Consider the following 72,089-nt stretch of genomic DNA (forward strand, 5'->3'; position numbering starts at 1 on the left):
GGACTTTACTCCGAAATGAAATTTATATGAAGATCGATTGGAAGCTTGCAACCAAGTAAAATAATTGCAACTCGGATTGATTACGTCTGTGCATGAGAGGTAATGATATGTGCGACACCCCTTACGCCCTCTAGCACCGCTGTCCGTGAGAGGTAATGATATGTGCGACACCCCTCACGCCCTCTAGCACCGCTGTCCATGAGAGGTAATGATATGTGCAACACCCCTCACGCCCTCTAGCACCGCTGTCCATGAGAGGTAATGATATGTGCAACACCCCTCACGCCCTCTAGCACCGCTGTTCATGAGAGGTAATGATATGTGCAACACCCCTCACGCCCTCTAGCACCGCTGTCCATGAGAGGTAATGATATGTGCAACACCCCTCACGCCCTCCAGCACCGCTGTTCATGAGAGGTAATGATATGTGCAACACCCCTCACGCCCTCTAGCACCGGCTTAAGCGGGATTCTGTTACATTGCTCAATGATCGCAAAGGACCGAAGATATAACAACACTGAATGTAGACATGGTCGTTGACTTTGACAAAATATGCATGAAGAGCCTTAATGTTTGTGTTGCACGTATCGTAAAAAGTATTTCCAGTCAATGCATTTTATAGCAATACTACTCTGTGTCAAGTTGCGCACCTGCGGTTTTACTTGGGATCAATACCTACATAGCTCATGTGAAAAAAAAATGTTTTTATTTTCTTGTATTTCTTAATATTGTTTTATAGTACGTAGTGTAATTATGTATTTTTGCAAATCTTGCAGTCTCAGTCAAGTTGAACATGAGCATAATAAAAGGGCCGCCGACTACCTTTCAACAAAACGCTTCCCCTTTTCTGATGTGCAGTGTAGAGCTCTGAGACATGGAAGCCTTATACCTGAGATTGAATAGCAGTGTACGTTGGAGGGAGAAAAAATCGACCTCGCCAAATCTAAGTTTTTAACTGCTAAAGGTATATTTTGACATAGTTCTTACTCTATTGTGTATTTCTAAATATATAAAAGGCGCGTGAAAGTGTGAACAGTGGAACTTGACCGCAGTCAAGTAAGCAACAGTCAAGTATAATCAACGAAATTAGTACAACTTTCTTAATTAATATGTTTTACCTATACTAGGCAAAAGACATTTTTGTTTACTCTGTATTTTAAATAGATAAGCTGTGTATACATCTAAGTAATGCCAATAAGTCCAGATTTAACTTCAAATTACCAATTTGTAAAATCCAAATTTTAAAGTACATGTTAATTATTCTCATTTTGTTTTTTAAAGTTAAACCTTCTTTATAATTAACTGAATATAGTTCAAAATGTGTGTCTTATTAATGTAATGGCATGATATAAGATTTACTTATTTCAAAATGATATCGATTAGTTGAAATTTGATGTTTTTGTTACCTACAAACATGTATCTGTATTGATCGATTGTTTCAGAACGATAACACGTGATGACTAGACATTTAATACTCTTGTATAGTTTGAGTTTGTCGCTGAGAATAAGACTCGTCTGCCAATTAGTGGAATCATCTGCCAGTTAGTGAAATCAGTTGCCAATTAGTGAAAGTTTTGCTTTATTTGACTTAGTCCGTATAGCCTATAGAACCATTCCTTGTTATAACGTCAATACTTTGACGACGCTACATTATTTTCGTTGAAAAATAAACGAAATCATTTTTGGGAAAGTCGGGATTATTTGTAATAATTGTATCTGTAGCAAGGTGTTTATTCAGTGGCAGCATGATTTGGTACCGCATTCCTCACAGTGATGTTCTGTATTGAGGTTAATGTCCAGTATTGTTGTAACGTGTTGTCTACAGTGGTCTGTAGGAATTTTTCTTGGAATTTTACCCAGCATGTTGTACATGAGTAACCTTCCCTAATTCTCCCGCCAATCTGACCACCCAGAACATTCCTCTGAAGCCTCTCAGAGTTAGGAAGTATTTTGTCCACCAGTTAAATACATATTTATATATCTTTGTACTTAGTAATAAGTACATTAGTACCATTTCTGGGGTATATGTTGTATATTTACAAATACAGTGGCACTGGTAAGCAATGTTTATTATTGTTTTCATAATTATAATCAGTTATGCTTACAATTATTACCACCGCGCTTAATTATGCATTGTATTGAAATATTGATCGGATTTTTACTTTTTATTATCATGTTTGTTATATATTGTTTTAGGTCTTTCTGATAACTGTGTCAGCGGATTCCTGGACAAACACCTTTCCCTAAGCCGGCCACGTGATATAATGCGCCAGCAGTTGGAAAAAATGCATTGCTCTCATTCGACATAGCTAATGTTTCGAAAATCAGGTGACCCCTCATCGATATCACAATCAAGTGAGCAAATCTGTTAAAATTTTCTTACGTCTTACAGTTTTTTACAGTTTTATTATGGAATCTGATTTCGGATTTTAAGAAATCCGAAATATCTCTCTTCCATTGGTGATGTTAAAGTCTTTAAAAAGCTTGTGTATTTACTAAACTCAAATCAAACTTTTACAGCTTATTGCATTATCTTCTCTCCGGTTCTCATTGGATTGAAGCTACGGCTCAAAACCATTATATTATTTTCGGTTATTTTGCATACCCGAAGAAGTGTAAAAGGAGAAACCGGGAAACAAAATCCAAACAAGGAGGAAATATTAAGGCTTCATCCACTGGGTTTCCTAAAGACAGAACAGTATAACCATGCATCATAAAACGAAAAAAAAAAGCAACCGCCAGCTTATTTCCAGTTGACGTTCAGTGTTTGCTGTAATAATGCTTAGTGCTTCCTGGTAGTATTCGCTGACTTGTGTTATCAAAATGAAATATCAAAACAGACTAAACTAAAAAAAAGTTCTTCATTGGTTCCTACCATTTAGCATAAAAAGGAACTTTAAACTTTGATATAATAAAACATTTGTTGACACTTTGAACAGTCGGTATCCACCAGAAGAAGACAGTATTGATCGAGGCGATAAAGTAATGTTATCTGTAAAATGGGTTTCGCGGAGAAAATGTTGCCGACGCAAATTTCCTTGCTCTAACGAGGCCAAACCCATTAGTGTCTAAAGGGTTAGTGTTAATATTAGTACAGTTTGAGCATATATAGGTTACATTTCATTTCTGCTGGCAATTATTTTCAAGGTAGCACAGCCGAGCTAAAATGGACTTTGACAAAGACAATGTAACAATTTCTTTATCAAGAAATATCATAAGTAATACAGAAATACTGGTACATGTGTTCTTGAGATCCGCTGGAGTGTCTCGACTGCTGGACAAAAGAAATGGTGTATGTAAAACATCAATGGTTTATATGTTTCGTCTCCTCGTATGTCAAAGCTTTAATGTAGAGCTTAACCCTGGCCCAGGTTATCAGAGCCAAAATCACCAATATCTTGTGGTAAATGTGATGAAGAGGTCACATGGAATCAAAAAGGTATCTATGTGATACATGCGACAGGTGCTTCCATGCAGATTGCCAGGGAAATGGTAACTCAACATACAATAGATTTTCTGATTCGTATTTCAGTTGTTTTTGCCAGTGGTGTGGTAGTACTACTCCACATCGCTTGTAAAGTCTGGGCACAAATATTTATACAAATCTTGAAATCAGTTCCTCTTCTAACATCCAAGCCACCCAAACAAACCTATCAGTAGGGTCATCCCTCAGCAACTATAACCATTTTCCTATTCATGAAGCTACCTCCACACCAAACATTAAACAAATATCCAAGAATAAGAAACAAAGAAAGTTAAACAGGACTGAACGTATCACTGTCCTCAATATAAACTGTAACTCAGTCAAAATTAATATCCCGGATCTACATCACGTTAGTCCAATTAAAACCAGATGTTACCTGTTGTACAGAAACCTTGCTCAAACCTGAGATACATACCTCTGAAATATTTCCTGAAAGCCTCAATTATAATGTTTATCGTGACGACAGAACACACAGCCAGGGTGGGGGAGTTCTGGTGGCAATTTCAAAAAGTCTTGTCAGCCAGGAGCAACCAGAACGTAAGACCAACTGTAACTCATGCTTGGCTAAACTAAGCATCCCAGGTACTAAGACTATTTATACAAATTTTGTTCTTACTATATACCAAATGAACTTGACGATGAGGCTCTCCAATAACTTTGGGAATCTCTGAAACTCATTCCAAAACATAGTATTGTTTGGCTCCTTGGGGATTTTAACATGCCTGACATAGACTGATAGACCAGACAAACGGAAGACTGAAACCGACTTGCAAACATAAAGACTTGTATGAAAGCTTCCATTGTAAACATGAACCTGGAAAAAATGGTACAAATTCCAACAAGAAATCAAAATACACTTTATCTTTTCTTAACAAATATGCCGTCAAATGTACATCAGGTAAAACTCCTTTCAAGTTTGGCTGATTCTGATCGCGAAATTGTGTTCCAGAAAATACAACTCAATAGAAGAAGACCACTTCAGACCAAAAGAAACATCTTTTTTAACAATAATGCTGACTGGTCAAAATTAAAAACCAGCTTTCGGAGTTTGGTGAAAGTTCCCAATATAATAACTATACAAATCCCGACATTACCTGGAATTTAAGGACAAGCTTAACGAGCTGTGCTTGGCATTCATCTCGTCAAAGACAACCAAACTGAGACGCGACCTGCCATAGTTGACCCCTGACATACTACGCACAATAAGGCGACGGGACAAATTGTATTCTCAATTGAAAAGCAACAGATCTGACCAAAAGTCTTATTCCCATTTAAAAGCCCATAAAGCGTCCATACAGAAAAAAATTCACAACTCGTATTGGACATACTTAGAATCTTTGAAGGGTCTCTGAACCAGGCAGGAACAACAAGTTTTATAGTTTTAAAAAACATTGTAAATCAGGAAGTTGTGGAGTATCACCGCTAAAGAGTGAAGTTATCACACATACTGATCCTGCAAAAGAAGCTAATATCCTAAATGAGCCATTTGAATCGGTCTTCTCACGTCCCAAAACTCCTAAGCCTTAAACAGATCTGTAGAAGTTTAGTGAATCCTCTAACTGCTTCCATGCCTCCAGTCAACATAACAGTTGAGAGTATAGACAAACTCCTTAGTGGTTTCAGCCCAAACAAAGCTTCATGCCTAGACCAGATATCACCTCGTGTCCTCAAAAAACCTTCACACGAAAGTTTTGCCCTGTCACTTTGCAGAAGTATTGTCCCTCTAGATTGGAAAAGGGCAACTATTGCCCCTGTCTATAAGAAAGGTCCAAAGACTAAACCTAGCAATTACCGACCAATACCTCTGACCTGCATTTCATCAAAGCTTATGGAGCACATTATAGTCTCAAACTTGATTACGTTCTTTGACAGAAATGAGTTACTTATCCCTTCCAACATGGATTCGGGTCAAAACACATCTGCGAGATCCAGCTATTTAGTTTCACTCAGGAGGTTTTGATACTTTAGAGAAAGGGCAACAGACAGACGTGATAGTCATGGACTTCTCGAAAGCCTTTGATAAAGTTGATTATCATAAGCTTATATACGCACTTAAAAGTTAAGGTGTAAATCCGGAAATAGACATGGATTAGGTCATTCTTACAGAACCGCTCTCAAAGAGTAGCGGTCCATGGTCACCTTTCGGAGGAACTTCCTGTTTTATCAGGGGTTCCACAGAGCTCTGTTCTCTGGCCTGTTTATTCCTGACTTACATAAATGATCTCCCTGATACTGTAAAAGGTAAAGCCCGCTTTTTGCCGACGACACAATTATCTATCATATCACTGACTCACGGACAGACGCCGAACAGTTACAAAATGATCTCTGCACTCTAGAATCTTGGGGAAAAGACTGGGCCATGGAATTTAATCCAGATAAATATGAGGTGCTGAGGATCACCCGAAAGAAAAATCCAGTTATCTACCCTTACATCCTACATGGTACTGAACTAAAAACAACCGACTCGGCCAAATATCTTGGTGTAACAATCGCAAAAGACCTAAATTGGACCCAACATATAAACAATATAACAGCAAAGGCAAATAACTCATTAAGATTCATAAAACGAAATGTTAAAACAAACAATAAATAGGTCAGACAAGCATCTTATAACACCTATGTAAGACCCCAGTTAGAATAAAATTATTGTTCCATTGTCTGCCGAACCTGGCAAAAACACTTTACCAATAAAGCTGAGAGTGTCCGGAGAGCTGCTGCTAGATATGTCTGTAACAACTACGACTTCACTGATAGTGTAACTAAATAAAATATTTCAAGCACTCCAGTGGAAATCTCTAGAACACCGTAGAATTCAAAACTCTCTTATCTTTTTTATATAAAATCCAGTATAAAGTTGTTTTTGTTGACCACAATCACCTGATACCAACGCGAAATCTAAATTTTTCATACCCAAGTCACATACCTACTGTATCACTCAAATTCTTTCTTCCACAGAACCATCAAATACTGGAATGCTCTCCTTATATATATTCAATCTATCCCAAGCCTAAATGCCTTCTCTGACAGGCTGGCGGCGGTCACATACTAGAGCTCAGTCTCCCCTTGTTTTTATCCTTCTTTTAGCACACTGTTTAATGTTCTATAAATTTTAAACCTAACTGTTTTAATTTTGCACATTGTAAACTAACACACTGTTTATCCAGACTAACACCTCCCAATCATAATCATGAACGATTGCTCGGGAGAAACATGTAGGTGTAGATCTTCATAAAACTTTGTCAGAGTGTTTGTCTCTGTCTAGTTTATATTTGAAACTAAGTTATCCAGGCCTAAATCTAGGTCACTATACAAAACCATGCAAGGACCTAGTTAACACTCAAAGGGCCATATTTTCTTCCTAATCTTGATACGTTGTCAGACTGTTTGTTTAAAATCTAGGATGAATTTTATAACTTGGTAATATGGGTGAAAAAGTAGGTCACTATGTCGAATCATTGGAAAACATGGTTAATAATTTATCTGATTAACATATTTAAGATATGTATAAGAAGGTTTTCCTCCAAGAAATCTACTTTAAATAATATCAAAGGTATGTTCCATAAATACGGTGTTCCGTTTGGACCATCGATATTTTTATTCGTGAACCCCATACCTCAAAAGTCGAAATTGTGATGGTGAAAACACGAAACTATGATGGTGAAAGTCGAAATCACGCAACCACGACGATGAAAAACGTGAGATCATTTCTCATTTTCACCAGAAATATTTTTATGTTTTGATCAAATATTACTTTGACTTAGTTTCTGAGAACAATTATGACTTTAAAAACACAACGCAAATAGAATTTCAACATTTAGATGCTTAGGAGGCAGTAAACAGTTTTCAGAGCTTCTCGGCCTATTGCAATATTAACATGACTGTATGTCTATCGTTACAAACCATCTGCAAAATGTCTAATATCTAGTTTTCTGTTTACAAGACCTGAATTTTGTGCTCTCCCGTTCGCGAAACCTGATTACGAAAAAAGCTAAATTTGCCAATTTTCAAATCGCTGCAGAAAATTCCCTGTTAACGATAGCACCAACTGCTACACGGTTTCATACTCCGGTAACATTGTAAAATCTGAAAATATGCTCAAATATATGTGCCATCCGTACAGTTTTCCTGAGGACCCTGCCAAAATGACAACTCCATTTTAAGCTAGCTCAGCGAAGGCATGTGTTCGCATCTGCAAGTCATTACGTCATAATTTCAAGATCAAGGCTACTCACGTAATTTTCTATCAATAACTGAAACTCAATTCTTGCTACTGAAACTTCAATTCTAGCAATTATTATTATCTTAAAGTACAAATATGCATTTCGATCCGTAAATTGCCTCTTATTTGTAATTTTGACCTGGCCAATTCGACACTAACAGCTGAAAATTGTTTGCTGCCTCCTTATGTAAATTACTTTAAGTAAAGGTTCAGAAATGTAGATTGTCTTTGTACACAATATTTACGGAAGTAATTTTTCAGATCGACGTCCGGAGAATGGGAGTGCGACTTTTTTTGGTGAATCTTTTAAACCACATTACCACGGACCCGTGGCCTCATCAGATATCACTCTCTCTCCCTACATTAAGTTTGTCTCTTTAAAAAAAATGAACAAAATTAAATTATCAAAAAAAACTAAACCGTACGGAAATGAAATACGTTTTACACCACCATACATCCTACCCAGACTGAGGTCCACCTCTCCCACATAAAAATGATAACAACAATTTAGAATTTTAGTCAGTGTTAGAAGCTTAATTGGCAAATAATCGCAAAAGTATCAACAAATCAGATATAAAATGACATAAGGTATCTTTTCATATTTTATTCATTTATCTTTCTTTCTTTCTTCCTTTAATGACTTCGATCATTATTGATCATAACGTTATGCGGGTGGCAATTTGTACAGTCAGAAGATAAAAAAAAAAACAACTACCCATATATAATAAAGTTAATAAAATAAGTAATTTTGAAGCCAAAATCGCTCTGACAGCCAAATTATATGTTTTAAAAAGGGTAGCCGACACAACCTGTTAAAACTATGTACAAGGCTATATTACTTTACATTGTCATAATGGCCTTCTTAAAGGAGTCCACTGTACTAATGGAGACAGTTGACTCAGACAGGCCATTCCAGACTGGTATTAACCTAGGAAAGAAGGAGTACTTAAAACAATCTGTATGCGGAGAAGGTCTATAGTATTGGAAGGGATGACTGTGTCTGGTTCTAAGTGACCTATTTGTAATAGGGGTCAAATACCTATCCTTATCGATACAGACTAGATTGTTATGAATTTTGTAGAAAAATGTTAAACTTGAGACCTCTCTTCTATGCTCTAGACTATCCAAATCTAATTCTGTCAACATGTCACCCACATGACTAGTCCTACGCCACCTCCTACATGCCCATATTGCCGCAGTGCGTTGCACCTTTTCAATCCTCTGTACATTCTGTTGGGTGTAAGGATTCTATACTGGGGACGCATACTCAATTTGGGGTCTAGACAAGGTTTTGTATGCCAAAACTCTTGTCCCCTGTGGGGCAAAGGAGAGGTTACGACGTATGAAACCCAGTGTTCTAGTGGCCTTACTAGCCACACTGTCTATGTGTTTGGACCAATCCAGAGTATTGGTGATAGTTACACCAAGATACTTAGCCGAGTCAACTGCCTCTAGGACTTGACCATGGAGCAGATAATTATGTTTAATAAGGTTGGCCTGTTTATGTCTAGAAATTCTCATAACTTCGCATTTGGCCACATTGAATTTCTTTAACCAAGTTTGCTCCCACTGTTGCAGTTTATTCAAATCATCTTGTAGGGTCAGACAATCTGAGTAGGAATGGATATCGCGATACAACACGCAGTCATCAGCAAAAAGACGCAATGTTGATATGATACCCTCAGGTAGGTCATTAATAAACAAGAGGAATAGCACTGGTCCAAGAACTGAGCCTTGGGGAACACCGGATACTACTGAGACTGGGTCAGACTCTGCACCATCAAGGACTACCACCTGAGACCTGTTATTTAACCAAGATTCAATCCATTTAAGGGTGGAACCCAGTACGCCATAAAAATTTAACTTGTGCAGGAGTCTCTTATGAGGCACCTTATCAAAGGCCTTGGCAAAATCCATGATTAATATATCGGTTTGGACATATTTCTTGGTTTAACTATTATCCAGGTTGCGGGCCAAGTCATGGATGAATTGTACTAGCTGCGTTCACACGATCTTTTTCTCTCGGAAACCGTGTTGAAAGTTTGACAAAATGTTAGACAATGGAACGTGTTTCATTAATTTACTAACAATTATGTGTTCAAGGACTTTACATGAAATACATGTAAGGGAAACCGGTCTGAAATTGATCGGGTTATACTTATCCCCCTTCTTAAAGATAGGAGCTACTGAGGCACGAGAAATATAAAATAACTAGTTATAAGTAGTACCTGAATAAAAAAAAAAGTAATTTGCCTACCTACCTACATTTTCAAATGTGGCCAGGACAAATATTTTATCTATTCAGTGTATAAAAAAACTTGACAACGTCTTATTATTTACTGTCAAAATAATCAGTTATATTCACAGTGAAATTCCTGGGCTCTAATCCTGCAACATAAATACAAAGGCATTAATATCATCTAAAAGGCACATTAAGCACTTTTAATTTACTCAGTTATCCTAATATTAAAAAAAACTACATCACATTAAAAAAAAAAAGATCAACACAATCCCGTTTTCGTCATTCTATTGCATGTTATACATAATATCATTAATAATTATTTATAACCATCTAACTTTCGACTCTCATCGACTACCACGAAATAGACTGCAGCTCCATTCTCCGTACCGAATATGAATGTATGGTACGGGTACGGTACGGGATTAGTAGGCACAACCTTGTTACCTGCCCTTTAAAACTCTTCCACGATGTCTCGAATTGGCACGTTAAAGGTTATTCTTCTGAAAATTGGTCGATTTTTCCTTTGTACCATGATGTCATTTAAGAATTTTGATAGATACTTTTGAACATGTTTTCCGTGTGCCTATATATGATATCAATTTAATGATAACTTTATCCACAGACATAAATTGGTATTGCCCTGGCACCTCCCATCTCTAGCATTGGCATTCTGCACGTTTGGTCAATTCTCGATATTGACATAATGGATAAGATACCGTTTCCCGGTATTAAACGCCCGTTTACGGTGAGGGGGGTGCAATATATCATAAAAACATGAATAGACAGTCCAGAACCCAAAAATGAATCCATATTAATATTTTTAAAAGTTATAACTTTTAAACCTACACATATGTGGTTATATTTTATTTGAAGAAGCTTTTGAATGGCTGTTCAGTTGTGACATTCGAATTGCCACAATCATTTTTTTGTTATTCTAATATGACTTGCAATGGTTAAGTCATCACAGTTAACAATTCGCAATCAATTGTGCCCTAATGGAACTATTCCGCAAGTCGTATTGCCATTTCCTGTCCTAGCATGTATGAACAAAGGAGCGTGACGACCTACCATTTGGCGCCATGCATGAGCGAAGAAACAGTTCTATCATATTTGATCTAAGTTTTACAATAGGACATATTAGAATCGAAATAATTTATAGCGAAACTGTGTTTGAACAATATACACTCTGGCTGTGCCCTTGTGAAGTTGTTACGCCTGACGTAAAACTGCCCATTGAATATAAAAATGCTTTTGCTATATATTATTTCTTAAATGTAGGCTACAGATTAATATATTGATATGCATGATGTGAAAAAAATTCCCACTACAGTGTTTCAGATTAGCGGTCGTGCAGTTGCCCAGTGCAAAAAACATATATGAGCTGCGTGTTATGAAAATAAATTGGCCAACACACTTGGCATATAAATCAAATGCATGTTTGTCGCGTGTACGTAAACAATACTACCTGTTATTGGAAAACAATGATCTCCGATTGGTCAAGAGCGCAAAGCAGCCACCACAAACTCCGCTTTTGATAGACAGGCGAAATAGCTTCTGACAGGGTAGTTCTTTTGTGTAATCAGTAAGATATGCATTCAACATTTTTTTATGCGTCCTGGAATATTTTGGCGTCCTTTTCCAAAAAGTATGTGTACAAACAGCAGAATTAAGCGTTTCCGAGAACCCTGACACTGGTGTCATGGCCGCTCCCATGTAACGAGTTTTACAATGTAAAATGTGCAGTTTTTAGGGGGTTTTTTTTGTGAAAATATGGCAGTTTATTCAAGGTGTTTCCAAACCTCTATCAAGCTGTGCCTGTAGGAAGTTATTTACACAGGTTATTACCAGTTACTATGATCATGATGTGTTCATAAACAGCTCTTTCACTAGAGCTTATTAGTGACCAATTGATTATGATATTTCACACGATACCTAACAGTTGTTGTGTTCATGAAGTTTGCTTAGAAGAGACTAACTTTACTATGTTTTTATGCCCCCGAAGGGAGGCATATTAGTTTTCAACTGTCAGTCTGTTCGTTAGTTCGTTCGTTCGTTCGTTTGTCACAACGTTAACTTTTTGCATGAAGGCACTTTACTCGCAAACCACTGCACCCAGGACCTTCAAACTCCACATGCTGATAGTACTTATTGAGTATACCACCCCTACAGACTTTGGGGTCACCAGGTCAAAGGTCAAGGTCACAGGGGCCAATGTTAACTTTTTGCATGAAGGCCTTTTACTTGCGAACCACTGCACACAGGACCTTCAAACTTCACGTGCTGATAGTACTTATTGAGTACACCACCCCTACTAACTTTGGGGTCACCTGGTCAAAGGTCAAGGTCACAGGGGCCAATGTTAACTTTTTGCATGAAGGCACTTTACTCGCGAACCACTGCACCCAGGACCTTCAAACTTCACATGCTGATAGTACTTATTGAGTACACCACTCCTACTGACTTTGGGGTCACCAGGTCAAAGGTCAAGGTCACAGGGGCCAACATTAACTTTTTGCATGAAGACACTTTACGTGCAAACCACTTCACCCAGGACCTTCAAACTTCACATGCTGATAGTACTTACTGAGTACACCACCCCTACTGACTTTAGCGTCACCAGGTCAAAGGTCAAGGTGCTGCTCGGGCATATGTCACCATTAGTGACAGCTCTTGCTTTTATATAACTTTAAAGTAAGAGTACTGATTTTCATTCTAGATAACATAAATAAAATTCCTGTCTTCAAAGACCCTTCAGAAGTTATGCAATGGTGATTTGTCCGGCTTTTAATGTGATTATTGTGATTCAGTATAAAATTTTATTCTTCCAGTCCAACCATTCAAATAGCTGGGCTACCAAATTTCAAGCTGGGCTACCAAAATTTTCAGTCTAGGAGCCCAGCTGGCTACCTAGTTAAAAAGTTAATCTGAAACACTGCGCTATAGAATCATGTAATGAAATAGTCTCTGGTCATGCAATGTTTATTATCTTCAGATATATCTATGCAATTTGCAAATGCTTCCTTTCATTTATCATGCTCCCACATTTATGTGTAGGGCAATTAGCATTGCTGCTGTCTGTACGCCCATCCGTACATCCCAAAATCTTGTGTGTCAAACTCCTCCCACACTACTAGCCTGATTTGCTTCAAACTTTCACTGATGAACAAGCTTGATGTGAAGATGACCATTAAGGAAGGAACTTTTTAACACATTTATGGCATTTTGATAGTTTAACTATAATAGAATATAAAGAAAAATTTGGTGTGTCCCTCCCACACTATTAGCCTGATTTGCTTCAAACTTTCAGAGGAACAAGCTTGATGTGCAGATGACCATGAAGGAAAGAAATTTTACTGTGCCTTTTTTTAGCTCACCTGTCACGTACAGGGTGAGCTTTTGTGATTGCCCTTTGTCTGTTGTCTGTCAACAATTTCTTGTCCTATGGACCATTTTGAGTTTTATACCTATCAAGATCTTTTTCCTACATTCGTGAATGCATGTGTAATTTTTTTGTTTCTATGTATATGCACTTGTTAATCACTTGACGAAAACATCCAGGAGGGCAACTTAAATTAATTTTATGGTTTAAGCATCAGCTACATGATGCTAAAGTCTGATTTTCTTAAAAGACAGAATATTGCATTATGCGCTAGAAGGAACTTTTACTAAGCTAAATCTTGTAGGGGCTGCCAGATAAAAAAAATCTGTTTGTTTTGCTTGACTGGTTCGACCAAACTTAAAATACAGTGGCACTGATTTTGTCAGAAACATTCTTATATTAATTTATTAAATACCTAACCGTTAGTTCAAATATATCTGAAGAGTAAATACAAAATTCTAAAATTGCATCATCTCTGTTATCTGTATCCCTGTGGATTTTGTTAGTGAATGTGACTTTTTTTGCTGCATTGTTTTCATGCTACATGTGATTCATACCTGTCCAGTGTAAAAGTATGTCGTAATGACATATTCCTTAACTGGTATCTTTAACTGGCTTGCTAGGTCAAATTTCAGAAAAAAATTCTATGAAATCTAGATTAAGTTTAAAACTGGATTACCTGAGATCTTGAACTAGGTCTGTCACTAGGTCAAATCATAGAAAAACCTATCAGTGTGTCATACATATATTTAACGTTAAATAACCAATTTCAGGTGAGCAGCTGTAGGCCACTATGGCACTCTTGTCAATAATATTACATGAACTTTCTGGCATGCATACATGTTTGCTTGTTGTACTTTCAGAACAGTGTGAGTTTGATCACTGGTGGAGCATCAGGACTCGGAAAAGCCACTGCTGAGAGATTTATTCGTCAGGGTGGCCGAGTTGTCATCTGTGACTTACCAAAGTCAGATGGTAAAAATGTGGCAGAAAGTTTGGGAAAGGATTGTGCATTTGCTCCAACAGATGTAAGGAAGACTTGAGTGTTTAACTGGGGTTTTTTTTGTGTCAAAAATTGTTCATATGCCAAATAAAATGGCTTATTTGAATATAGGAATTTGTGACTGATGTGAGACAGTGGATTTGAGATTAAAAGAAACTTTCACTAATTGAATTTTCACATGCCGTGTAAATGTCTGGCTGGAGCTCTTTAGGTGGTAATGAGACTCTGAATATTTACTGGAGAACCAGATATCTCCATCCACACCTTCAAGTAAAGATAGATTTTTTTTCTTGCATACCATATTCTTCAATTCTTTTAAGCACTATTGTATTATAGAAGCTTATGAATTGATGCGTATATTCATGAATTACAGCACATGGGTCATCTTGATAGGTTTTTACAGCACTAGCAAAAACATTGGAAAATTCTGCTGGCATGCAAGGAAAGCTTACCTCACATAGGTACATTGGTTCACAGGAGAGAAATTATTTGCAGCCTATTTTTATGCCCCCACTTTGGGGGGGACGTATAGATTTGCCCTTGTCCGTCCTTCCGAAAATGTTGTGTCGCGCCTAGCTCCAAAAGTATTTGACGTAGAGTCACAAAACTTTACAGGAATGTTGGTCAGCATGTGTAGTTGTGCACCTGGGGTTTCGCGTCCAAATTCATTCAGTCCTGTATGAGTTATGGGCCCTGACTTTGTGAAAATTGGTCATTTTAGTGTTGTGTCGCGCCTAGCTCCAAAAGTATTTGACGTAGTCACAAAACTTTACAGGAATGTTGGTCAGCATGTGTAGTTGTGCACCTTTGTGTCCTTTGTCATATTTGTGGGGGCATCTGTGTCCCATGGACAAATTTCTAGTTTAACTTCTCTATTGATAGAGCTGGGACTTGGATCTAGGAGTGATATCTTCAAATTGATTAAATTCTTCACAAGATAGATTACAGGGTACTGAGTTGCACTCAGTTATTTCAAAAAAGGTATGAAACTTTGGTAGTACATCTGAAACCAGGTGCTTCCATATTTTAAAGCTTACAAGATGGGAATAATTTGAATTTCCTTTTTGCTGTAGGTCACAAGTGAATCCGATGTAAGTGCAGCTTTAGAAATGACGAAGGATAAGTTTGGACCTTTGGATAATGTAATCAATTGTGCTGGTATTGGCGTGGCTGTAAGGACATACAACTTTGCAAAAAGCCAACCTCATCCACAAGATCTCTTCAATAAAGTTTTATTAGTAAGTTATAGGTTTGTATATATAATTTGACATGGAAGGCTTGTGTGTACAGCGGTGGATCCAGTATGGGCAGACCTGGCATTTCCACCCTCTCCTTCAGCCTCCCCAACCTCCTTTTTAGCTCGACTATTCCAAGAATAGGGGAGCTATCCTACTCGCCCCGGCGTCGGTGTGAGCATGAGCGTTACAGTGAGCGTCACACAAATGTTAAAGTTTGCGTACCACCCCAAATATTTTCAAAGTCCATTGAGATATTGCTTTCATATTTTGCATACTTGTTTACCATCATGACCCCAGTCTGTAAAAAGGAGGAGGCAACTCTATCAAGCATTTTGACTGAATTATGGCCCCTTTTCGACTTAGAATAAATGTTAAAGTTTGCGTACCACCCCAAATATTTTCAAAGTCCATTGAGATATTGCTTTTATATTTTGCATACTTGTTTACCATCATGACCCCAGTCTGTAAAAAGGAGGAGGCAACTCTATCAAGCATTTTGACTGAATTATGGCCCCTTTTTGACTTAAAATAAATGTTAAAATTTGCGTACCACCCCAAATATTTCAAAGTCCATTGAGGTATTGCTTTCATATTTTGCATACTTGTTTACCATCTTGACCCCAGTCTGTAAAAAGGAGGAGGCAACTCTGTCAAGCATTTTGACTGAATTATGGCCCCTTTTCGACTTAGAACCAATGTTAAAGTTTGCGTACCACCCCAAATATTTCAAAGTCCATTGAGGTATTGCTTTCATACTTTGCATACTTGTTTACCATCATGACCCCAGTCTGTGTAAAGGAGGAGGCAACTCTATCAAGCATTTTGACTGAATTATGGCCCCTTTTCGACTTAGAATATGCTTATTGTAATGTTAAAGTTTTACTCATTGCTTATATTATACTATCAAGCACTGAGAATAGTCGAGAGCGCTGTCCACTGACAGCTCTTGTTAGCTCACCTGAGCGTGAAGTGCTCATGGTGAGCTATTGTGACTGGTCATTGTCGTGCAGTGTGCATCATGTGTCATCCTTACAACATTTGCCTTGCTAACACTCCAGAGGCCACAGTTGTGACCCAATCTTTATGAAACTTGGTCAGAATGTTTGTCTTGATGATCTCTAGGTCAAGATTGAAACTGGGTCATGTTGGGTCAAAAACTAGGCCAGTAGGCCAGATCAAAGGAAAATTTTGTTAACACTCTACAGTCCACAGTTTAAGTTTAAACTCATGAGAATTGGTCAGAATGTTTGTCTTGATGACCTTTAGGCCAAGTTTGAATCTGGGCCATGTGGGATTGAAAACTAGATCACTAGACCAGATGAAAGGAAATCTTGTTAACACTCTTAAGAGACCATATTTTAAGTTTGAAATTCATGAGCATTGGTCAGAATGTTTGTCTTGATAAAATTTAGGTTAAGTTCAAATCTGTATCATCTGGGGTCAAAAAACTAGGTCACCCAGTCAAATCAAAGAAAAACTGTGCAATAGGGGCTGCATTTTTAGCTCGACTATTCAAAGAATAGTCTAGCTATTCTACTCACCCTGGCGTTGGCGTCGGCGTCACACCTTGGTTAAGTTTTTGCATGCAAGTACATACAGCCATCAATTAAAGGCATATAGCTTTGAAACTTATTTTTTCTTTTTCTAGGTCAATTACCAACCTCTCTGGGTTAAGTCCCATAACTCTGACATGTATTTTGAGCAAATTATGCCCCCATTTGGACTTAAAAATTTTTGGTTGAAGTTTTACATGCAAGTTACTATCTCCAAAACTAATGCAGATATTGATTTGAAACTTCACATGTGTCTTCGGGGTTATTAAACTAGTTGATAGCAGCAAGTCCCATAACTCTGACTTTCATTTTGGGCAAATTATGCCCCCTTTTAGACTTAGAAAATTTTGGTTAAAGTTTTACATGCAAGTTACTATCTCCAAAACTAATGCAGATATTGATTTGAAACTTCACATGTGTCTTCGGGGTTATAAATCTAGTTGATAGCAGCAAGTCCCATAACTCTGACCTTCATTTTGGCCAAATTATGCCCCCTTTTGGACTTAGAAAATTCTGGTTAAAGTTTTGCGTGCAAGTACATACAGCTATTTCTAAAAGGCATATAGATTTGAAACTTATTTTTTCTTTTTCTAGATCAATTACCAACCGCACTGGGTCAAGTCCCATAACTCTGACATGTTTTTTGAGCAAATTATGCCCCCTTTTAGACTTAGAAAATTTTGGTTAAAGTTTTACATGCAAGTTATTATCTCCAAAACTAATGCAGGTATTGATTTGAAACTTCACATGTGTCTTCGGGGTTATAAAACTAGTTGATAGCAGCAAGTTTCATAACTCTGACCTTCATTTTGGCCAAATTATGTCCCCTTTTGGACTTAGCAAATTCTGGTTAAAGTTTTGCGTGCAAGTACATACAGCTATTACTGAAAGACATATAGATTTGAAACTTATTTTTTCTTTTTCTAGATCAATTACTAACCTCACTGGATCAAGTCCCATAACTCTGGCATGTATTTTGGGCAAATTATGCCCCCTTTTGAACTTTGAAAATTCTGGTTAAAGTTTTGCATGCAAGTACATACAGCTATTGCTAAAAGGCATATAGATTTGAAACTTATTTTTTCTTTTTCTAGATCAATTACTAACCTCACTGGATCAAGTCCCATAACTCTGGCATGTATTTTGGGCAAATTATGCCCCCTTTTGGACTTTGAAAATTCTGGTTAAAGTTTTACATGCAAGTTTCTATCTATAAAACTAATGCAGATATTGAATTGAAACTTCACATGTGCCTTCAGGGTTATTAAACTAGTTGATAGCAGCAAGTCCCATAACTGATATGCATTTTGGTCAAATTATTCCCCCTTTTGAACTTAAAACTCTTTTGATATTTAACCTTTTTGGGTAATATTTTCCTGCTTCTAGGACAATATTTCAGATAGTTGAGCTTGGCTGTCTTACAGACAGCTCTTGTTGCTTGGATATTCATGAAATTTGATCAGAATGATCTTCTTGATGAAATCTAGGTCAAGTTAGATTATTGGTCATCTGGGTCAAAAACTAGGTCACCTGTTCAAATCAAAGAAAAACCTTGTGTATGCAATAGGGGTTGCAGTTTTCATTTGAAGTGCATGAAACTTGGTCAGAATGTTTGTCTCCAAGAAATCTTGGATTAATTTTTTTAGCTCACCTATCACAAAGTGACAAGGTGAGCTTTTGTGTTCGCACAGCGTCCGTCGTACGTGCGTAAACTTTTGCTTGTGACCACTCTAGAGGTCACATTTTTCATGGGATCTTTATGAAAGTTGGTCAGAATGTTCACCTTGATGATATCTAGGTCAGGTTCGAAACTGGGTCACGTGCGATCAAAAACTAGGTCAGTAGGTCTAAAAATAGAAAAACCTTGTGACCTCTCAAAAGGCCATATTTTTCAATGGATCTTCATGAAAATTGGTCAGAATGTTCATCTTGATAATATCTAGGTCAAGTTCGAAACTGGGTCAACTGCGGTCAAAAGGTAGGTCAGTAGGTCAAATTATAGAAAATCATTGTGACCTCTTTAGAGGTCATATTTTTCATCGGATCTGCATAAAAATTAGTCAGAATGTTCATCTTGATGATATCTAGGTCAAGTTTGAAACTGGGTCACGTCCGGTTTAAAACTAGGTCAGTAGGTCAAATAATAGAAAAACCTTGTGACCTCTGTAGAGGCCGTATTTTTCATGGGATCTGCATGAAAATTGGTCAGAATGTTTATCTTGATGATATCTAGGTCAAGTTTGAAACTGGGTCAACCGGTCAAATACTAGGTCAGTAGGTCAAATAATAGAAAATCCTTGTGACCTCTCTAGAGGTCATACTTTTCATGGGATCTGCATGAAAGTTAGTCAGAATGTTCATCTTGACGATATCTAGATCAAAGTTGAAACTGGGTCAGGTCCGGTCCAAAACTAGGTCAGTAGGTCAAATAATAGAAAAACCTTGTGACCTCTGTAGAGGCCATATTTTTCATGGGATCTGCATGAAAATTGGTCAGAATGTTCATCTTGATGATATCTAGGTCAGGTTCGAAACTGGGTTAACTGAGGTTCAAAACTAGGTCAGTAGGTCTAAAAGTAGAAAATCCTTGTGACCTCCCTAGAGGCCATATTTTTCAATGGATCTTCATGAAAATTGGTCAGAATGTTTATCTTGATGATATCTAAATCAGGTTTGAAACTAGGTCACGTGCGGTCCAAAACTAGGTCATAAGGTCAAATAATAGAGAAACCTTGTGACCTCTCTAGAGGTCATATTTTTCATGGGATCTGCATGAAAATTGGTCAGAATGTTCATCTTGATGATATCTAGGTCAAGTTCGAAACTGGGTTACATGCGGTCAAAAACTAGGTCAGTAGGTCAGATAATAGAAAAACCTTGTGACTTCTGTAGAGGTCATATTTTTCATGGGATCTGCATGAAAATTGGTCAGAATGTTCATCTTGATGATATCTAGGTCAAGTTCGAAACTGGGTTACATGTGGTCAAAAACTAGGTCAGTAGGTCAGATAATAGAAAAACCTTGTGACTTCTGTAGAGGCCAGTTTTTTCATGGGATCTGCATGAAAATTGGTCAGAATTTTGATCTTGATGATATCTAGGTCAAGTTTAGAACTAGGTCACATGAGCTCTAAAACTAGGTCACTATGTCAAATAATAGAAAAAACGACGTCATACTCAGTTCATGTGGGGATAGGTGAGCGATTCAGGACCATCATGGTCCTCTTGTTATCTGGGTCAAGATTGAAACTGGGTCACATGCGGTCAGAAACTAGGTCAGTAGATCAAATAATAGAAAAAACTTGTGACCATTCTAGAGGCCATATTTTTCATGGGATCTGTATGAAAGTTGGTCTGAATGTTCATCTTGATGATATCTAGGTCAAGTTTGAAACTGGGTCAACTGCGGTCAAAAACTAGGTCAGTAGGTCTAAACATAGAAAAACCTTGTGACCTCTATAGAGGCCATATTTTTCAATGGATCTTCATGAAAATTGGTGAGAATGTTCACCTTGATGATATCTAGGTCAAGTACAAAACTGGGTCACATGCCTTGAAAAACTAGTTCACTATGTCAGATAATAGAAAAACCTTGTGACCTCTCTAGATGCCATATTTTTCAATGGATCTTCATGAAAATTGGTCAGAATTTTGATCTTGATGATATCTAGGTCAAGTTTAGAACTAGGTCACATGAGCTCTAAAACTAGGTCACTATGTCAAATAATAGAAAAAACGACGTCATACTCAGTTCATGTGGGGATAGGTGAGCGATTCAGGACCATCATGGTCCTCTTGTTATCTGGGTCACGTGGGGTCAAAAACTAGGTCACCAGGTCAAATAAAAAAAAAAAGCTTGTTTACACCTAGGGGACATATTTTGAATTCAATCTTCATAAAACTTGTTCAGAATGTTATCATGAAGTCATGGATGATGTCAAGTCTGGGTCACGTGGGGTCAAAAACTAAGTCACGAGGTCAAATTAAAGAAAAAGCTTGTTAACACTCAAGAGGCCACATTTGTGGTCCAACCTTAATGAAAATTGGTCAGAATATTTGTCTCCATGAAATCTTTGACATGTTGAAAACTAGTTAGGTTGGATCATAAACTAGGTCACTAGACCAAATTGAAGAAAAATCTTGTTTACACTCTAGTAGAGGTCGCATTTTTGCTCCAATCTTCATGAAACTTGGTCAGAATGTTTATCTCCTTGAAACTTAGCTTTCGCAGCCATATAGAGACTTCATTTATGGTTTGATTTGATACAAACTTCCAAAATATCTTCAACAACAATAAATTTTGGATTCCATGACAAATCAGATCCAATCGTAGGTTCCAGAGTTATTTTATATCTTATTACCTCCCCTTATTGTAATCAAAATGGATTTATATCTGTAGGTACTTAAATGACTTATTTGAAATTTAATTATTGTCATTAGTTAGACTGAGCCAATCAGGGTAGATAACTATGGACTGATTTTATGTCAAATTACCTCCCTTAGTGGCAAATTAAAATGGGTATATCTCTGTAACTAATGAAGATACTGATCTGAAATTTCATTTATGTCAACAGATTTATTTGGCAGATCCTTTTTTTGTTCACTTTCAATAATTTTCTTTTTAATTACTTCCCTTTTACGTTACTATAAATAGCTTATTTTAGTAACTTTTTTATTATTGGCCGTAGGGAAAAACCGAGACCACTTTTCTGTGGTACAACATGGATGGTACCTCTAATTTTTAGGTGTATTTTGACATATCTTTACCTTGTAAGAATTTTTTTTTCTTTTTGGTTAAATTTCTTTCCTTTGTTGTTCCTGTCCTTTGGACTTAGATATTTTTTCTGAGGACCTTCTTGTCCTCAAGTGCAATGATAACAGGTGAGCGATATAGGGCCATCATGGCCCTCTTGTTTTTTTTCAGTCTTAATGGTTGTTATACATAATTACATTTTTAGCTCACATGTCAGAAAGTGACAAGGTGAGCTTTTGTGATCGCGCAGCGTCCGTCTGTGCGTCCGTCCGTAAACTTTTGCTTGTGACCACTCTAGAAGTCACATTTTTCATGGGATCTTTATGAAAGTTGGTCAGAATGTTTATCTTGATGATATCTAGGTCAAGTTCGAAACTGGGTCACGTGCGATCCAAAATTAGGTCAGTAGGTCTAAAAATAGAAAAACCTTGTGACCTCTCTAGAGGCCATACTAATCAATGGATCTTCATGAAAGTTAGTCAGAATGTTCACCTTGATGATATCTAGGTCAAGTTCGAAACTGGGTCACGTGCCTTCAAAAACAAGGTCAGTAGGTCAAATAATAAAAAAACCTTGTGACCTCTCTAGAGGCCATATTTTTCATGGGATCTGTATGAAAGTTGGTCTGAATCTTCATCTTGATGATATCTTGTTCAGATTCGAAACTGGGTCAACTGCAGTCAAAAACTAGGTCAGTAGGTCTAAAAATAGAAAAAACTTGTGACCTCTCTAGAGGCCATATTTTTCAATGGATCTTCATGAAAATTGGTCTGAATGTTCACCTTGATGTTATCTATGAAAGTTCGAAACTGGGTCATGTGCGGTCAAAAACTAGGTTAGTATGTATAAAAGTAGAAAAACCTTGTGGCCTCTCTAGAGGCCATATTTTTCATGAGATCTTCATGAAAAATTAGTGAGAATGTTCACCTTGATGATATCTAAGTCAAGTTTAAAACTGGGTCACGTGCCTTCAAAAACTAGGTCATTAGGTCAAATAATAGAAAAACCTTGTGACCTCTCTAGAGGCCATATTTTTCAATGGATCTTCATGAAAATTGGTCAGAATTTTTATCTTGATATGTAGGTCAAGTTCAAAACTGGGACACATGAGCTCAAAAACTAGTTCACTATGTCAAATAATAGAAAAAAAAACGATGTCATACTCGGTTCAAAACTGGGTCATGTGGGGACAGGTAAGCGATTCAGGACCACCATGGTTCTTTTGTTAAAAATCACTCTTTGGTAATTACTTTGCCGAAATCACCGAAAGTGCGAGTAATATATATTAATATCGAAATAATTCTTTTATACTTCAAGTTTTTGAGACTTTAAAAGTATTTTTCAGAATATTTTGGTCATTAATTGATTTTCTGTGGTAAATAAGAACAGTGTATTCTGCAGAACTAATGTTATACTTATGATAACAAAAACAAAGAAATCTTTCAGATGTCGACATGGAGATCTAAAACACCTAAATTACCACCAGGTTGTTAATCCCGCCCCTTGTCATCCATTTTGTAAGCAATATTCCTTGATTTATATTGACATCATGGTAAAAAGTTGAATATTTCATGCCAAGATGATTTATGTCTGTACTTTCCAATGCCAATGACAATAATATTTTTGTTGTCAATGTGTATCTTTGTTCGGCTTGTCTGTTACATCTGTTGATAACATCTTAATTGAAATATGTGTTGTCTTGCAAGTAGACAGATGGTGGATGTGGATTGTACATTACTTACATGTCATCATTCGATATTATACAGCTATTTGCAGCTAAGTTCTGCTCTAAAAAGACATCAAATTATAGCATAACCTTATTAACACTCTAAGAGTCCACAGTTTAAGTTTGAAAGTCATGAGAATTGGTCAGAATATTTGTCTTGATAACTTCTAGGCCAAATACGAATCTGGGTCATGTGGGGTCAAAAACTAGGTCACTCTATCAGATCAAAGGAAAAGCTTATTAACACTGTAGAGGCTACATTTCTGATCCTTTCTTCATGAAACTTGAATGTCAGAATGTTAATCTTGATGATTTTTAGGCCAAGCTTGAAACTTGGTCATTTGGGGTCAAAAACTAGGTCACTAGGCAAGATCAAAGGATAATCTTACACCCTAGAGACCACATTTTAAGCTTGAAACTCAGGAGAATTGGTCAGAATATTTGTCTTGATGACCTCTTGGTCAGGTTAATATCTGGGTTATGTGGGGTCAAAAACTAGGTCACCTGATCAAATCAAAGGAAAAACTTGTTAACACTCTAGAGGCCATATTTATGATCCTATCTTCATGAGACTTAGTCATAATGTTTATCTTGATGATTCCTAGGTCATGTTCAAAACTTGGTCCTGTGGGGTCAAAACTTAGGTCACCCGATCAAATCAAAGTGTCCTTATACAAGTAAACGAGTGAAACCGGCTTCATTAGAAGTGGTTATCAGTAATATGTTTTATGAACAACTGGGTTTCCATCTTAGATACCGCAAACTGCACGCTTAAATGCATTTTTGTCGAGCCCGCTTGCTGTGAGCTCGATATAGTCATCACTTTTGGCGGGTCTGTTTATGTGCGTGCGTACGTATGTACGTCTGTGCGTCCGTCCGATTTTGTCTGGACCTTAACTTTGACATGCATGGACCAATCTTGTTTATATTTGGCATGAATGTTCACCTCATTGAGAAAGAGTGTCATGCGCTAACCCCATGTTCCTATCTCAGAGGTCAAGGTCACAGTTGGAGGTCAAATGTCAAATTGAAGTTTGTCTGGAGCATTTTTTCTTCATGCATAGTGGGATTTTTATGTAACTTGGCATGAATAATCACCATTATAAGATGGAGTGTCATGCATAAGAACCAGGTCCCTAGATCTATGGTCAAGGTCACACTTAGACAACTAGCGGGCTCAACATTCTGCCCGTGGGCATACTTGTATGACAATAGTAGTAAATTGTCAGTGATTACCTCCCTCTACAACTGCATTAGAGGTCTGTGATTACCTCCCTCTACAACTGCAGTAATTGTCAGTGATTACCTCTCTCTACAACTACAGTAAATGTCTGTGATTACCTGTCAGTGATTTCCTCCCTCTACAACTGCAGTAGATGTCAGTGATTACCTCCCTCTACAACTGCAGTAGATGTCTGGGATTACCTCCCTCTGCAACTGCAGTAGATGTCTGTGATTACCTCCCTCTGCAACTGCAGTAGGTGTCAGTGATTACCTCCCTCTACAACTGCAGTAGATGTCAGTGATTACCTCCCTCTGCAACTGCAGTAGATGTCAGTGATTACCTCCCTCTGCAACTGCAGTAGATGTCTGTGATTACCTCCCTCTGCAACTGCAGTAGGTGTCAGTGATTACCTCCCTCTACAACTGCAGTAGATGTCTGTGATTACCTCCCTCTACAACTGCAGTAGATGTCGGTGATTATATCCCTCTACAACTGCAGTAGATGTCGGTGATTATCTCCCTCTACAACTGCAGTAGATGTCGGTGATTACCTCTCTCTACAACTGCAGTAGATGTCTGTGATTACCTCCCTCGATGTCAGTGATTACCTCACTCCACAACTGCAGTAGATGTCAGTGATTACCTCCCTCCGCAACTGCAGTAGATGTCAGTGATTACCTCCCTCCGCAACTGCAGTAGATGTCAGTGATTACCTCCCTCTACAACTGCAGTAGATGTCAGTGATTACCTCCCTCTACAACTGCAGTAGATGTCAGTGATTACCTCCCTCCACAACTGCAGTAGATTACACTGGGTCCCCTTTATAACGCTGTCATTGGGGTCCAAAGTTCGAGACCTGGGGATCTAGCGGGGTTACATTTATAATGCGGGTTGGCCGTATATGCAATATACCCCACCCGCCTGTGTAATGCATTAGGCGCATTTTGAACGCTGCTTCATGTTGTACGAGAAATTCTGTTCGTATAAACGGGACATTAATTTGTCATATATTCTACTGGAGAATATTTAAAAAATCCCTGAGAAGTATGAAGGTTATTCTTGTCTTTAAACCTGTTTTGTAAACCAATTGTTTAATAAACTAAGCAGTAGGGATTTGTATTACATGAGCTTTCTCTTTTGACTTTTTAAAAAGTATCTTACCCCGAATAATCTACTTTATGACTCTTTTAACAGCTCTGATTCAATTTTCCGCCATTAAATGTACATAGAATTTAGAGCAATGTCACATTGATATCATACATGTGATAAGCTGAGAATCCCAAAACTGGAGGTTTGCCATTTTTCAGCTGGAGTTGGGGTCTCAAAACTGGAGGTTTTTCATCGACATAAAGTAAGCGCGCGGACACATAACTTAGACAAAATCCAACATTCTTGGCCATACATTAACGTATATAAGTCTGCACCAGAAGAAACAATCCTCATAACTCTTGATTTGAATTTTGACAGAGTTATGCCACTTTTTAACCTACACTTTTTTGTTAAAGTTTTATATAACGTCTAATATCTCTGTTACATTCAAAGCTATTGACTATTGTGCCCCTTTTACTGGCAAAGCTTTAATTCAGAGTCAATCACTGAGAAAAGTCGAGCATGCTGTTTAACATAAGCTCCCTCTTGTTCTAACTTTAAATTTTCTTAACAGATTAAATTTGTATAAACAAAGTCTAAATTTAGGTCTGAAATGGTGGTGAACATGCATTAATATTATTTTACTCGAGGACTGAAAAAAAACGAAGCTCTAAATTGGTTTGAACACAACTCATAAATTATGTAAATTCCTTACCCCCACCCACTTTCGTATAAAAATAACGATGATTTTGACATGAAAATGCATCAACATGTATTTACCCTTACCAAAATAATGTAGATTGATGTTATCAAATAAATGAGTGTGTGTTTTCATCCAGTTTCAATGAAATAAGTCCAATTTTAGTAGCAAATTAATTTGGTAAACATTGGAAGAAAATGGCGAAACTGCATAAGGGGAAATAACACTCCTGTTCTAAAAATAGTAATGGGTTGGTTTTCCCAACAATTATTTATGTGATTTTATTTACTGGACAAAACATTTCTTTGAATAATCAAAATTCATTTCAGTTGGGATTATTTCTTATGACTGGGAGTTTTTTTATTCCAAACTGATAAAAATTGGTGCCTTATTGGCATTGGAATGGACCGATATTTGGCCCCGTGAGACAGGTGGAAAAGGCCCTGTTTGTCTAATCCCTTATCAAAACAAACAATTAACTATCCACCTGTGAAAAACAACTCTTTCCTCCAGCTATATATGTGTCAAACATGTATAGCACACAAACAGTCGGTGACACTTTGATTTATTGTGTAAAAAAAAAACACTCCTCGGTAATTATCAACCCCGTCATAATACTGATCTTTTTTTTTTTTTTTTTTTTGAAAAGCGGGAGAAATATGGTTTTGGTCGGGAGACGGGAGGCAAGGTGAAAAAATCGGGATTTTGAGCCTCCCGCGCGGGAGATCACATGTATGTGATATTGCTTTATGTATTACTGCTACATTCTGTGAAGAATGTAAATAGATATTTAAGAAATAATAAGTTCCCAAACGTGGTTTATCATAGAATAACCCGTGTTTCGCATAAGAACGAAAAACTCGGATTATCCTACAATAAATCACACTTGGGAACTTATTATTTCCATTCTAACACGACATACTAGTATCAACAGTGTTAGAAAAAATGGAAACTACTTTTTATGACAGTGCTACGCACCTGTATCAGATAACGTCATTGCACGTGAGTGGTTTATTGCAGAATAACCCGAGATAGATTTTGCTCTATATGTATGTAGGTTATTTGCTGGTCAGGTTTAGAATAAAAGATATGACTTCTTTTATCTATGAAAGAAAAATCATACTCAGAATTTTAATTCCAAAATACAATTTTATTCATCCAGATTGCTTTCTGAAATAGGATTGTGGCCTAGATAAAAGACACCTGCCTATTTTTGTGCTATTCAAGAAATAACTTTCAGCAGTTATCAACAGGTTGTAAAGTCAAACTATGTCACTAGTTAAAGGCGAAGGAAGCCTTTGATACTTTACCTATAATCAGTTCGGTAAAGTAAAGGTGTTGAAATACTTTAATTTACTGTTTATGCAGACCAATGTGGCAGGAACATTCAATGTGGTACGACTTGCAGCCAGATATTTCAATGAAAATGAAGGCAATGCCGATGAACAGCGTGGAGTTGTTATAAACACATCCAGTATTGCAGCATTTGATGGTCAAATTGGTATGTTGCCTTAAGATGTTTAGTCTGATTATATTCTGGTAATTGATTCCTTTGAGACTTTGACATCTGATTATTTACACTTAATTATGTTCACTAAGCCTGTGGTTTGAGTAAAACTTTCACTGCGTCTGTTCATAACCAGAACATTCAAATTTATCACCAAGGTGTTTTGTGTAAATAAGTTTGCAAATTGTTAAAAGAAGTCATGGCATTGCTGGCAGTAAATGCTGAGTCATTGTGTTGACCAGTGTTTTTATGCTCACCAGTGTGAGCTATTGTTACAATCTGTGTCCGTTGTCAGTTGTCTGGCATTAGCTTTTCACAATTAAATAACTTCTTCTCATGAACCGTTATTTGACTATCACCGAAGTTGATCTGTAGCATCATTGTAAGGTCATCTCTCAAATTTATTCAAAAGGAGTTGTGGTTCTTGGCCTTCTTACTCACATATTGATGATAAAAAATATGTAAAGTTTCTAATCTATAGTATTCTAAAAAAAAAAGTTGACCTGAACAAAACAGAAGTTTAGTATTGTAGAAAACCAGAAGTGATGATTTTCTGAGATAAAAAGGGCTATAATACTGACAAACACAGAGAGCTACACATTTTGACCTACTCACTAATCTTATAATAATAAAGATGTGTACAAAGTTTCAAAGCTACGGACAGAAACAAGAAACTAAGTAAAAAGGCCATAATTATTACAAAATGCATATCACAGCTGAGTTCTAAGCCTATATATTTGCCTAGAGGTGATAAATAAGTGTATAAATGTTCAGAGCTAATACTCTCATACTAGTTGAGTAAAATGGTGTTAAACAAAAAATTTCACAAAGAAATTCTAGTTTTCTAACTGCAAACTACAAAAAAAAACTAAAATATTCCAATTTTACAAGATGTACAGAGTACAAGAAGGGCCATAATTCTGACAAATTGCATGCATGAGTTATGGTTCTTGTCCACCATGCTCAGCTTATGATTTGCAAAGTTTCTTTAGGTTTTTTGAAAAGTGGACCAAGAGGAACAAATATTTTAACTAAAAAAAGCTCAGCCAGAGTGTATGTTTCAGTAAATTCTCAGACAATTTCAAGACTTTCTGTGGTCAGAAACTTGGTAGGTGGTCAGAAACTTGGTCAAACGATAGAAAAACTTGATAAACACTCTGGAGGCTACATTGTCAGCCTGATCTGCATAAAACCTGGTCAGAATATACGACTATGAATTTAGGTCATATCTACAGCTGAGTCATCTGGGATGAAAAACTGGGTCACTATGCGAAATTATAGAAAAACCTTGAATGTTTACATTTCATAATGTATTCTTAATCTCCCATATTTCTATCCGATCTTGATAAAACTTGGTCAGAATGTTTGCCATAACAAAATGCTGTTACGATTGAACGGACCTTGTAAAGCTTTTGTGTTTAAGTTTTGTCTTTGTGCATGGAGAATGGAAACCTAAATGTAATGTTGTTTGTTTTAGGTCAGGCAGCATATGCAGCCAGTAAAGGGGCCATTGCGGCCATGACACTTCCTCTAGCCCGTGATCTTCATGTTCGGGGTATCAGAGTTGTAACCATAGCACCAGGTAAGTCTGCTTTGTGATTAATGCACAGTTTTATGATATGAAGAAAAGACAACAAACTAAGATTAAGGTTAAACTCCTAACTTTTAAGCTCGTCTAAGTCAGAAGTACTCAAGGTAAGCCAAGTTTGTTCATGAACCTGGTTTCAAACATTGGCCCCACCAGTGTAGATAGACTTATATAAGATTGAAAAAAATTTTTTGTCTAAAACCTCAAGGCCTAAAGCTTAGATATTTGGCATGTTTCATTGTGTAGTGGTGCTGTACAAAATGTGTTCAAATAATGTCTGAACCCCTTCACAGTTCACTTGTTTTACATAAACTTTTAAAAACTTCCTGTTTGAAACCTCAGTGTTGGAGCTTAGATATTTTGCTTGTAGCATTGTGAAGTTGTCTTCAACCAAGCCTGTTAAAATCATACCTCAGGGGTTGAATTTAACCCCACTCAGTTTTATTTTTTACAAAACTCATATAATGAAAAAGTGCTCAAGGTAAGCTTAGTTTGTTAAAATCATGTACCTGGGGTCACAGCTGGCCCAACCAGTATATATAGACTTATAAAAAATTATAAGAATTTTTTTAAAAATCTTCTTTTCTTGCATACCAGACGGGGATTTCCTGTATTTTTACCGGTGCTGGAAAAATCCATCTTACACCCCGGGGTGTAAGATGACTCTCGTGCTTTAAATGACGTAATACGAACTACATATATGTAGAAGATTTATGTAGTTATTTATATTTTATTTCGAAAAACGGAATAAAAATCCAATACCTTGACAGTTCCTCTTTGTTCCTGATAGTATATTTCTCGATTCAAAACACGTTGTTTTATAAAAAATTCATAACGTTACGCTGGAACTGATAAAAGAAAACCGGAACTAAACATTGTTATTTGTCTTTGAAACGTCATGACGTCTTTCCTGTTTACGGACGTTGATTTCCCGCGCTTTGTTTAAATACGCTGCTAGAAGAAATAGTTCTAAAAAGAAAGCCGTTCGACTGATTTTATTTTTATTATTGTATCTTTATATCGGTATACAAGAAAAAGATTCTGTCACTGGTTATAGGTTCAGATGGGAATATCCGGCTCTCGGGTAACTGTTTAGGCGGTAACTCGGTAGGAACCTCGTTACCGCCTAAACAGTTACCCTCGAGGCCGGAAAATCCCATCTGCACCTACAACCAGTGAAAGAATCTTATAGTCTAAAACCTTGAGGCTAGAGCTTAGATAATTGGCTCTACCAAGAAATAGTGTAAGATGAGCGATGTAGAGTTTTCAAAATGCTCTTGATGGTAATACTCAAGGTCATTTTTAGCTCACCTGAACTTTGTTTAGGGTTAGCTTTTAGTATAGTTGGTCAAGTTTGTTCAAATGGTTCACGTTTAAAAGACTTCTTCTCATGGACCCCTTGATGGATTTTCACGGAACTTGGTCCGAAGCATCATAAGGTCCTCTCCCAATTTTATTCAAATGGGGCAATTGACCCAGGCCCTATTAGGGGCCGCTAGAGCTCGAATTAGAAATAACATTAAATAACCTCTGCTCATGAACTGCTTGATGGATCTCCACCAAACTTGGTCAGTAGCATCATTATAAGGTCTCAAGCTGACTTTGCTCAAATGGGGTTGCTTGGTCCTTTTTAGAGGCCTCTAGAGCTAAAAATAAAATTACCTTTAAAGGTCCATTAATAAGGGAAAGTGAGTTGGCAATTTTTTTCATAGCCAGTGCATAGACTTCTGCAAGACACTAAATAATGAAGATTGGCAGGTCAAAATTTACAGAAGGTCTTTGGAACTCAAAGAAATGTATGTGTATTATGTTGAAATTTCAATGAATCGACAGAATGACCCCCCAGGTCTTTTTAACTTTCTTCATACTTCATAGAAAAATAATTGTACATATACTGCGATTTATTTCGAATTTCTACATACCAACTTTCATTTTCCAATAAAGTGAAATAGTTTCTGTGCTTTTTAAAAGAAATTAAAATGTTCACTTTCCTTAGTATTGGACCTTTAAATGACTTCTTCTCATGAACAGCTTCATCAAACTTGGTTTGTAGCATTATTGTAAGGCCCTCTTCCAAACTTATGCAGTGATGTAGTTTTGCCCTTTTAGGGGCTGCTAGAGTAAAAAATAGAAAAAAAGGCCTTAAATGACTTCTCATGAACTGCTGGCTGGATCTTCCTCAGACTTGGCCTTTGGCGTCATTGTAAGGTCCTCTTCCTAATTTGTTCAAATGGGGGCTCTTGGCCTCTTTTACGGCCCATTAAAGCTAAAAATAGAAAAACTTTTAAATGACTTCTTCTCATCAGCAGCTTGATGGATCTTCATCAAACTTGGTTTGTAGTATCATTGTTATAGGTCTGCTTGGTCCCTTTTAGGGGAACCTAGAGCTAAATTTATAATAGAAACAAATTAACAACATCTTATCATGAAGTTTGTTCTTATGGTTATGCAGTTTGGTGTGTCTCAGCAAAATATAGAAAAAAAACTTCAAATAACTTTTTAGCTCGACTATTCGAAGAATAAGTAGAGCTATCCTACTCACCACGGCATCGGCGTCGGCGTCACACCTTGGTTAAGTTTTTCGTACCAGTCCACATTTTGACAAAGTCTTTTGTGATAAAGCTTTGAAACTTTCAACACTTGTTTAACATCATCATGGCTAGTTATAGGCAAGAGCACATAACTCCATCAAGGATTTTGGCTGAATTGTGGCCCCTTTTGACTTAGAAATCATGGTTAAGTTTTTCGTACCAGTTCATATTTTGACAGAGTCTTTTAAGATAAAGCTTTGAAACTTTCAACACTTGTTTACCATCACCATGGCCAGTTATAGGCAAGAGTACATAACTCCATCAGGGATTTTGGCTGAATTATGACCCCTTTCGACTTAGAAATCTTGGTTTAAGTTTTTCGTACTAGTTCATATTTAGACAAAGTCTTTTGAGATAAAGCTTTGAAACTTTCAACACTTGTTTACCATCACCATGTCCAGTTATAGGCAAGAGCACATAACTCCATCAAGGATTTTGGCTGAATTATGGCCATTTTTGACTTAGAAATCTGGGTTAATATTTCGTACCAGTTCATATTTTGACAAAGTCTTTTGAGGTAAAGCTTTGAAACTTTCAACACCTGTTTACCATCACCATTTCCAGTTATAGGCAAGAGTACATAACTCCATCAAGGATTTTAGCTGAATTATGGCCCCTTTTGACTTAGAAATCTTGATTAAGTTTTTCCTACCAGTTCATATTTTTTGTAAAGTGTTTGACATATGGCTTTGAAACTTTTATCACTTGTTTAGTATAATAGTCTCTATCTGTAGGAAAGAGAACATATTAACTCTGTCATCTATTTTGGCTGAATTATGGCCCTTTTTTGACTTTGAAATTGGTTCTGTTTTCATACAAGTCCATGTTTTGTCAAAACTATTTGACATATGGCTTTTAAACTTTTTTTTTTGAACACTTGCTTATCATTATGATTTACGTATGTAGGCAAGAGTACATAACTATTTTGACTGAATTATGGCCCTTTTTGGATTTTGAAATTGGCTCATATATTGCCATTTAGTGCAAGACTTATCGAAATCAAAGTAATACAGGAACATTGTTTGTCTAATCTATTTATTTCTTTTGTCTGAATATCCGTGGAAATATTTTGACCCCATTCTTCAATCAATTCTTCGAATAGTCGAGCACGCTGTCATCAGACAGCTCTTGTTTAATGAACTGCTTAAAAGAATTTCACCAAAACTAGTTAGAAGCAAGGTCAGATGGTTATGGTTTTCTTCAGGTGAGCGATTTAGGGGCCTCTTGCTGTAATATTCAAGGTTATTATGTAGCACTGAGGTTGATTTCATACTGTTTGATACTCAAGATTACTCTTTGGTACTGCAGTTGATTCCATACTTTGAAAGTACTCAAGATCTTTCTGTGGTACTAAGATCAATTTCATACTGTGATAGTACCTGGGTTCATTCCATGGTACAGAGATTGATTTCATACTCTGATAGTACTGAAGGTCATTATGTGGGCCTGGGGTTCATTCTGTACTGTGATTGCACTGAGTGCCATTCTTTTGTACTAATGTTGATGTACTGTAATTGTATTCAATGTCAATTTGTAGTACTGAGGCTCACTTTATACTGTAATTTACCCCAAGGCCAGTTGTTGGTACTGAGGTTGGTTCCATACTGTTAATAGTACTCAAGGTCATTCTATAGTACTGAGGCTCACTTTATATTGTAATTTACCCCAAGGCCAGTTGTTGGTACTGAGGTTGGTTCCATACTGTTAATAGTACTCAAGGTCATTCTATAGTACTGAGGCTCACTTTATACTGTAATTTACCCCAAGGCCAGTTGTTGGTACTGAGGTTGGTTCCATACTGTTAATAGTACTCAAGGTCATTCTATAGTACTGAGGCTCACTTTATATTGTAATTTACCCCAAGGCCAGTTGTTGGTACTGAGGTTGGTTCCATACTGTTAATAGTACTCAAGGTCATTCAAATGCCTGCCCGCTTAGCTCAGTAGGTAGAGCGTCGGTCTACGGATCGCGGGGTCGTGAGTTCGATCCTCGGGCGGGGCGTATGTTCTCCGTGGCTATTTGATAAACGACATTGTGTCTGAAATCATTAGTCCTCCTCCTCTTATTCATGTTGGGAAGTTGGCAGTTACTTGCGGAGAACAGCTTTGTACTGGTACAGAATCCAGGAACACTGGTTAGGTTAGCTGCCCGCCGTTACATGACTGAAATACTGTTGAAAAACGGCGTTAAACCCAAAACAAACAAACAAGGTCATTCTATAGTACTGAGGCTCACTTTATACTGTAATTTACCCCAAGGCCAGTTGTTGGTACTGAGGTTGGTTCCATACTTTTAATAGTACTCAAGGTCATTTTGTAGTACTGTGGAAATACTCAAGGTCAGTTGTTGATATTGAGATTTATTACGTACTGTAACAGTATTCAAGGTCATTCTGTGTGACTGAGGTAAATTTTTTGTGCAGTGTGTAACAAAGGCACATTCACTATAGGGAGATGAACCACATTTACCTGCTAGAGCCAGTAGGTATTTTATACACATTTAAAAGGTTTATTTTTATTTCAGGACTATTTTTAACACCACTTCTAGAGAGTTTACCAGAGAAAGTGCGAACAACTTTAGCTAGTCTGACACCATTTCCAAGACGCCTTGGTCACCCAGATGAATATGCACATATGTGTCAAGCTATCATTGAAAATCCAATGATGAATGGTGAAGTTGTTCGAGTTGATGGTGCAATAAGGATGATGCCGTGAACGAAATGTAACTGACTGGCAGAATTATAGATATGTTTTACAATTCATAATCCAGGTGATCATGGAACAATCAGTTAGATATTTGCAGTTATCCATGTGGTGCAGAAAGACCTGCATTTGTGATATCCATTTGACTGCATTTAAGAACCTGGGTTAGAAGTAATGGGATCAAATTCCTGTTTTCAGTCTGAAGCATTGTTTTGTATTGATGCCCCTTTATATTTATGTGAATTTTTATGCTGTGATTTATTTACTCTGCAGGAAGGACTTTTTTATATGGGCATATGAAGAAAAAGTACAATAATTTTGATAAGTGTTTTCTTCCTACTAAGAAAGTTTGACAAATATCTCTCAACACTGAGAGTTTCCCACACCTCTGTAAAAATTTGAGATGTTTTTGATACTATATGAATACAAAGCAAAATAAAAGTGAAGTTTTCTTTTTCTTGTTATAGATAATTGATGTAATACTGGTATGTTGCATTTTACTTTTAATGAAAGAATTTAAAAGAAAATATAAAGTGCTATGAAATAAGTATGCTCATATGGAAGCTAGTATGTTGACGTTACAGATACACATACATTGTTTTAATCTTAAGAATAAGCCTTTAACCCTTACCCTGCTAAATTTCTATAATGAACTTGTCCATCTTTCAATTTGGACAGTACCATTAACTGTTAAAAGGGGTGATTACTAAAAGATACTGACTAAATGGTGAACAGTGCAGATCTTGATCAGACTACAGGGTGCAGGCTGATCATGATCTACACTGGTCACAAAGACAGAATCAGTCATGTCCAACATGATAAGGATGAAAAGTCTGTTGGCTACACTGGAGTAAAAAGGAAAAACAAAAAAAAAGTCATTTATGAAGATGTTAATGTCATCATTAAGTGCACAGTGAGCAGAATTTAAACTACCTACATTACTAATATGATGTCAAATTAATAGAAACACAAGGTTTTGACTGATAAACTTTACCGTATCACTTATTTTAGGTACTGTTTAATCTGGCCAGATTTAACATGTCAGAGAGACAGGCTGTAAATGGCTCATACTTTATGAAAGCTTTGCATGGCAAGTTTTACAGCCACTGAATGTCTGATATTGAAAAATGTCAGCATTGGTTAAAATTTTTGTTTAAGTCCATCTTTTCTCAAAACCTTTAAGAGCTACAGCTTTGAAACTTTGCACACTTGTTTATCATCATTAGGGGACTATGTAGGCCAAGAACCATAACTCTAACTTGCATTTTGTTAGAATTATGGCCCTTTTTGTGCTTAGAAAACCTGAACTATAACTCTTTCCTTACATATTGTCCAGCACTTGCAGACGAGCAATGGCACCCATAGGTGGTGCTCTTGTTTTAATACAAGAAACAGAAAAATTGTGTTTCTAGTATTCTGTCAAATTAATAATCAGTATTAATAACAGACTTTTAAAATGTGGTTTGTTAAAAAGACATTTGGCATTTTTATAAGCCCAAAGGTACATGTTATGTTATCTTCCATCTTTTAGCAATTTTCAGGTAGTCTGTTTGCAATATCATTTTTGCTCAAAAACTTAAAAAAGTCTTTTATCTGTGATCCTTAAACTTGAAATGAACATTAACTGCCTCTGTAGAGTAGTGGTAGAGTGTCCGTTACAATATGAAGGTTCCTGGCCAACTGGATAGAAAATGGGCCATATATGATATGTCTCATTTTCTGTTCAGTTCGCCAGAAGCCTGCATATTGTAAAAATTATTTACAATGGACTTTAAAATTAAAAAATAATGGCAAGTTGTTAAAGCCCATCAGTCACGTGTTTGAATGGGCCATATATGAAGCGAATACGGTAGTGGAAGGGCTGGTCAGCCAAGTGTCGGTATGATGTGACTGGATGGGGTATCTTGTCACATGTCTACAGCGTGATATTCCACTGAGGCAGCACTAAAGCTGGGCATTGTGCTCACTGCTATAAGAAGATACCTTTGTTTATATGACTGAAAAAATGTTGAAAAAGACACTAAACTTAAACTAATACACACACACGCACGCCCACACGCATATACACACACTGATATGAACACTGCTCATGGTCATTTGATGACCTTTTTTGAGGCCAGTGGGTCAGATGTCAAGGTCACAGTGATGGGTACAAAAGCCATTTGTGTTATATCTTGAAAACCCATTGACCTACAATCCTATATCTTGGGAGACACATTACTACAGGTAGTGCTTGGCCCCTATTATGATGAGGTCAATTGGTCAAGGTCACAGTGAACAGTTTCCATTCAATATTTTGAGAAACCTTTAATCTACAATCCTCAAACAGGACAGACACATTGCTCATAGGCAATCCATAACCCAGAAAGATTTTGAGCTGAAGATCGCAGTGACCTGATTAGATCAAAAAGAATATTCACAATGGACCCGTTTGTTAGATAAAGGTCATGGTCACTCTCATACAAAGTGATCAGAAGGAGGTATTTTATGATTGTGCTGGTTGTCTGTTTGCATCTCAGATTTGAGCAGCACTATGCCTTGTGTGTATTACACTCTGTACAGGGATGTTCTTGTTGCAGAATATACCGGTACGCAGTTGTAGGGGCATACATATAAATTAAAATCACGCAATATTTAAAACAGGATATGAGAAATCAACAATGATAAACCAGTATTGTTAAAATAAGTGTAAATATGTAATATTTATAAAGTCGTTAGTAGTCAGTAGTTTTGAGTCATCGGACAATAAACTTTATATACCGGTATACAGTGGGACCTGACAGTGAGTTTCGAGTGAAGGGTGATGGTCAGATTATCAGGGTTCGAGCAAACAATGCTCGACTGTAATACAAAACACGGGCGAATTTCTTCTATTCTCTATCAAATTTTAACAGCATGAGTAAAGCTTTTGCGAATATTCTACATATGAGCCATGCTATGGGAAAACCAACATAGTGGGTATGCGACCAGCATGGATCCAGACCAGCATCCGTGCAGTCTGGTCAGGCTCCATGCTGTTCGCTAACAGTTTCTCCAATTCCAATAGGCTTTAAAAGCGAACAGCATAGAGCCTGACCAGACTGCGCAGATGCGCAGGCTGGTCTGGATCCATGCTGGTCGCAAACCCACTATGTTGGTTTTCTCATGGCACAGCTCATATTAATTATTTCATTTAAAAACTTTTTTTTAAGGTGTTATCAAAGATAACAAGTTCCTATTGTGCACAGAGCCACTTTGAAATTTCTTTTGTTTGCTATAACTGAGTAAAAATTAGACATAAACCCGAGACATGAAAAAAAAACTCGGAAAAAACTAAACTAAGATGCTTTTGAAATTGTAAAAAAAAAAATAATATTCTTCATGTGTTTAAAATATCTTTACCAAAGTAAACAGAAGTCGCCATGTGACCTACAGTTGTATCGGTTTGACATTAAACCGTTAAAAAAAACAACAACAAGAAAACAATACAATAAATACGGAAAAGTTTACTTTTACTTAAAAATGTTCCAAGTGACATGCACATGTGATATTGGCACAGTGTTTCAGATGACATATTATTGGCCCACTTCTGGTCCTTGTTAATGACATCTGGTCCTTGTTAATGACAATATCTGCATGTTCTTTTGTTGTTGTCTTATAGAAGTGAAGTAGGGTTTGCCTTATGGCTGTAAATGCACAATTAGTTTAGCAACAGCCTTCATTGGCCGTTATTGCACTAGGGGTGTCATAGCCAGAAGTCACACAGCAGCCCTATACTAATCTTTACTATTCGATATCGTCACCTTGGCGCAAAAAGTACTGTAACTGGCTTTTTAAAAATTTTACAGGAGACACAAAAAGCTGTTTTGCTTATTTCCAGTAAACCTTTTTAATACCATACCATTGTGTGAAGTTAGTAATTATCAGGCCAATTTAACTTCTTTTAAACATTATAATCATTCATTAGACCATAAAAAGTAATTAGATATTCTTTTCCACTTAATGACTCTGCGCTAAATTTCTTACACGCAAAAAGTCATGTAAGTGCAGTTACCAGACTTTTCGCACTAATTTTTAATTTGAAGAAGCCAAGTTACAGCATTTCACATACATTTTGAAAATGCTGTGATATCATAAATAAGGCCAAAAACATTGTGTTCATGGTTAATTTAATACATAAAAAAATGTAAGTTGAAGAAAAAATAATCTGCATTGTTTTTACAGTTTATTTTGAATAGCAAGCAGTTTGTACTAAACTAGAGTGACGATTTAAATACAGTTAAATGACCATATTTTGCAACATCAGCGCTGTTTGCAAAACATATTGATAAAGTAAACTTATTGCATTTTTCAACTCTGTCTCAATTTTAAGCAAATGCATACTATATTTTTAAACCACAAAATAATTATTGAAATCAGAATGGCAGTAACAACAACGGCAGTGAAAGGTCTTTTACACAAGAGACAAGTTCTCATAATCAGTTATGGTAGGCAGATGGAATTATATTCTTTCTGCAAAGACCAACCAAATTACATTTGTCTCTTGATAATTTTGACTGATTTGCATCATTCTGCAAAAAGGGGGTAAAGTTTGGGCAGTTGTGATCTTTCTCTCAAGTTTGGTTTTAACCTTACCAGGTGTAGTGCTCCATCATAGTCATACTTTATCAGGGTCCTCAATAATGAATTGACTTTTTTTTATTATCCTCCTAATATCTTTAAGCCCATTAGTATAAAAATCGAGGTTTTTGATGTTTGATTCCATTAGCTTAAAGTAAAAAAAAATATCCAAAGTCATTTCTGTGACATGATAGTGTTTTGTACAACATGCCATTTTTACAATTTTTGCAAATGCGAACTGTGAGGTTGTGTAAATTGAGATGTTTTTACATGCGCGATCGATACAAGAATAAAACAAATCATTTTCATTTTGGGTAAGACCCCGTTCTAAAACATTTTATGCGGATGTGAAAAACACATGATGAAATTTCATTGGACTCCCTGGTTGCAGTTTTTTCACTCCAGCCACTTTTTGTTCTCTGGCAAAATTTTTAGTTGTAATCTGTTGCTCAAAATTTAGGTTATACATAATTTATTTTAGGTCAGTTGTGAAGCAAGTTTTACAACTTATATTAATCGCTCTTGACGCCTCATTCCAGATGGAATCCATGACCACGAGGGTATGAGAGAAGAGAAGCTAGGGGTGACTATTGAGGCCAATTTTGACTATTACTATTGATATTGCATAAAAACTATTGCGATACTATTCTATTGCAGGTTACTATTGCGATACTATTGCAATAGTTATCGGCCGTCATATTTTATACAGTAAAGCTACCAACTGGCATTGTTACACAGTGTAAGAGATGGCACTGTTAATAATTGCTGTTAACACACATTGAGATGTTTGTATAAATGAAATGGACAGAAATAATTCTAACATTAAATATTTCTTGCCTTCCTTGGCTTTGGAACAATAAGTAAACAGTAAATCTATGCAAGGTATACTCAAACGAATCGGCCATTTTGTTGCGAATGTCAGCATGTTTAATAACGCAAAGCATCGAAAAAGACGAAAATTAACGGATCGGATTAAGGTGTACCAGCACTAAATGAAGGGCCCTACCGAACAGTTTGCTGTATAATACAAGTAGCCTTCTTTCTCCATGTCCATAGTACATTTTCTCATCTAAGATTAACAGGTTATTTAAATATATTTAATCAAAGTTTCTAAGAAACTCAATTTTTTAATTATCTCCCAGACTTCTCAGTCCTTTATGGTAGTTAAATTCTGTGAGGGTAATTATTGTAATGGAGACGTTAACGTTTTCCGAGGCGCAAATGAAAGCTGGCTCTGTTTCTTGGTTTATAAATTATAATTATTTCTGTATTTACTAAAATTTCAAAACTATCGAAACTATCGATTGTTGAAGGAACTATCGTCGATTGTTATTGGATCATGACTTTTCTATCGATGCATGCTATCGGGACACTAATATCGCAATGCATCGATAGTTCGATGTATCGTTACACCCCTAAGAGAAGCCAGTTTCCTTTTTAATTTCCCTTTTAATGCTGAACATCAAGCATTTTTAGGGAGCCACTGGTACCATTTTTAACGCCTTTGGTATGACATGGCCAGGGATCGAAACCCACGACCTCCCGCACTCGAAGCGGACCCTCTACCACTAGGCTATCAAAATTTGCGCTGTTCTGGTCATTTTCTTTGTTTTCATGTATGTTCTTGATTGCATATATCACACTGATCTCTAATGACATTTCCTTGAGTTGTTACTGCACAACCTTTAGCGCAGTTGGCGATCTGTTATTTACTCTTTTTTTAGTTAAAATGAAGTTGAATATAGTTTTGGACAATCTTAGTTAATTGTATAAAAATGTTTCAGCATATAAAAATTTAAAATGTTGGTTTATATGTAACGGAAAGGCAATTGCAATGAAAAACGTCTGTTTACATTTATTATTTAGTAAGAAGACTGAAGAGTAATGAAAATGCAGTATGTGTTGTTACCGTCTACATTTTCAAGGTGTATATTCATGTTTTATTTTATGCTTCTTTGTCAAATACTGGAATATAGCAGTGAAATAAAATTGATATTTCACTGTTTCAAACAGTGAACATATCATTTTCATAAGGATGGAACTACACTTGAATACAAAATGATTTTAATTATAAATAATTGGAGATTTTTTGCAAATATACTTCAGTAAAAGATATTGAAGCACGAACAAAAAGATACACTCCACCATTATAATAAAATGTAAAAGAATTCTGTCAATATTTGACAGTTTTTAGCTCATCTGATTTTTTGAAAAAAAATGATGAGTTATTGTCATCACTTGAGCGGTTGTCGGCGTCGGCGTCTGCGTCGGCGTTGCCTGGTTAAGTTTTATGTTTAGGTCAGCTTTTCTCCTAAACTATCAAAGCTATTGCTTTGAAACTTGGAATACTTGTTCACCATCATAAGCTGACCCTGTATAGCAAGAAACATAACTCCATCTTGCTTTTTGCAAGATTTATGGCCCCTTTTGTACTTAGAAAATATCAGATTTCTTGGTTAAGTTTTATGTTTAGGTCAACTTTTCTCCTATACTATCAAAGCTATTGCTTTGAAACTTGGAATACTTGTTCACCATCATAAGCAGACCCTGAACATCAAGAAACATAACTCCATCTTGCTTTTTGCAAGATTTATTGCCCCTTTTGGACTTAGAAAATCAGTTTTCTTGGTTAAGTTTTATGTTTAGGTCAGCTTTTATCCTAAACTATCAAAGCTATTGCTTTAAAACTTGCAACACTTGTTCACCATCATAAGTTGACCCTGTATAGCAAGAAACATAACTCCGTCCTGCTTTTTGCAAGATTTATGGCCCCTTTTGGACTTAGAAAATATCAGATTTCTTGGTTAAGTTTTATGTTTAGGTCAACTTTTTCTCTTAAACTATCAAAGCTATTGCTTTGAAACTTGCAACACTTGTTCACCATCATAAGCTGACCCTGTACAGCAAGCAACATAACTCCATCCTGCTTTTTGCAATAATTATTTCCCCTTTTGGACTTAGAAAATCATTTTCTTGGTTGAGTATTATGTTTAAGTCAACTTTTCTCATAAACTATCAAAGCTATTGCTTTAAAACTTGCAACAGTTTTTCACCATCATAAGTGGACACTGTACATCAAGAAACATAACTCTATCCTGCTTTTTGCAAGAATGATGGCCCTTTTTAGACTTAGAAAATCATGGGTAGGACAATATTTCTATTACACAAAAAAAAATCAGATGAGCGTCAGCACCCGCAAGGCGGTGCTCTTGTTCAACATAGAATGATATCATGACAAATCACAGCAACGGACATCATGGTGCAATTCACATGGCATTAAATCATAAAATAAAAAGAAAATTTCTTGTTTTACTTGTAAGACAGAATTATATTTCACTTGTGAATGCCATAATTTATATTTTCACTCACGGCTGCGCCTCTGTATACTGACAGTTTATATTTATTTTGTAGATATATGTAGGAAATCATATTTAACAACATAGGCTACCAGAAAGAAGCAAAAGAAAAAATATTAAAATATTTTATGTAGAATGAGGTATTTTTTGTAAAGATCAGTCTAAAGTCTGAGTACTTTATCTAAATAACACACAGAAAGGTATTGATACCTATGATTTTTAGCTCATCTGATTTTTTGAAAAAAAATGATGAGTTATTGTCATCACTTGAGCGGTTGTCGGCGTCGGCGTCGGCGTCGGCGTCTGCGTCGGCGTCTGCGTCGGCGTTGCCTGGTTAAGTTTTATGTTTAGGTCAGCTTTCTTCCTAAACTATCAAAGCTATTGCTTTGAAACTTGGAATACTTGTTCACCATCATAAGCTGACCCTGTATAGCAAGAAACATAACTCCATCTTGCTTTTTGCAAGATTTATGGCCCCTTTTGTACTTAGAAAATATCAGATTTCTTGGTTAAGTTTTATGTTTAGGTCAACTTTTCTCCTAAACTATCAAAGCTATTGCTTTGAAACTTGGAATACTTGTTCACCATCATAAGCAGACCCTGTACATCAAGAAACATAACTCCATCTTCCTTTTTGCAAGATTTATTGCCCCTTTTGGACTTAGAAAATCAGTTTTCTTGGTTAAGTTTTATGTTTAGGTCAGCTTTTATCCTAAACTATCAAAGCTATTGCTTTAAAACTTGCAACACTTGTTCACCATCATAAGTTGACCCTGTACAGCAAGAAACATAACTCTGTCCTGCTTTTTGCAAGATTTATGGCCCCTTTTGGACTTAGAAAATATCAGATTTCTTGGTTAAGTTTTATGTTTAGGTCAACTTTTTCTCTTAAACTATCAAAGCTATTGCTTTGAAACTTGCAACACTTGTTCACCATCATAAGCTGACCCTGTACAGCAAGCAACATAACTCCATCCTGCTTTTTGCAATAATTATTGCCCCTTTTGGACTTAGAAAATCATTTTCTTGGTTGAGTATTATGTTTAAGTCAACTTTTCTCATAAACTATCAAAGCTATTGCTTTAAAACTTGCAACAGTTTTTCACCATCATAAGTGGACACTGTACATCAAGAAACATAACTCTATCCTGCTTTTTGCAAGAATGATGGCCCTTTTTAGACTTAGAAAATCATGGGTAGGACAATATTTCTATTACACAAAAAAAATCAGATGAGCGTCAGCACCCGCAAGGCGGTGCTCTTGTTAGGTTTTAGTTCCGTTGTGTATGATGTAGCCATTTATATAGTTAAGAAAGAAAAAAATTCTGTAGAAAAAAGTTATGATAGAAATGTGTAAATTGTTGTTTTGATGTCATCAGTGACATCATCAATGAGTATTTAAATGGAATGAAGGATTAAAAAAAAACAACATGCATTTAAATAATCAGATTCTGACAGTGTAAGCTTCTGACATAAAGCTTTTGTTATTAAATAATATCATTTTTCGAAAAAAAAATTGATGAAAAAAGTATGGTAAGTGCAGTTATAATACTTTTTGCACCAAATCATTTACCGTTAGTTTGAAGATCTGTGGTGCAAAAACTCTAGTAAGTGCACTTACCATGGTTATTGCGCCAACAAATTTTGAAGTGCAGTTACGTGTTTAATTTTTTTTGCCAAAAAAGACAGTTTTCATCAAAATACAGCTTCCAAACTTTTATGGATAATGAAAATTGATATTTATAACCTAAAAATGCCAAAAAGTGATTTTCCCAAAAAATGTTATAGGTAACATGACTTTTTGCTCCAAGGTGACGATATGGCATTTCACTGCTTTGTCAACTAAACTTTTGAAAACAATTTTCTAGGCAAGGTGGAAAATTAATATTCAAAATTTTCATCCTTGCATGCTTTAAGATCATTTATCATGTGTTTGACACTGTTTGCGTGAAATTATGCTATGTTACACTTTTAATATTATGCTAATGTAATTACATTTTGAAGTTGACATTTGAAGTCAAAGACAAAGACATTGGTTGAACAAACTTTGAGGTTTGCAGCTGAAAAATCTTACTTGTGATAAAAAGAATCTCACATTTGTGTTTCTCCATATTATATTTATGTAATAGTTTAATAAAATGAAAAACGAATGCTTGGCAGAACTGTGCCTTTTATTATTTAATTCAACTAGATTATTAATTCATTGTGAAAAGACAATTGTGTACAATCCCCTGTTAAAAATGATCCATCTTGGTGAGCAAACTCAGTTGATGGAAAACAAGTCTACAGTACATCAGATCTCTAGCGAACTAGCTAATATAAATGAGCCGCGCCATGAGAAAACCAACATAGTGGGTATGCGACCAGCATGGATCCAGACCAGCCTGCGCATCTGCGCAGTATGGTCAGGCTCCATGCTGTTCGCTTTTAAAGCCTATTGGGATTGGAGAAACTGTTAGCGAACTGCATGAATCCTGACCAGACTGCGCGGATGCGCAGACTGGTCTGGATCCATGCTGGTAGCAAAGCCACTATGTTGGTTTTCCCATGGCATGGCTCAAATGTTATTAAATTCAAAAAGATTGTATCTTAAAATGAAATAAATAGTTCTTTTTAAGGCACATCTTCACATTGTACAAGCATGTAAAGACTAAAATCATTGTCAGTGTTTAAGGTTTAAACACGAATCTAACTTCAAAATTAGTAAGCAGAAACAAGAAAAAGTAAATAAATACTACAGTAAAACACCGCTCGCTCGAGGTCGCAAGGGGATGAGCAAAATGCTCGAGTTATCCATGGTTTCGAGCGACCCAAACATTGACCAACATACGAAGAAAACTAAAGTTTGTTTTACCAACTGTCATTTGGACCGTTTGCAGAGTAAACGGTGATGCGTAATAATAACATACTTGTGACATTTTTCAAAAACAAACGTATTACAAACGTTATCTATTGATAGACGTTTCAATATATAATTTGTAAATGGCACATGTGAAGAAACAACTAAGACTTTTTTTATTCATCAACAAGTGCATATCATAATTATCGTCTGAATTTTATGAAACGGCTATATTATTTCCTTCATTTGCATGCAAACAATTGCTGATTAAAATACTAAGATCTCATAACTATCTTCTCGATCCCGCAGACAAGATGCTTTAAGTAATCAGTAATTGATCGATATTTGATCAATAAAACTTTTCTTTAAGATTTTATTTATAATTATTCTCATCATAAGATCAACTATTCCGACAAACAAACATTTAAGATGGTCTGGGAATAGACTACGCAATTTTAACGGTAATTGAAAATGTTTAATTAACCGACACATTCTGACCGCCGAAGGTGTGAAAAATTTTGACACCTCTGCTCGAGTTAGCCAGAAGTAACAAATAGTAAATTAATACATAGGGACCAGGTTTCATGTTCGAGCGATCGAGTTATCGATGCTCGACCCAGCCATGGTAATATCACATAGAAAATAGAAGGAAATCGGCCGGGACCACATGAATTGCTCGAGCGAGCCCGGGTGCTCGAGTCATCGATGCTCGAGCGAGCGGTGTTTCACTGTATTATAAAACCTATTTTTATCCCCTGTCGAAGGTGTTGTCTGTCATGTTGTTCGACCATCTATCATTGGGTGCGTCTGTCCATCCAAAGCGGAAAATGCTTATACCAGTAATTCGTAAATTACTGTTAAAAGCTAGAATTACTAAACCTCACATAATTATCAACAAGCATAGGCATTTGCTTACATAGTATTATCCTGCTTGATCCAGCAAAAGCAGATATTTTCCCTTTCGTTTGTTCGAAAAGTTATTGAAAATGTTTTTAATTCAAAAAGTATTTCAGCTAGAATGACCAAACCTCACATAATGATGATGTTGGCAGTGGTGCATGCTTATGTTTCATTAGGATCTCTTCAGTGGCTGCAGAGAAATTGCCCTTTAATTTTTTTAATTCATAAATTCCGATAAAACAAAGTAACCCATTGTTGTATTTTCATGAAAAGACAAATATAGATCGCTGTAGGGCACAGTTGTCTCCCTTGATTTTGTAAAAAAATAGGCACCAAGAAATCATGGTAAACTCTTTTGTACATAATTTTTGTATACTCTCGAAATAAATATGTTCCAAAATATAGTCCCTTCATTTACAAAACAACTTATTTTGCAGGGGATATGAATTTGCTTGTTATATTTATGCCCCCCTTCGAAGAAGGTAGGGTATATTGTTTTGCAAATGTTTGTCGGTCAGTCCGTAGACCAATTAATTTCCAGATAATAACTCAAGAACGTTTGGGCCTAGGATCATGAAAGTTTATAGGGAGGTTGGTCATGACCAGCAGATGACCCCTATTGATTTTGAGGTCAGTTGGTCAAAGGTCAAGGTCACAGTGACTCGGAACAGTTAAACGATTTCCGGATTATAACATAAGAACGCTTGGGCCTAGGATCATGAAAGTTGATAGGGAGGTTGGCCATGACCAGCAGTTGACCCCTATTGATTTTGAGGTCATAGGTCAAGGTCACAGTATTAAATGGTTTCCATATGATAACTGAAGAATGCTTGGACTTAGGATCATAAGATTACTTTTGATACAGTTTACTTGTATGATTGGTCAATGACCCATAATTATTGATTTGAGGTCAGTACGTCAAACATCCATTGCAAAGTGACCAAATAATTTCTGTTCCTTTGTGCAATTACTGAATGCATCAAGAGGGGCTTTTTGAGTTTGACAAGCTCTTGTTCCTTATTGCACTGGTGTAGTAGTAGAATTATCTGCATTTTTCAAGTAAATATCCAGCTGAAATAGATGTGTGTGTGTGTGTGTAAAAAGGGGGGATGAAATTATAGCTTTTAACCCAGTATACCAAACTCTTCCTGTTACCAGTACGAAACAGTCACTTTCAAAAGATGACTTTTCTTATTCTGACTGGGGCAGTCTTTTTAAGAAAAGTCAAACTACATGCAGGAGTTGCTTCCCTTCAACTTCAGAAATCTCTACCTATAGGTAGGGAGATCAATGCATAGAAGACTGAAGAAGAGAACTATTATTTTATTAAATTAGTCTGATTTCTTTATTTCTAAAGCATCAACTTCAAATAATTATGTGGCATTATTGTTAATTTAACACATTTAAACACACAGCAATGAAATATTGCTTTTATAAAACATTCACCAAAAACACACTATGTGCAGTAAGAAGCGCATTATTAATGCCACTTTAAATAAGACAAATGTAACTGCAAAATTAATATTTAGCCAGTATTTACGATATTAACCATACATTTTCTGCGTAATTTTCATGGCATATCTTTGCAATAATAAACCTACTTCAAGATCAAGAGAAAATGTTAATCTCTTCCATTCTAAAAATATGCACAGTTGTAATTTTAATACATTTATCCAGTTTATATTGACATTAAATTTTGCATTTGATATACATTGGCTGGAAATATTTTTGTGTCAAATTCGTAAGTTTTATTGATTAATCGATAATGCAGGTGTTTATGTTCTGTAAAATGCCTTTCTTCTGGTTGATACTTGATCTTTCTGCACATTTGAGTGGTTTTTGTTGACATTGGTCTCTACAGTCTGTTCCTATGGAAACTGCTGACTGAATGTCCTAGAAGCTGTTGCAGAGCCTATTTAACACCAGATGTGAGAACCTTTTCTATAGTTGATGTACAATAAATAGTACGGTTTCAAAAATTTATTTCATATTTCAACTTAAAAAACAAAACATTATCAATTAGCCAGTCAATATTTTCGATTTCATCACAAGGTTGTGTTGTGAAGGACTTGTTATATTTACCAGTCTGAATTTTGTTTGATGCACTTTAAAACTGTTTTGAGAATGTGTACTTTCTTCCTGTTTTAACAAGATTAGTCTCCCTTTACCCTTCTGTATTTCTGGTGCCTCATTCTGATAACTCCACCATAATAATAAGCTTGTGAAAAGCACATAATAAAGCAGGGAACCGAGATAAATATATTTTTTCATGTTGCTTTTAGATCGGATATATACGTACTTCCTCATGTTATCCTTTAGCAAATTTGATGTCTTCATTTAGGTTTTCAATTCAGCTGTAATCAGAATCTGCTTTAAAAACTCAAAACTCCAGAGGACTATTTTCATATACACTTTCCAAATCATACACTACCACACTCATTAAATATCCATTTACTAGACAGACTTTGTTCATGAATATTTGTCTCTTTTCACATAGCAATGTAACAAGCTGTTGATCAGAGCATATGTTACAGTCACCATTAAGATTAAATACTCTCCGATGCATTTTCATACCATGATGTAAGTCATTATCTATTGAATTTAGGTAGAACTTCAAGAAATCCTATAAACACATGTTGTATACCAGTACACTGTCCAAGCTGTATGTATAAACCATTTCTATTCAAAGTAATTGCTGTGACCCTTGATGAATGACAGAAATAAAATAAGTGCACTCTGGATAGGTTCAATAAACTGGAAGAATCTTTCCCTCATTTTATATGACAATGTTATGTGGAAGACAATCCCTTTTTATACGCCCGTTTGAAAAACGGGACGTATTATGGGAACGCCCCTGGCGGGCGGGCGGCGTCCACAGACTTTGTCCGGAGCATATCTTCTACATGCATGAAGGGATTTTGATGAAACTTGGCACAGTTGTTCACCATCATGAGACGGAGTGTCATGCGCAAAAACCAGGTCCCTAGGTCTAAGGTCAAGGTCACACTTAAGAGGTCAAAGGTCAAATTCAAGAATGACTGTCCGGAGCATATCTTCTTCATGCATGGAGGGATTTTGATGAAAGTTGGCACAGTTGTTCATCATCATGAGACGGAGTGTCATGCACAAGAACCAGGTCCCTAGGTCTAAGGTCAAGGTCACACTTAGAGGTCAAAGGATACAAGAAAGAAAACTTTGTCAGGAGTATATCTTCTTCATGCATAGAGGGATTTTGATATAACTTGGCACAAATGTTCACCACCACGAGGCGGAGTGTCATGCGCAAGAACCAGGTACCTAGGTCTAAGGTCAAGGTCACACTTAGAGGTCAAAGAATACAAGAATGAAAACCTTGTCCGGAGCATTTCTTCTTCATGCATAGAGGGATTTTGATATAACTTGGCACAAATGTTCACCACCACGAGATGGAGTGTCATGTGCAAGAACCAGGTCCCTAGGTCAAAGGTCAAGGTCACACTTAGAGGCCAAAGGTCAGATACAAGAATGAGTGTCCGAAGCATTTCTTCATGCATGGAGGGATTTTGATGTAACTTGGCACAATTATACACCATCATGAGACGAAGTGTCATGTGAGTTCCCTTCTTTAGAATTACTTCCCTTTGTTGTTACTATAAATAGCTTATATTGTAATATTGTAACTTTTTCATTACTGGTCGAAGGGAAAAATCGAGACCACTTTTCTGTAGTATAACATGCATGCTACATCCAATTTTGAGGTGTATTTTGACAAGTCTCTACCTGGTAAAGATTTTTGTGTGGACAATTTTTTTTTTTTTTTTTTTTTTTTTTTTTTTTTTTTTTTTTTTTTAAGATTTACTTCCCTTAGTTGTTACTAGAAATAACTTATATTGTAACTTTTTTATAATTGATCGTAGGGAAAAAACAAGACCACTTTTCTGTGGTACAACATAGATGTTACTTTCCAATTTTAGGTGTATTTTAAGGTGTCTCTACCTGGTAAGGATTTTTTTTGTGGACTTAGAAAAACAAAAGACTTGCAATGATTACTAAACAACCACAAAATTAAAATTCCATTTGCAAATACAGGTGCTAGAGTAAAGAAATTTGCTGTGACGGGCGTATATTGTGACATTCTGGCACTCTTGTTAAACATGACAATGTTACGTGCACACAATCCCTCATTTGAAAATATAATGTGTGGCATCTTTATGCAGGCCTTTTCTGGAATTCAATATTTATATCAGTAAACTGACAGTTGTCATGTAGAATAAAATACATGTTTTATAACTATGCTGTTCCATTTTCATGTGATTTTTCTATGATTTGATGTTGATTTTTTTTCTCAAGATGTAAGGCCAAGTCTTAATATATATACAGAGAGGGAGAGATTGATGGCCATGTATTTTTGACAAGCTAAGTGTTTCAAAATACAAACATATTCATAGAGGGTCACTCAAACAAAACATGCAGTTATTAGACAAATGGTTTATGACTGGAAAATCTCCACTATGATTTTATATAGAGGGAAAATTTATTTTGCACCTTAGCTACCAATTTTTTTGAACGAATAATTTGAGCAATGTTAGTAGGGGGTCACCAAAGGACAATTTGTATGATAATACTTTAAAATTTGACCATCAGTTTCTGACGAGAGGATTTATAAAGTTTCTGCCATATACATGTAGGGAAGTGCATGAAAATGTCTCCCTCATGGTAATTTGACGAATCAGAACCATTTGAACAATCTTGGTAATGGGTCACTAAATGAACATTTCTACGAAATTGTTTAAAATCAGACCAGCGATTTAAGAGATGTCATTTGAAGACTTTTTTTTAAACATTTTTAGTACTGGTGGCCATGTTTTTTTGTTATTCAGAATAATTTGAATAACATATGTAAAGGGTCACCAAAGTAGTATTTCTGTAAAATCATTTTCAAATTGGGTCACCAGCTCATGGCAAAGTTTTAAAAGTTTCCAATAGAAATATATATATATGTTTGGAATGATTTGAACAATTTCAGTAGAGGATTACTTTCCAAGTAATTTTGTCAGATATGTCAAGAAGAAAATGAGTGACGACAGATGGATGACGAGTGATCACAGCAGCTCATCATGAGCACGTTCCCTTCTTAAGCTAGAATTACACTGCCCTGGATGGTCTTGCAGACGAGTTCCAGATTCCCATCCCTGGAATTACCGGATGTGTTAGAAAACAAGAGCACCGCCTTACGGGTGCTGACGCTCATCTGATTTTTTTTTTTTTTGTATACCTGGTATTAGAAAAATTGTCCTACCTATGATTTTCTAAGTCAAAAAAGGGCCATAATTCTTGCAAAAAGCAGGATGGAGTTATGTTTCTTGATGTACATAGTCAGCTTATGATGGTGAACAACTGTTGCAAGTTTCAAAGCAATAGCTTGAATAGTTGAGGAGAAAAGCTGACCTAAACATAAAACTTAACAAAGAAAACTGATTTTCTAAGTCCAAAAGGGGCCATAAATCTTGCAAAAAGCAGGATGGAGTTATGTTTCTTGCTGTACAGGGTCAGCTTATAATGATGAACAAGTGTTGCAAGTTTTAAAGAAATAGCTTTGATAGTTTAGGAGAAAAGCTGACCTAAACATAAAACTTAACCAAGAAAACTGATTTTCTAAGTCCAAAAGGGGCAATAATTCTTGCAAAAAGCAGGATGGAGTTATGTTTCTTGATGTACAGGGTCAGCTTATGATGGTGAACAAGTGTTGCAAGTTTCAAACCAATAGCTTTGATAGTTTAGGAGAAAAGTTTACCTAAACATAAAACTTAACCAAGAAATCTGATATTTTCTAAGTACAAAAGGGGCCATAAATCTTGCAAAAAGCAGGATGGAGTTATGTTTCTTGCTGTACAGGGTCAGCTTATGATGGTGAGCAAGTGTTGCAAGTTTCAAAGCAATAGCTTTGATAGTTTAGGAGAAAAGCTGACCTAAACATAAAACTTAACCAGGCAACACCGATGCCGATCAAGTGATGACAATAACTCTTTTTTTCTTCAAAAAATCAGATGAGCTAAAAATGGGTTCTGCGAATTTGTAACATTATAAATCTCTGATACAATCAGAACAGAATCTTAATTAACCTTATTAGAACTGGAATAAAATCGAAATAGCTTGTATTTTTTTACCAGTGATTGTCTTCCGGACTGTTATGGCTACGATCTTTTCAGAACTGTTACGGATTTATTACAGATTCCTTATATTATCCATGGCAAAATTTTGAGCATATTCAAAACTAGACTGACCAACAACTGAGCCAGGAGTTCTACGGATGCTATTCAGAACTCATCCGCAAGCCCATCCAGGGCAGTGTGATTCTAGCTTTAGGTAAATACAGAACCTTTAACCTTCCTTTTGCTATGACTCAAATTCATTTACTGGACTGGTTTGATGTAACAGTTTGCTGAAGGAAGGCAACAAAATACATCAATTGCAAAGACTATAGAGCTTGGAACTTGGGTCTGCTGTAGTACAGGTCATCCTGATATATAAAGTACATATCCTTTTAAATTCCTTGCATAAACTGTCTAGAGAAAGTATCTCTAAGTCTCTGACCCTCATTGTTAAAGCAAATGAACTGGGTCTTGTGCTGGTTAAAAAGTAACAACTTGTTATATGTCATCTACTTTATTATTGAAAAAAAGTTTCATAAATACATGTTATCTACATAATCTATCACAGTACAACATCTGAAAATTGAATGTATATGTTAAAATGATTTTCCTCTCTTATATACAAGACAGTCCTGTATATTGTTTAATATAACTTGGAATATAAACTTCTCTTCAGCTCTAGGGCGACACACTCACACATACAGTAACAATTCTCAAACAATTAATTTGATGTATTTATCAGTCAGATATTCATGTGAAAATCTACTGAATAAAATCACAACAATCTATTCCGAGTACATCAATGTAAAATGTTCTATAAAACACTGACTGACAATGTCTTTTTTTTTAATGTTTCATGACAAAGGTATGAATGAATATTGTGTTATAGTCTTATTCTTCACAAAGAACTGCTAGTACAAACCCAGGACCACTGAAACTACTTTACTTTTTACCTAATATCTTCTTAACTCTAATTTTTTATTTTTAGCAAACCCAGTCTATTAATATGAGGATTCCTGAAGTATAATAAAATTCTACATAATTCTTGAACTGACAAAATATAACAAAGGTACCTTGCTACATATATAAACAAACTCCATTCATTAGATTCAATGTGTTATAACATTATTTTTAAAATTTTCAATTTTCAAATTCTGAAAATCTGAATACGCAAAGTCACAAAAATACTAGGCATTCCAGTAACGACATAAAGGAAGAAATACCATCCGCTCTCTTTTGACCACCAAATTACACCATTCAATTTTTCTTTCTTTTCCTTATAAATACCCAAACATTTGATAAAAGAGTCTGTCTATGAAACTTGTCCTACAAAAACAAAGAAAAATCATTGCGGACTTGTCTGTAAATAAGTCACTTCTTCTTTTCTCCTTAAATCTCGGTCTTCTTGATCTGTAAACAAATGCCTTCCTAAATGCTCTTCATGATGTATTTTCATAAATGTTTCAGATCATTTTCAATTCCATACATTTTAGCTTTAAGATTTTTCAGTTCGCCAACCATTTTCTTAGAACGTCCTGACGTTGCCCGTATATTTCTCAGTATCTGCATATCTAAGTCGTCTGGACGCTTGACATCCATGTCCTCTGAGAAGCCAATTGTAACCTGTGGTTGTGGAAAAAGGAATATGTAGTGGAAAATACAAATGACCTTTTTTGCCCATTTTTATTTCAACACTGTTGATTTAGTTTCTTGAATTAGTGGAAAACAAGTATCATGTGACAAGGTATGGTATTTTTAAAACTACTATAGACAAATAATACCTAAAACCCAACTTAACTTTGTTGGAAGTATCTGAGGTAACAACATAGCCAATGAAGAGAGATAACCATCTGAATTATCAATACTGTAAACATTTTCTGCGACCAAATACATAAGACAACACAAACACACTGTGGGTAACCACATGATCAAAATAATCTCTAAACCAAAATGAATTTATGAATAATATAGGATAATACAGAAGCAACTTTTGCTGTAAATCTCAATATAGCCTATCATATGGCAACATAGATGTATCCTAAAACTACACAGATTTCAATCACAATCACCTTCTTATTTTCCTTAATGTTTGTAATTACAGGATATCTATCATTATTGTCAACTACATAATAATTTAACAATTTTCATGAGTCATATATTAGGCTATGTTTAATTTTCATATCTTATCATGATATGAAATTTATTCAAGTTCTTCAAAATGTAACTTTGGTTTAGAGATATGATTCCCCACAGTGAAACACCTTTTTCTATGTCACAAAGATTTCTCAAATTAAACTGACCTTTCACCTGCCAACAAGTGACTTAGATCAGATTTTATACCTTATACAGCTGTCTCTCCACTTCCTTCAGTCTGGTCCTGAGGTTTTTAATATCTGTTTTAAATCCTTCCACTTCTAAATTACGTCGTCTTTCTAGATCCTGATAACGCTGATTCATTAACTTTAGTCTACTGCTCATTTTCTCTCCTCGATCCTATATAATGGAAGACAATGAACATTATTTCATACTGTTCTTTTTGATGAATTTTTGTCTAAAGCTACAAAATTCTTGACATTTTGACAAAAACTAGAATCTAATTTTTTTTTTTCATAAAAAAAAAAACAAACTTAAAAAGAATCATCTTTCCTTCATTTTAAGATGTAAGACTTTTAAGATGTGTATCTGTTCATTTCTTAGACAAACTCTTACAATAAAAAAAAACAAGAGGGCCAAGATGGCCCTAGGTCGCTCATCTAAGAAACACACCATAACAGTGTAAAACATGTTTGACCTAGTGATTTCATGGAAACAAATATTCTGACCAATTTTCATTAAGATTGGACCAAAAAATTGGTCTCTTGCGATAAAACAAGCATTTTCTTAGATATGACCTAGTTTTTGACCCTAGATGACCCATGTTCAAACTCGACCTACATTTTATCAAGGCAATCATTCTGACCAAAATTCATGAAGATCAATTGAAAAATACAGCCTCTATCACATACACAAGTTTTTTCTTTGATTTGACCAAGTGACCTAGTTTTTGACATCAGATGACCCATATTCAAATTCGACCTAGATTTCATTAAGGCAATCATCCTGACCAATATTCATAAAAATAAATTGAAAAAAACAGTCTCTATCGCATACACAAGATTTTTCTTTAATTTGACCTAGTGACCTAGCTTTGACCTCAGATAACCCATATTCAAACTCGACCTAGATTTCATCAAGGCAATCACTCTGACCAAATTTCATGAAGATCAATTGAAAAATACATCCTCTATTGCATACACAATGTTTTTCTTCAATTTGACCTAGTGACCTAGTTTTTGAACCCAGATGACCCATTTTCGAACTCGGCCTAGATTTTATCAAGGTAATCATTCTGGCTAAATTTCATGAAGATCAGTTGAAAAATAAAGCCTCTATTGCATACACAAGGTTTTTCTTTGATTTGACCTAGTGGCCTAGTTTTTGATCCCAGATGACCCATTTTTGAACTTGGTCTAAATTTCATCATGGTAATCATTCTGACCAAAATTCATGAAGATCAATTGAAAAATACAGCCTCTATCGCATACACAAGGTTTTTCCTTGATTTGACCTAGTGACCTAGTTTTTGACCCCAGATGACTCATTTTCTAACTCAGCCTAGATTTCATCAAGGTAATCATTCTGACCAAAATTCTTGAAGATCAATTGAAAAATACCGCCTCTATCGCATACACAAGGTTTTTCTTTGACTTGACCTAGTGACCTAGTTTTTGACTCAAGATGACCCATTTTCGAACTCGGCCTAGATTTCATCAAGGTTATCATTCTGACCAATATTCATGAAGAATAATTGAAAAATACAGCCTCTATCGCATACACAAGGTTTTTCTTTTATTTGACCTAGTGACCTAGTTTTTGAGACTAGATGACCCATTTTCGAACTCGGCCTAGATTTCATCAAGGTTATCATTCTGACCAATATTCATGAAGATTAACTGAAAAATACAGCCTCTATCGCATACACAAGCTAAATGTTGACAGACGACGGACATCGAGCGATCAGAAAACTTCACCTGAGCTAAAAAAAAAAAAAAAAAAATGATTTTAGCAGTATTTTCTGCTTTGTACATAGCCAGGTATTATGGAACTAGAATTACAATTGTAAAGAAATGGACAATGTTGTTTGTGCTATTGTTCTTGGTCAGTTTTTGTCCAGATCATCTACAAATGTACTTAGAAAAGCCAAGTAAGAAATCTAAAGCTTATCTAGGCTCAATATTTCTTGCTAAACTCCCCTTTAGGGGCCTCCATGGCCAAGGTGGTTATGGTTGCTGTCTTCAAATCATTTGCCCCTCACCGATGGGTTCAAGCCTCATTCAAAGCATTGAATTCTTTATGTGAGGAAGCCATCCAGCTGGGTTACGGAAGGTTAATGGTTCTAACCAGGTGCCTATTCATGATGAAATAATGATTGAAGGGGCACTTGCTGTAAAGTCGCCACATGACCTATAATTTCGTCGTTGAGACGTTACACCTAACAAAAAAAAAAACTTCCCTTAATTAAGATGCCATGATGGAGCAGCTTTATCAGAGGCTGTGCAAACTGGATTCAATTCAAGGTAGCGAATACAAGTATGGACCAGTTAAGATACTCAGAAACAAAAACATGGTCAAAACAATGTTAACAATGAAGTGAAAGAATAAAAACTACCTTAAATATTTCTCTGGTAACATCTCCCTCCTCTCGTATCCTTGACAACTCATCCTCTAACTGTATCACCTGTTCCCTATACATCTCTGACAACTTCTGTGATTGTTGTAGTTGGTACTCCAGGGACTACAATGTATACAATATTCATTAATAACATCAGCAAACCTACTTGTTTACTCTTTATCAAAATGAACTGTCTGAAATACATAAATAATATTTAAAGCAACAGTTCCTATTATTCCTGTTTTTGATACAATAACCAATATTCACCCGATACCTTGCAGCAATGCTTATGTTACAACTATACTGTGACAGTTCAAAATATTGCCATCAACTAAATATAAAAATAAGTATACCATGTTAAATGTAAATTTTCCTTGTGTTAGGAGCAAGAACATTTTTTGACATATGCATGTATTTCAAAACATGAGATAGTGTTCACTGGACTATCATCTCACCTTTAACTCTTCAATATAATGAGATCTACTCTCATACAGGTTGGAGGAATTCAACACGTCATCTTTTCTTGTAATGTTCATTTGTTGTTTACACTGATCAAGGTCCCTGAGAAGCTTGTCTTTTTCAGCCATCCAATTACGTTCATTACCACGGCCCTGATATCGCAACTCCAAGAAATCTTTGGTGCTCTCGTACAACAGATCTTGGGTTTTATGAAGCCTGAAATACAGTTGTTAGTGGTTACTGGAAAATCAAAAGTAGGGACATCAAAACAAACTGTTAAGTTTGTCATTAAATAACACTTTAATGTGATACAATCTGAACAATGTTTAGTAAATAAGCATTTCTGGTAACTAAAAACTCTGAATTCACACTGAACCATTATTTGCATTTGAAGTCTGTGTTACATTTACACTATTTTAAAGTCAACATACTAGCGCTACAGAATTTCCAGCAGGTCTTTTCACCCCAAGATACCCCAAGACACCTCAGTTATTTTATCAAAAAATGTACTGAAGACATGTTATTACAGTTAATTAACCTTTAGAATAGATTTGTTGAAGGCAGATTTCCTCGAGTTCCATTCACTATTTGTAATACATATTTATTCTATGTGATATTATATTCTTGTTTATTCTTTGAGTGTGAATGAGCCATGGACAGAGTGCCCCTCCATTGTCATCAGTATCCACATAACTAAACCATAACTAAATACTGTCTTTTCTCAATGCAAGAGGCATAACTGCGGCTCCTTTATTACAGTTAAGCTTTCCTGGATAGTTCCTCTTGAGGTATTGTTTTCATATGATTAAAAAACCCATAAAATCAAAATAATTTATCATTTTTACATCTCAGGGCTAAGGTAATTATTGTTTTTACATGTTTTGGGGTGTCTTTGGGTGAAAAGACCCTCCCATAGAATTCCTGAACAAAATCCATCATGCAAGTAACTGACAGGTTTGACATCCTTTCCAAAGGAAACCCATGTCAATCACGAATGACAGGTGTGACATCCTCCCACAACAAAGAGGTCAATCATGAATCACACAAGTAACAGATAGGATAAAGAGGTTATTATAATCATGCAAGTAACTGACAGGAGTGATATTCCCCTAAATAAGTCACACAAGTAAATCACAGATGTGACATTTTTCCCATAGGAAACAGAGTTAAATCATTAATCACGCAAATACAGACTAATTTTAAAATTATCCTGGAGAAGATAATTTATGTCTTTCTAACAGATTATATTTTGTATGCTACATGCTCTCCTATTGAGAAGAACTAACACTCAACATTTAAGATTTTAAAAATTCAATAACTCAATTTCGTACCAAGCATCTAGAAAAACAAAACCTACTTTTCTGTGAGTGTATGTATTTTGGCCTCATCCCTTTGTCGTCTAGTTTCAAGTTCTTCTTCCTTCACACGTCGATCTTCTATAAGGGCTTGAACCTGTATTGAAATATATCAAGCTTCAACATTGTTCCTACAAGCACTTTGAACTCAGTATATCATCAAGTTAGGGATGTTTTATATATATATTAAACTGGAACTTTTGTTGGAATTTGTTTGTTTGTTTTGTTGGGTTAACGTCACACCAACACAATCATATGTTATATGGCAACTTTCGAGCTTTGATGGTAGAGGAAAACCACAGGTGCCCCTTTGTGCACTATTCCATCACGGGCAGGCACCTGGGTAGGACCATCAACATTCTGTAAGACAGCTGGATAGCTTCTTCACATGAAGAGTTTAAATCTCTGAGTGAGGCTCAAACTCACATCGGTGAGGGCCAAGTGATTCAAAGTCAGCGACCTTAACCACTCAGTCACAGAGGCCCCCACTTCTCCAAAAATGTCAAAAACAACAGGGCCATGATGGTAACAGATTGCTCACTTGAGTTAAGCTGCTTGCTTGAACAGTTTTTGGTAGATGATGATGCAAGGAAAATGTCTGTGAAATTATTTTGAAGTAGTACAAATGTTTTCCAACAAGACTATCTTAAAAAGGTTTCTACTAAATAAATACGGGCAGGTAATGTGTGTGCTGGGGGGTGGGGGGTGTAAGGTGGTGTAAGATGCTTGGGGAATGATAACATAGGATACTAAGAAACAATATCAAACAGTTTCCACTATACAAATACAGGGAAAAGTGACCACACCCGTTGGTGCCAATGTTTTTTTCACAAAACGGAAAAATTTGACAATCTTGATAGATGATCACACAAGGACCATTTGTGTGAAGTTATTTAAAAACTATTAGCTGTGTTCAATAAACGCTTGATGCCCCCGGTGGCATCCTTGTCAATACAAAGCAACCTAAGTCCAAAACGAGGTCAAGTTCAAGGTCATGGTCAAACTGAGGTCAGGTGATGTCTGAAGATGAGGAATGGTCACAGGTTACATCTGCATTAGTATCAAGTCATCCTAGTAAGGGGTATTGATGCTAGACGAAACAGTCCCATTTGGTTAACCTCGTACGGACGGACGAACGAACAGGACAATCACTATATGCCTCCCGCATCAGTAGATGCCAGGGGCATAAGGACAAATCAACAGTTTAATAAAACAAGATTTTAGTGACCATACCCCCTGGCGGCCATGATTTTTGACAAACTGGAATGCAGCCATATTTTTTGACAAATTGGAATGATTTTAACAGTCTATGTAGAGGGTCACACAAGGACCATTAGTATAAAATTATTTACAAATCAGGTCAACAGTTTCAGACAAAAAGACTTCTATTGTATTCTATAAATATATGGAAAAGTGACCTCAGCCCCTGGCAGCCATGTTTTTGAGGAGTCTAAATAATTTCAACAATCTTAATAAAGAGTCATAGAAGGACCATTTGTGTGAAATTATTTCAAAATCAAGACTTGTGGTTAGGAAATGTCATTTGATGATATTCTATTTCTTCGGCTTCGGTGGCCCCTATGTGCTACCAAGTGGAACTGTTTGAACAACTTTGGAAGAAGACCATGCAAGGAACATCCAGGCCAAGTTTTATCAACTTCCACCAAATGGTTTCAGAGAAGATGTCATTTTGAAGAAAAATGTGGATGGACCGGCAGACAACGGATGGAAAGTGACCACATTAGCTCTCCCTGAGCACTGCTCAGATGAGCAACAAATAACCAAGAAATACCATCTTAATTTTTTTTTTTAAAAAAGCATTAATTCTGACAAATGCAGAACAGATTTATGCTTCTTGACTTACCTACAGATCTAATGATAAATATACAAAGTTTAAAAGCTGTAGCTCTTAAAGTATTGATGAAAGCTGGACCTAAACAATATTTCATCTAAGAAAATTAAATTTTCAAAGTTCAAAAAGGGCCCTTAATTCTGAATAATGCAAGTGAGAGTCATGGTTTTTGGCCTACTTACTTCTTTAATGATGACAAACAAGCAAGCAAAGTTTCAAAGCTGTAGCTCTTACAGCTTTTGAGAAAAAGTCAACCTAAATAAAAACTTGAAACAAGGCCACTGGGAATACTTGATCAAGTGATAACACTACCTCTTAGACTTTTTCAAAAATAAGAAGGGCTTAAAAGGGCCCAGAAAAAAAATGATCTAAGACTTTGATACTTGAGTGTGACCTTGGCTTTTGAGCCTGTAGTCTTGGTCTTGTGTGTGTCACATTTGTCTTGTGATGAGGAAAAGATGTGCCAACTCTGTTTGAGCTACAGGTCATAAAGTAAACTCTAACACAGCAACTCATTACGGGGAACATTTCTCTCATAATGGCAAAATCCTCCAATGCAACAGAGTTATAGTCTGCACAAGAATGGGATGGAATGACAGACTGACCAAACCTATAGTCCAAGAAACTGGTTTTCAACAAACCATTCTTACATGTGTATGGTTTATCAACCCACAATATTTACCTGTTCTTTAGCTAGTTTTGCCTGTTCTTGTATTTGTGACTGGAGCGATTCCACTTGTAAAGACAATGCCTGGTTGTCATGGTGATATTTGTCTTCTGCTGACAATGCTACTGAACTCTTTGTTGAGGAGCCCTGTTTCTTATTGTCTTCTGAAGAAAAACAAATTTAAAGCAAGGTTTCATGAATCTATATCAAATACTTTTTGAGCTAGGCGTGTCACAAGGTGAAAATGTGCATTTTCGACTATTTCAGGGGCCATAACTCTAAAAATAGGGAGTGGACCCAAATGAAAAATAGGAGGTGCACAAGTTCATATAACGATTAAGACTCATGCAAGGTTTCATGAATCTATATCAAATACTTTTTGAGCTAGGCGTGTTACAAGGTGAAAATGTGCATTTTTGACTATTTCAGGGGCTATAACTCTGAAAATAGGGAGCGCACCCAAATGAAAAACAGGAGGTGTGCAAGTTCAATTCATGATTAAGACTCATGCAAGGTTTCATGAATCTGTATCAAATACTTTTTGAGCTAGGCATGTCACAAGGTTAAAATGTGCATTTTTGACTATTTCAGGGGCTATAACTCTGAAAATAGGGAGCGCACCCAAATGAAAAACATGAGGTGTGCAAGTTCAATTCATGATTAAGACTCATGCAAGGTTTCATGAATCTATATCAAATACTTTTTGAGCTAGGCGTGTTACAAGGTGAAAATGTGCATTTTTGACTATTTCAGGGGCTATAACTCTGAAAATAGGGAGCGCACCCAAATGAAAAACAGGAGGTGTGCAAGTTCAATTCATGATTAAGACTCATGCAAGGTTTCATGAATCTGTATCAAATACTTTTTGAGCTAGGCGTGTCACAAGGTAAAAATGTGCATTTTTGACTATTTCAGGGGCTATAACTCTGAAAATAGGGAGCGCACCCAAATGAAAAACATGAGGTGTGCAAGTTCAATTCATGATTAAGACTCATGCAAGGTTTCATGAATCTATATCAAATACTTTTTGAGCTAGGCGTGTCACAAGGTGAAAATGTGCATTTTTGACTATTTCAGGGGCCATTAACTGTGAAAATAGGGAGGGCGGAGCCAGACAAAAAATAGGAGGTGCGCAAGTTCATATCATGATAAAGACTCATGCAAAGTTTCATCAATTTATATCAAATACTTTTCGAGCTAGGCATGTCACGAACTTCGGACGCACGGACAAGACCAAATCTATATGCCCCCACCACTCTCGGGGGGTGGGGGGGCACAAAAAAATCATATTCTAATGTTCATAATATGACCAAACTTCAATTTGAAAGAAAAATTATTTTTTAGCAAAATCTTGAGGCATGCTGCTTTAAGGGAAATATTTAAGCATTTTTGCATCCGTCATTTTGAACTTTGTTTGTCGAAGGTTTCGCATTTCCACACCAAGCGATCTAAGAGGCGGAGTGATCCGACATTTGGCAACTGGTCCATTGCACAAGGTTAAAATTCAATTTTTACTTTATTCAGATTGGATTGTGCTGCATCTAGCCACTTCTGATCGAGAATTAAAGGCAACTTGCACATACAAACCCTAACCAGCATGGACTAAATCAACAACCTTTTGTCATCTCCCAACATAATTCATCACTGTGCACAAATTTCTGTTTTTGTTTTTCAGCATGTTCAAACAGTCTTACAATTAATTAAAAAGTGTCAGTGACACAGGCTAACAATTTCCTCCTGGCAGGTGCCTTTGATTTCCAACTTAATTTTTTTCTTCAAATTTATTTTTCACCCTTCTTCTCAGACCAGTATTTTTCAAATTTTTTGTTGAAAATCAGTAGAAAAACAAGAAGCTGCGTTCAATAAACACTTGATGTCCCCGGTGGCATTCTTGTCGATACAAAGCAACCTAAGTCCAAAACAAGGTCAAGTTCAAGGTCAAACTGAGGTCAGGTGATGTCTGAAGAAGAGGAATGGTCACAGGTTACATCTGCATTAGTATAAAGTCATTCTAGTTGGGGGTATTGATGCTAGACGAAACGGTCCCATTTGGTTAACCTTGTACGGACGGACGCACTAAGGAACGGACAGACGTACAGGACAATCACTATATGCCTCCCGCATCAGTAGATGCCAGGGGCATAACAAAAAGAAAAAGCAATTTTGGACGCCCTGCTAAAATGAGCAACTTACTTTTGGTTTGTAAGTTTGCACTTTGTGGTCGTTTTGGAGCCTTTTGTTCAATCACAGCTTTGGCTGGTGGCTCCTTATGGAAGTATGTGATTTCATGATCTGGAGTTCCACTCAACGCCAACAACTGTTGTATCTTCTTCTTATCCTCAAGTTCTCGAATCTGAAACAAAACTTACTTAATAGATTAAACTAATGAAGTTTAAATAAGAAGAGACAGAATATAAATCCCGTTTTCAAGAGGTAGGCATCACCTTAAGTGAGGAAAGTATATAAACACAGATTCCGCTAGACATATTATAATGGGCTGACTGAATTATAAGTTCAGGTCCTCTATGTTAAACTTATCCAGAGCACTAAAATATTTCATCTCTAGATATTTTCTTCATCTGTATATAATCCTCATCAAATGTATTTAACTGATTACCTAAATATTTGAATTAAATTTGCATGTTGAACTACATTCATAATTAAATGTCATGCAGTATAAGTTATATTAGTGGTAGTACACATTTATACTGTGTTTATCTATACATGTATACAGTGTGTGTTAATACACATAAAACTGTTTGTTTTATGTTGACATAACCTATATGTATTTGTTCATGTTTTTAATATAAAATTTGGATCTAACATACCTTCAAACATGGTCCAAAAGTCAGTATGAAAGGATAACCATTACAATCATATAATTAAACCATGCTTTTAAAAAATATATGCTCACTTCTCAGATAGCCATGCTATGCAAAGACCCTTACAACAACATAACATTAATATGAAATGTATTACAGATAATTTCATTATTTAAATTTGGGGTTAACTTATTAATAAATCAGATAATTTCATCATTTAAATTTGGGGTTAACTTATTAATAAATTTAAGTGAGAATAGAGAGAAACCTTCAATCTATCATTTTCAGCATAGAGTCTGAGAACATGTTCACGCTCCTGGAACAGATAGATCTGCATGTCACTGAGGGCTTTCTGTAACTCTACAATCTCTTCCTCTCGCTGCCGTAACTCCCACTGCATCTTGTGCTGAAATAGTATACATTAACCAATCATATTCCTGTTTATATACAGTGTTTTAAAGTTGTATACATCAACCAATCCTATTCCTGTTTATATACAGCGTTTTAAAGTTGTAGACATGTACATCATTCAATCATATTCCTGTTTATATACAGTGGTGTAAGGTTCATAATGACGTCCTTTATAATGTGAAAAAATATTTGTGCCAGAGTTATGCACCTTGTGTCATATGATGTGGGTGTCGATGTTGAACAAGGATTTTAAGTTTGAATCAAATCCATTCAATAATAACAGAGATAGAGTGAAAGTGCATCAAAACTTCAACCTGAAAATCTAAGTGAAAAGGGGGGATAAATCATAAAATATTGGTGCCAGAGTTATGGCCCTTGTGTCAGATGATGTGGGTGATGATGAGTAATAACTATTTTAAGTTTGAATTAAATCCATTAAGTAATTACAGAGATAAGTGGAAAAAAGAAAAAGTGGAAAAAAACTTAAACCGAGGTGGGACGTGGAAAGACGCCGATGCCAGGTCGAGTAGGATAGCTCGTATAGTCGAGCTAAAAATCAGTACTTGGAACTATCAGAAATCTAATACAACTGATAAAGAACTGTGAAATATGCTGCAATTTGAAATTATATCCATACTAAACTGTTCAGCAGTAGCACTTGATAAAAAAAACCCATCTAAGTTGGTAATTCAACATTTCAAATTAGAAAGAAGTGGTTAACATGCAAGGTTTACATCACATCAGTTCTAACATACTTGTTCCTCGTAAGTGACTTTATATTCCTCCAACTTGGCCACAAGTCCCTCATGTTCTTCATCATACTCTGCTATTTTCTTTCTGTAGTACTCTAACAACTCTCTTGATGGTCTCAGGTGACCTTACAAAAAAATAAGATAAAATAAACAACGATCGTGAATACACTACTTCCAGATTTTACATAATTATAGAATCGCGAATACACTACAATGACTACATCCCAGATTTTACATAATTATAGAATCGTGAATACACTACATGCCAGATTTTATATACAGGTAATTATAGAATCATCAATACACTACATACCAGATTTTATATAATTACAGAATTGTGAATACACTACATACCAGATTTTATATACAGGTAATTATAGAATCATCAATACACTACATACCAGATTTTATATAATTACAGAATTGTGAATACACTACATACCAGATTTTATATACAGGTAATTATAGAATCATCAATACACTACATACCAGATTTTATATAATTACAGAATTGTGAATACACTACATACCAGATTTTATATAATTACAAAATTGTGAATACACTACATACCAGATTTTATATAATTACAGAATTGTGAATACACTACATACCAGATTTTATATAATTACAAAATTGTGAATACACTACATACCAGATTTTATATAATTACAGAATTGTGAATACACTACCAGTCTTCACGAAAAACTTTTCAAAGTACTAGCCAGCCGGACTACCAACATAGCAGAATTTACTAGCCCGAAAGGAATTTTGGTAGTCCGAACAGTAAATTATTAAAGGTGTATTTTTTATTGGTTTGGTGTCATTTTTAAACTCTGTGTGATATTGTTTGATATTGCTTATTGCATTTTTATCATACATATGCAAATATATGAATATAACTGCAAAACAAGGTTCTTTTCTTTTTATTTTGGTTCATTATACATTTTATTCACGAGAGAACATTTCAAGCATCGAGTTGACATAATCCTCATTCATGTCACACTCTGACTCATCTGATGGTAAGTTTTATTATGAAATGTTATTACTTACCCATGATATTTGATTTAACATACATTTGTAAGTTTTTTTTATCTGACCCCTTTTATATATAGTTAGATAGATGTGTATATTTTAGTTGAAACATTTGTTTACTTTACTTTTCTATTTTCGTAAAGGTCACGCTAGGTTAAACAGACTGGTTTTCCTTTTGCTTCTCGCTATGGATAATTCAGCGCAAGGAACGCTTAACCAGTCTATTTCCGCCGGTGCGCGTAATATCTACACTCGTCAAATACGGTGCGCTAGTAGAAAACTCACGCTATGGATTTTTTTGGTAATTTTATACGTATTCTCTCGATTTTTTTTACTAGCCTCTCGGACTAGTCACCTAGAGACAAATACTAGTCCGATCTAGGTTTTTACTAGCCTCGGGCTTCGGACTAGTGGCCAAATTCGAAGACTGCACTACATACCAGATTTTATATAATTACAAAATTGTGAATACACTACATACCAGATTTTATATAATTACAAAATTGTGAATACACTACATACCAGATTTTATATACAGGTAATTATAGAATCATCAATACACTACATACCAGATTTTATATAATTACAGAATTGTGAATACACTACATACCAGATTCTATATAATTACAGAATTGTGAATACACTACATACCAGATTTTATATAATTGCAGAATTGTGAATACACTACATACCAGATTTTATATAATGTACACAGTATATTCAAACTATTATAACACAAGACCCTTCCCCATTTTTCCCCATTCTGTTCCATTTCCCTGGTACTGAAATAAGCTCTGATAGCTAATACAATATTTGAAAGATATATATATATAAGCAGCATGTACAAGTAAAACAAAAATTAGTCTGACTCATCTAATTCATGCATTAATACCTAATCTCTCATTAATATTTGGCAGTGGTTTATCTGCATTTTGTTCCTTCTTTCCAGTAGATCTCACAGATGTATTCATCCTGTCACCCTTATTTCGTCTTGGTGAACTGCATGGGGAGGACCTTCTACTGCCACCAGGACTGCATGAAGAAAATAGAATATATATAGTCATTTTTATAAACATGTCTAGTGAGGGAACTCGACAGTTTACAAGCTTAAAATTAAAAAGATGTCAAGAGCTTAGCTCAATAAATTACCAAATGAAGCACAAAAATCAATGTTTACGAAATAAGCTAGATATTATGTGGTTACCTAACATGCCTAATGAGTTAAAAGCAGAGATATGCTTCACCTAGGCTAATTTTAATTTCAATTGAAGAATTCTTGAAAAATTACTGACTGCCTTATATGTCTGGTAAAGTTTCATTTCAGGGAGAAGTGACTTCTCCCTCAGGTAAGATTAAGAAGTAAAGAGATTTTAAGAAGTGGATAGATTTTAGTTTTGTCATAAAAAGCATCTAAATATATATATTACTGTTGTTTTTTTATTTAGTTTAACGCCGTTTTTCAACAGATTTTCAGTTACGTAACGGCAGGCAGTTAACCTTAGGATTTGAATGTTTCTGACTGATAGTGAACTTAATTTTAAAGGATATATCCATTTTATTACAATACAACAAGGTTATCTATGTGGCAAGCTTATCTTACCAACTGGTACTGGGTGGGAACCACCAACTGGTACTGGGTGGGAACCATTATCCAGACCAAGGAACAGTTTCTGGACAAGTTAAGTAACAGCTTTATTTCGGTGTTATTCAAATTATTGTTTCATTAATATCATCCAGACGATTGTTTTTACCTAGTTGGAAAACACAATTCCCAACAGGTAAGGAAAAGCATAACAGTCATGTCATAAAGATACTTTACCTGTGTTGACAAGTTATGTCCCATAAGGGCATGAAAATTGTAATTTGCATGCGCAATTTGTTTACATTCAGGGTATCAAGTGGGGTAGAAATAGTAACGCTTCAAATCCTAGCAATTGCAGACAACATGAATTAAGGTTCACCAAAACACAGAAATTTTTGATAAACGAACAACATCGTTACCAATATTTTACTTGACCATTACATGTTCTACCGTACTGTCCCGTACTTAAAATATTCTGAAAAAGTTGTCCCCCTTTGAAAATGAATGCCATTTGTAAAGAAATAAAAATAAACAATTGCTGAAAACTGTGTTCCACCTAGTTATGTGAAATTTCAACACTCGCACGCTATTGCAAATGCATCAAAACATACATGTGTAACAGTTCCTTGAAAATGGTGAGTTTTTAAAGGCGTTTGACTGTCCGGAAGTGGGGCCCCTGTAGGCAGTCCTTTTCCGGAACTCAATGTTTATATCAGTATACAGTTACTGACACTTGTTTGTAGTTTTTGTAATGATATGTGTATATTACTCTACAAAACAAGTGTCAGTATACTAATATAAACATTTCCGGTAACATGCTCTAAAAATTAGGGTAGGTAGGTCGGAAAAAATTTTTTTTGGAATTTTTTTTTTATTAAGGGAGACTTCGGAAATTATTTTTGTGTCAAAAAATGAATATATAATGATAATGCTGGGCGCTTGTTTGACTCATAGCAAATATGGTCCAAGAGTCAACTTTGACCCAGGACAATTTTCGGCCGTGCGTCTATAGATATCAAAGTCTGTGTATTCCAAAAAAGGAGGTCGATTGAGAAGTGAAAACTGATAAATGGGCGTGACTAATTGAATCTGACCCGGAGCGGTTTTTGGCCACGTGTCAGTCATTATCAGAGTCTGTATAGAATGTCAATTGTGAAGTAAAGATTGATAAATGCGCATGACTGATTGCAGGGCACTAGACAAATTTTGGGGACAGTTACCCATCGTTACCCTCGGGAAGTGGAATTTTTCGGCGTTCGAAGACAAAAAGGGGAAGTTTTCAGCCATATATATGTTACTACTTCTCACACTTATTAATAACAGGTCCCAGAAAAGTCACAAATTAGCTATATAGCTAAATCTAGCTATATATAGCTAGAAGTAGCTATAAAACCAATAACAATAATGCAAAATATGTCAAAATCAAATGCAAAATGGTCATAATCACGTCCAAATGGTTTTCAATCATTTTTAACTAATTTAACTATATTGCAGCAGTAACCTTCCTTAGAGGCATTATAATATAACTTGAAAGAGAGTTCATATCTACAGTAAGGGGTGTAAATGTTTCAAGTTATCGCAGTTTATAACCCATTTGAGTTATACTTTCATAACTTGTTTCAGTTATCGTAAAATATTACAAAGCCCTCCTGTGCCAATTCCTCATTTAGAATGAGACTAATACAATTATTTCCTGAATCCTTGAACTTTTATCTTTCCAGCTATGCAGTAGAATTTTTTACGCAAGGCTGATATAGTTTTACGCAAAAGTTTTAAAGCTAAAAAACTCTTAACATCCCATTATGCTTATTAGCAGGTCATGATCAGACTATGAGAATTTGATTAACCACAGTTTGCTACTAATTTCACTTTAAAGGTCACTTTGTGAGAAGAGCAAAAATACTTTTTTGAATAACTTACCTGAGTTTACTATATCTTATAACTAATACAGGTTATAAAATGCATGAAAAAGTAACTGAAATGGGTTACATAACTTAAAACAGTTACACCCCTGACTGACCTAGTTGTGTCAAACAAGGTCGAGGCTATCCGCACGACGGTCATGCCGATAATTTTCCTTACCCGCACGACCATCGTGCCAATTATTTTCGTTATTCGCACGACGGTCGTGCCGATTATTTTCGTTATTCGCACGACGATCATGACTGGAAAATCATGTCGATTATTTTTGTTACTGATACAACTAAAAATACTGTATACATATGTGAAATTTAGTTCTTTTCCTTGGAGAATTTTTTTTTTTCAACTTTTTCAGAGAAAGTTGCAAAACTGCACTTTTTATGCTTTAAACATGGTCAGTGATGTTAGAAATCAACTTACTGACGCTCTAAAGACATAACCCCCTTACTTGTATTCATTTTTTGACACAAAAGTAATTTCCGAAAAGTCTCTTAAAAAAAAAAAATTCCGACCTACCTACCCTAATTTTTTTGAGCATATTACCGGAAACAAATTTTTTAAAAGCCTTATCAGATCTCCATAAAGTAGCATGCACCTACCCGCATTATGCTGAATCACTTACGCACGATTTATTGAGTTAAAAACATAATATGAAAAGTAAAATAAGGGCATTAAGGTACGCTAACTAACTATATTATTAATTATGCAAGAATATGTGTTCTTTGCATTCTTTTGATTAATTTGCAATTGATGAATTATTCAATTAATTTTACTAATAATGGTTGTTTTAATATCCAATTAAAGTCTATTGATTTGATATCTTAAACAATGAACATGATGCTATAACACTAACAGCTAGTATTTTTAACTAAGATATACCTTACGTCAAAAATAGAAACGCTACTGAAACACTCGTCATGCCGATAAGAAAAATAATCGGCACGACCGTCGTGCGAATAAGAAAAAATAATCGGCACAACGGTCGCGCCGATAGACACTTCCGTCAAACAACCTATCTCAGGGAAATTTTCTTTTGAGAAAGGGGAAAGAATATATTATTTTATGAGGGGAAAAGTTGAAATAATATGATATAAATTTATAAAGTTTTTAAAAAAAAACGTCAATTCTACTCAGTAAAATGCTTTTTCATCTCCGGAATAGACGTATATCCGAAATAATTACTTTCATGCATAAACATGTCGAAACACATCAACGTTAATTAAACTGGAAATTAATGTGTTGTAATCGCGCAATTTAACTAATAACTAGTAAATATATTAATATCATAATAATTGCATTTCTTACACGTTTTAACCCTCAAAATAAGCTTTAACTAGAGAGAAAAACACAAACGAGTACTTTCTAATCAAGTTATTTACCTTGCCGACGCCATTTTGAAAGTTCCGCGAAAGACGTGGCTATCTTCACGAAGCGAGTGTAAACTATTTTTGCAACTAAGTCCAGGCACGTGTCCAGGTGGGGGGCCAGGGGGCCTGCCCCCCCCCCCCCCCCCCCCCCCAGCTGGCTGGCTAGTTACGATTTTTATTACTATGGGCCCCTCAATTAACAAATTTATACACCAGCGCAATTGGCTTGATTTGACAGCAATACACAGGCTAAAGAGCCATAAAACCGTGTCCGGTAGTGGAAATTAGCCCCAGGCATGTTACAGGTAAAAAATTATCTGAACTATTATTTTTGA

The 72,089-nt window shown here is 35.9% G+C and overlaps 3 protein-coding genes across 4 annotated transcripts in view; 1 reads left to right on the forward strand and 2 right to left on the reverse strand.

Moving 5' to 3' along the window:
• The window catches only part of LOC123529343 (uncharacterized), a 6,526-nt gene extending 5,173 nt beyond the window's left edge, over positions 1–1,353 (reverse strand). The window contains exon 1 of the mRNA XM_045309654.2: positions 1,222–1,353. Within this exon, the coding sequence (XP_045165589.1) occupies positions 1,222–1,267 (46 nt within the window). The 5' untranslated portion in view covers positions 1,268–1,353. The remainder of the gene's footprint in view (positions 1–1,221) is intronic.
• An 8,989-nt stretch (positions 1,354–10,342) lies between these two features.
• LOC123529183 (3-hydroxyacyl-CoA dehydrogenase type-2-like) lies at positions 10,343–35,449 on the forward strand. Its single transcript, XM_045309405.2, has 6 exons — positions 10,343–10,436; positions 14,188–14,352; positions 15,401–15,565; positions 27,979–28,111; positions 29,595–29,699; positions 34,820–35,449. The coding sequence occupies exons 1-6, from the start codon at positions 10,413–10,415 to the stop codon at positions 35,008–35,010; spliced, it is 783 nt and encodes a 260-aa protein (XP_045165340.1). The 5' UTR covers positions 10,343–10,412; the 3' UTR covers positions 35,011–35,449.
• A 17,861-nt stretch (positions 35,450–53,310) lies between these two features.
• Positions 53,311–71,842, reverse strand: LOC123529080 (coiled-coil domain-containing protein 77-like). 2 transcript variants are annotated; one of them, XM_045309284.2, is made up of 11 exons: positions 71,767–71,842; positions 67,778–67,917; positions 65,856–65,977; positions 64,958–65,095; positions 64,061–64,220; positions 61,883–62,031; positions 59,351–59,445; positions 57,990–58,209; positions 57,532–57,657; positions 55,164–55,316; positions 53,311–54,446 (listed from the first exon to the last, which is right to left on the reverse strand). In XM_045309284.2, exons 1-11 carry the CDS (start codon positions 71,778–71,780, stop codon positions 54,276–54,278), a joined length of 1,488 nt encoding a protein of 495 aa, XP_045165219.2. In that variant the 5' UTR covers positions 71,781–71,842; the 3' UTR covers positions 53,311–54,275. The 2 variants fall into 2 exon arrangements, with proteins under 2 accessions (XP_045165219.2, XP_045165218.2); XM_045309283.2 differs by lacking the exon at positions 71,767–71,842 and adding an exon at positions 71,518–71,600.
• Positions 71,843–72,089: the final 247 nt, after the last annotated feature.

Source organism: Mercenaria mercenaria, chromosome 13 (assembly GCF_021730395.1).
Source record: "Mercenaria mercenaria strain notata chromosome 13, MADL_Memer_1, whole genome shotgun sequence".
In the NCBI taxonomy this organism is placed as follows: Eukaryota; Metazoa; Mollusca; class Bivalvia; order Venerida; family Veneridae; genus Mercenaria; species Mercenaria mercenaria.

Excerpts from the sequence above, each read along its gene's own strand:
- LOC123529183 (XM_045309405.2), top strand. The coding sequence starts at position 10,413 with ATGTCTCGAATTGGCACGTTAAAG. Across the intron at positions 10,437-14,187 it reads CTCGAATTGGCACGTTAAAG|AACAGTGTGAGTTTGATCAC; the intron begins GTTATTCTTCTG and ends TTGTACTTTCAG. Across the intron at positions 29,700-34,819 it reads AGTTGTAACCATAGCACCAG|GACTATTTTTAACACCACTT; the intron begins GTAAGTCTGCTT and ends TTTTTATTTCAG.
- LOC123529080 (XM_045309283.2), bottom strand. The coding sequence starts at position 71,597 with ATGTGTTTCGACATGTTTATGCATGAAAGTAATTATTTCGGATATACG. Across the intron at positions 67,918-71,517 it reads ATGAAAAAGCATTTTACTGA|TCCTGGTGGCAGTAGAAGGT; the intron begins GTAGAATTGACG and ends TTCTTCATGCAG. Across the intron at positions 59,446-61,882 it reads CAAAACTAGCTAAAGAACAG|GTTCAAGCCCTTATAGAAGA; the intron begins GTAAATATTGTG and ends ATTTCAATACAG.